Source organism: Trematomus bernacchii, unplaced genomic scaffold (genome assembly GCF_902827165.1).
Source record: "Trematomus bernacchii unplaced genomic scaffold, fTreBer1.1, whole genome shotgun sequence".
Lineage (NCBI taxonomy): Eukaryota > Metazoa > Chordata > Actinopteri > Perciformes > Nototheniidae > Trematomus > Trematomus bernacchii.
Genome location: NW_022987727.1, coordinates 9,275,683 through 9,347,771, shown reverse-complemented (window position 1 = coordinate 9,347,771; position 72,089 = coordinate 9,275,683). Strand labels below are relative to the sequence as shown.

Here is a 72,089-nt window from a genome sequence, read left to right as displayed (position 1 = left end):
CATTGGACTTGAGCTATCCAAAAAACCTGAGATGCACGTTTGAGGTTCTTCAAAAGATCCTGATGGAAATGGATGTTCGCCACCTGTCGTCAAAGGCTCAAGTGCTGAAAAACAAACTGTTTGAATGAACTACTTGAACACTACAAGTGGAACGCCTTGAAACGGCACGTTGGATATCTTGGAGCAGGGGTTTTATCCAAATATTTCGGAGGGAATTTTATCTATGGAATGTTACTGAATAGGAATGTTACAAATGATTAATGTCGTACAGTTTATACGTACAAGTTGCAGTTTGGGCTATGTGGTTAAAACATGGTGCTCTTTTGAAAATTGTTGTTGCTAGCTAAATGTTGTGCAACTTTTTCTATTAAGGTGATAGCAAACTAATTATGTATATTTACCAGGTCAATAATATACTACCGTATCCAGCTAAGAGCAACATTAGCCTGGAAATGTCTGTTCTGACAAGTGTGTTTCCAATATTTACTCATCCTTTAGCTCTGTTTTGGTCTCAATACTGTTGAAGGTTATCTCGCTCCTCGGCTGCTGGATGTTTAGTTTTCCTCTCCAGCTGGTCGCTAACTTTGGGGGCCAGGTGCTTCGTCGCCTGCTTAATGATAAACGTGGAGGGAATTGAGAGTCGATCAGAGCTGGCTTGCTGAATTTTTTTGGATTTAGACAGAATTAAGAATTAGACAACACCAAACAGAAAATATGCTATAAAACCAAAACAATAATCTAGAAAACTATTGTTCCGGTTTTCATTATCTCCATAGCAACAGTTGATGACAAGAGACATTTATAAACGTTTTACACATTTTGTAGTTTACTTTTCTATTTATGTGACGACTTACATGCAATGTTTAGTTTCAGTTTGGGCTATGTGGTTAAAACATGGTGCTCTTTTGAACATTTTTGTTGCTAGCTAAATGTTGTGCAACTTCAACCTTTTGTTTGTTGATAAGGTGTGATACAAAGAAGTCTTTATGGGTTTCCATGATTTTAAACTTGGTAAACCTGGTTGCCTATGTGGTTATATCGCGTTTCATGTGAAATAAATGTATTTTTTTCACTGAACCTTAAGTCAGTTAATTTGAATTTACTTAACTACACTTCGTGGAATTTGTTGACATAGTCTGGTTTAGTAAGTGAACTTAAAATGACTTCCATTATAGCAATGAATACCAGTTAAGTAACACGGAATGCAGTAGTTTCCAAAATGATTTAAGTTTGAACTACAAATTAAAGTTAAGTTGATCTTACTAAATACAGTTGAGTATAGCAGTTCTTACTTTTAAGTAACATGAATATAGGTGAGTTAAGTTAGCATTATATAATATCTTTATGTTGGCATTAATCAAAAAAATCAAGTATGTCTAAAGAAACTGCACTGTGTTGACTTAATATTGCTCAGTTAAGTTAGCTGGACACAGAGCTATTAATTAAATCCAGGGTGACCGGGTATTGTTGAAGTTAATTAACACGGTCGCGTTGGCTCAACATAAGTCAGTTATATTCTTCTTACTAGTAATATTTAATTATAATCTACTCAACTCAGTTTCGTGGAATTTGTTGACATAACTTTATTAAGTAAGTCCAAGAAATTATTTTTTTGAGTGTACCGGCAGATCTCTCATCAGCCTACTCAAACATGTTTCCCATCTGACATCCTGACAAAGAGCGCCGCCGCCTGCTGACAGTGACACTAATGCCTCTTGGGATTGATCGTGAGGAGTGTCAGGAATAGTGCTTTGTCATCCTCCCCATCTCCAGTTGTTGAGATGAGCGCTTCGTCACATTGTTATAATAAAGTCAATTGAGTTTACCCTGCAGGAAAGTGACTTGCTTCGTGTGATTTCTCTGTGCTTTGCAAGTTCTTTCTCTCAAGTTCCTTCTTTCATCTCTTCGCTTAACAGAGCAATAGCTTACTCAGCTGAGGGGAACCGCAGTCACAAAAAGGCGTCTGCAACAAACACTTAATTCCTCTAACACGGTGAATGTAGGTCATGCAAAGCAAAAGCGCAGCCTGGTGGTGTGTGGCCTCAGATGTTTCTGTGACTGCTCGGCCTCGTGCTCTGCGTGCGTGAAACCTCAGACTCGTGCATGGCTCTCTCTGTCGCTGCTCTTCCTCAGCATGTCCAGACTTGTTGTATTTGCCCTTGCTCTTTTCTGCAGAACTTATGAGGACCCTTGCAGAATACGGACAGTGTGTGTCGGTATGAGAGTTTGCACGATGTCTGTCCCCTTCGCTTACACCCTTGAGGCATTGTACATAACTGGGTCACACCAACGACACTGCCATGCTTATCTCCTCCTCCTCCTCTTCTCCTATTTTCCTCATCATGCCTCCTTCCGATCGCTCCTGCCATATTCTTGTCTCCTGCTTTGTGTTGAATTGGCGGGCCCTCTGCCGTTGCCCTGTTATTGGCATCCCCTCAAAGAGAACAACGACGCATGCCTAAGGGCCAAAGGGACTGGGAAGTGGCTTTGATTGACGGTACACTCCAAATGCATAACCCATAATAGTAGCCAATCATAAAATGTTAATGATTTGATCCATCACTGCAGTGCATGCAGGAGGGTCCTCATTTCTGCATGCCTTATGCTATAGATCACCCATGTATCCCTCCACCTACCCATCCAGCCATACGCATTTCAACTGGTTAGGTTGTGGTTGCAGTGGCAGCAGAAGCATGCTAAGCAGAGCAGCCCATACGTCCTCCTCCCTAGTCTCAGGCTCCAGACGTATTCCTAGACCAGATGAGACATGTAGTCCCTCCTATAGGTTATGAGTGTTAGGGGTAAGGTTAGGCAGATGAGGACCACCTGCACTAACCCTTTTCAAATCAAGAGCCCAGTGGTTCTCCTTTGAGATCACTTCAGACTTCAACGCCTCATCCTATCAGTGCTTCTCCAGACAGAAAGCGAATTAACTGTCAACTTACATCATGGGCTTCTATTCGGCAGATTTCAATTGGTGGCGCCATTGGCAAACAAACTACAGTTAACAAGTCCCTAAGGTTATTGGATTGCTTCACTTGGTTCCGTGACTCACTGCAAACCCATTTTCCACCAATGGACCATGGCCTCAGACTAATACCTGCCTCTTCACTATGCGCTGCAGAGCCTCCCAGTGGGCACATATCAAAAACTCTCCACGCCTATAAGCTCACACCTGGACACACCTCTCACTGCAGCCATACAAAGACCAAGCACCTCAAAATAACAGCCCCAGCACTTCTTCTGCACTAACCCTCACAAGACACACCAGTGTGTATGACCAGGATGTAGCCTATTCACTTTGCTTCTCTCGAATATTATAGTTGGTCATTCAGCCTAAGTCTCATTTCCACTATCCTGGCATAAGCTCTCTCAGAGGAAAAGCTACAGTAAATATCATGAAGTATGTACTTCCTGGCTATTTATCAGATGAACATTCAAAGTTTGGGAATTAAAAAAACTCCAGAATCTTTCCAGAGTGTTTCTGCAGATGAATTCATCAGTAGGTCGTGCGGTAACACCCTGGCACACATTAAACTGATCAAGTCACCTTCCATATGTCCATTCACCCGATGAAAGACTTCCACTGTTGGTCTTTCTGATGCTGACCTGGATAAAATGCCTGATCAGCACTGAGTTCTCCTTTGTTTGCTTTCTTTCACTCCCTCTCTTTCTCTCACTCTCACTCCTCCTCTGATAATAAGTTTCTAAAGTAGAGGCCTGGAGCCGTGTGATAACATTGTGTTTTTCTTCTGGGGGCTTGTTTCCATTGGGCATGGCGTCTCACCATCAGTTGAAAGCAGGATGATGTTGTGTAGGTGTGATGAAGAACAACACTCTTCTCAATCACCAGGTTTGTATGCACACAAGACAATTACGTTATTTGGCGTAATCAGGTTATGGGAGGAACATTTGAGACCACATTTAAATTCACTGAATAACCAGGTTAGTGTTTATATGCAGCTGTTCGGTAATCATATTTTCCTCCGCGCTATTTCTATATCAGGGCGGCAGTATTATAACTTCATTACCGAGATATTGATTTCCTTTCTGTGAGAATTATAATAGGAAATACACTTTCTTATTTATACATTTCCAATAAAGATACATTTGAAATGAACTTCTTTTGATACATAAACTTACAGCTACAGTTAATAATCTTTTTTTTAAACTTAACATTTGAACATTGAGTTTGGCTTATAAACAGGATAACAACTGTATTCATTGTCTTCATGCTTGTCCGTTTCAGAAGGGAATTGCTGATTTTTACATTTACATTTGTATTTATTTATGTATATTGACTTAAAACTATCCATACTCTTTTTTAAATATGTTTACCTTATCTTGTGTTGGTGTTTTATCGATGTAGCTAGCTAGCTATGCGGAAAGAAGACACGGGCAGTCTTAAGCCCAACAGCTATTGGTTATCTGTTCTTTCAGTGAACCCAAACATATGTATGTCCCTGAACAAATGTGACATCTGGGTTCACATTTCTTGACCAGGAACCAGGCCCTTAAGCATCTGTTGTGCAGCCTTTAAGCATATATACTGGAGAGCAGATACTAAAGGGACAGTGGGTTCATTTGTTTCTCTTTTCTTTGAAAATCAATATAAAAGGTGTCTTAATGGGGTGTTGGGACACCGAACAACAGCCCCCAGAGCAACTTTCATTGATCCTACATGTCCCTAGAACTGTACTTTAAGGATACAAATCATTATTCTAACAGATATTCCCATATTTTGATAATGGTTGATGGAGAACATCACATCATTTTCAGACTTATTGAAGTGCTAAGTCAGACTGTTGGTAAATGCCTCATTCACTGTATGAAATCATCTGCATTCATTAGTTTCTCCAACCATTTTGTTTTCTTGTTTTGAGTTATGCCAATATAACTTCCCAACTTAATCTCTCAAAATCTTAATCCAATCCAGATCTTTTTTGTTACTATAGTACTTCAGTTCTCAGTCATGCAACACAATACAATGAAATGACTATAACACCTTGTAAACTGGTGTTCAGCATTCAGTGGATTGAGTTGGACTCCACATAAGGAGCTGTTTGCTGTTTGTCTTGGCTCTGTTAGTATTCCTGTGGGGTATTTTGGGGCTCTGTTGTGTTGGTTGGTTACCGTGGCAGCCTAGGGTTGGTTTAGGTAATGCCCTGAAAGCTGTGAGCCTTCCTCTGTGTCAGCGAGGGTTCAGTTCCCAGGATGGATCACCTGTGGAGACAATACCGGGGTCCTGACCCAATGGGCTTCCTAACTACGCCCTAATTAACTTAATACCAATTAATCTACAGCACTGTGCTCTCCTCTGTCACCTCTGCCGGGTTTGCTCAGGGGCCAAAATCGCCCGGGGCCCCGGGTAAACGTGACAGGAATGAATCATCTCCTAATCTACGTAATTGGTGCTAATGATTGGTCTTCTATAGACAACAGACAAACAGGAGAATGTTGCTTATTGTGCTCAGGACTGTGAGCTGTGGATATTTCTGTGTTTCCCTGAGCAATGGAAAGGTTTTATACAACACAATGTGAACAGACATGGACTGAACTGATTGAGATTATATGGCAGAGGTGCTTTAAACAAACCATCACAAATGTATCAAAATGATCTATTGTATTAAATAAATTGTAAAAATAATCATATTCTTCGAGTATTTATAAATCAAAATGTATCTTCCTGTATGAACTACATTCCATCATGAATTATAACCTACAGTATACATACATTGTTTTCCTTTTCCAGTGGTGGTATATATATATACAATATTAAATACTTCTATCAAATTTAAAGGGGAAGAAATAGTATAAACAAAGCATGGCTTTGAATATATATATATAATGAATAAACCCTACATAGTGAAACATAATTAGCAGCAATGGGAGTTGGAACAAGTAACATACATTTGAAAAAATATTTTCATTTGATATAAGGTACCTTTTTTAGTAATTGAACAATAACCCAGGTGCCCATGTATCAGTATATCCCTGCTGGTCCAATATGGTTGACTTATTCCCCTCCCTGTAGAGGTTATTGAACAGTTATTGAACACTTTACTGTCATTAACAAGTACACCTCTCTGCAGGGCAAGACTGCAGGCTATGTTAGTGTGCCTTTCAGGATTATCCCACTAAAGCAGGTTTTTGTTGATTTTTTATAAAGTATTACATAAATCCAGCACAATCACATTTAACAACAGCTTACATGGGATGTTTGACATTATATTGCAGTGATGGGCAGTGATTAAGTCATCAGTGAATGCAAAGTTAAAAAAGCTTAAGTGGAGGCCCCCAACACGCACGCACACACACACACACACACACACACACACACACACACACACACACACACACACACACACACACACACACTCAGAACCCAGCCTGGGAAGAGAACCAGGACTTCTCTAAAGGAATGCCTTAATAGCCTGGTTTCCTATCAGAGAGCCAAAGTGAAGAATGGAGCAGCCTCCTACTCCTCCTCCTCCTGGAACATACTTCCTAACATGTTGCACTGCTCTTACTTCGTGTAAATCATTGGCCCGATGTTAATGAAGATTGGTGGAAAGGGTTTAACATGGGTCATTGAAGAATCCTTTACATTTTGAAGCAGATGCAAATCTCTGGGCTGACACATGCATTATTTCCCTTAAGGTAATGGCCCTGGTGGAGGGCTGCACTCTCCCTTTTAGTTTCATATGTCTTTTCAAACATTTGGTTTTTAACTCTTACAATATATATAAGGGATTTTGTGCTGTGTCCTCTTTGTTGACTTGATAACTGTTCCTTTATTTGTCAGCTCCACTCACTAAGATTTTCTGGTGATTTCCCCTATTTGCGATATTAACTTTTCCTATTTAGAAAAATATTTAAAAACCTGTTTTCTACTTTTTGATCTGAAAACTTCTCCTGATACTACAGCAACACTTTGGGCAAAATAGGCTTCTGCAAACTTTTGAATTTATATTGAGAATAAAATGAACAATTTGATTTTACAATGATAAAATAATCACCATAACAGCATCTTATTCCTGGTCAGCCTCAGGACCTAGACAGGCTCTCAACTCGAGATATTTTGAAGATGATCAAACTACAGGGATTACAATTATTATTATTTCTGCGCATTGGTCTACACATTGATGAACATTGTGTCGAATCTAATCATAACCACTGAGGAAGGATTCATCTCTTCATGCTTACTCTTCATGCTTCTGCAGCTCAGATATTATCTTCCCTTCATTATTCATTTTCATAAGATCCATAATTCATGTTTTGTTGAAGTGCCTATATGCGTACAGCTGAGAGTCCGCGGGGGGTTCCATGCTTCTGTAGGCCGGCTCGTGCCACACTGCATCATCTGTGCCAGATGATCATGGATGAGGAGCAATGTGTGTAGTGGGAGGAGGTGATTTTGCAGAGTTGTGGGATGCATAAAGAGGAAGCATAGACTGTAGTGGAAAACAAGATTAAAGCTCAACTTTATGGAATATTTGGAAATGCATTCAGCGTCTTGCTGAGATTGAAATGAGACGATCAAGACCAGTCTCCATTCTGTCTGTCAGATATTCAGCCAAGAGACTAGCCAGGCTACTTTAGCTTAGCACAAAGGCTAGAAAGAGGGTAACAGCTAGCCTGGCTACTTCTGTCTACCGCACCTTTTAAGCTAACTAATTCACACTTTTCAACCCCCCAAAACAGAATTTGAAAGAAAAGGTTGTGGTCTCACTGGGGGTTATTTGCTGGATTATGTCTTGGCCTGGTGCAATCAGATAAGGATCTCACCTACATTAGGGTGATGCTATCCATAGGGGAAATCGAGATAAAGGCTGTGTACTAAAAGTGAGTGCAGTCGAACTGAACCATTACATACAGGGGAAGTGCATAGATCCAGCCAAGACCCCTAGTAACAGAGCTCGGCTGCCAAGCAATTTGGCTTTAATGACCTAATTGGGTATTAGAGTTAAATATATTCCACATTCATCACATTGTACACACTTACCAAAAAAGCATTGTCCCCGTTACCAATCGTTGTAAAAAAGGGAAATGCATTGTTTTGGCGATTGAGCCGGATGACAACGTTACTTTTGTCGCATTCATGTGTGGGGGGCTCAGCCAGAGCAAGTCCTAAACGTACATGCTCGCAACCAATTCAGTTTGAGAAGGCCAAATAAACGTAGAAGCATAAGTGAGCCAGAGAAAGCTTTTTTTAGGGTCGTGTTCCAGTCTTTATGCTGACCTAAGCTAACGTTCTCCTATTTTACTGCAGAGGTGGCTGTGAAACATTAGTCGAAGTCTGGTCAAGAAAGGTAACCAATGTCTATGTATTCCTTTTCATAAGAAAATATAATGATTGGTACAGTTTAATGTAGAATGGATCCTCTTAACTATCCCAAATATCTAAACGTTAATCCATTTCAATGTGTCCATCTCTTGTTTTATCAAACTGTAAAATCTTTTTTCACTTGCACCTATCGGCTATTTTGCTCTGTTGTCATTCTTCCAAAAGTAGTGTGACGTTTACAGTTTACAAGGCGATTTCTGCATCAAAGAGTATCCAAGTTCAGTTTGATGTAAATGAATGGGAATTGTTTCAAGAGTTTTACATTATTGCCTTTTTGCTACTGGCAGCTTTTTTGCTGCTAAGTAGAAACAAAGTGAAATTGTGACCTGCTTTTTCTTTAATTGCATAAAATCGGTTTTAGGCAGCACTTTTCTAAAAGAACAGAACTGAAAATGGGTCGCGAAAAATGGAGAGATGTAGTAATATTTCAGGTGGCGGCCGTTTGGAGAAAGATAGGATGACAGAATGGAGTGATTATGGCTTATCTCCTCCCATGGGCCTGAGGGTGGAGGTCGGGGTTGGGAGGGTTTCTCTCCCCTGGGCTGTGACCCCGACTTCTCTGTTAAACCCAAACCCCATATCATACGTCCGTGGTAAAACCCCATAATGAGTGCGTGGGTGGGGGGCTGTTGGGACCCCGAAAGGCAGCAGAAGTGTGTGTGTCTCTGTGTGTGTGTTATAACAACAGTGGTGGTGGTGACGGAGGGGAATTCAACACAAAAGATCCCGGCACATGCGGGCCTGACCTGCGTCTCGTCGAACCCATCCGCCCCCTCCCTCCATCCTGCCTTCCATCCCTCTTCCTCCACCTCTTGTCTACCTCCATCCCCTCTTTTCCTCTCTGGGGAACATCCCTCGCTCAGATGGAGGTAGGGGGCAGCAGCTGGTTGTCTGCAAAGAAGGGAAGTGTAGTCAGTAGAGGGGTGGATAAAGGGAAAAGGGAGGGAAGCATAGTAAATAGGCAAATTGATCTTATTTATGAGTTTCTCCGTAACCTTTGGCACAGATTTGCCCTGTTGCTGCACATCTTTGACTTCAGAAGTCTTTGACAAATTAGTTCTAGATTTATTACCGAGCAGTGCACTTCACATCTTAATTTTTTGTGGATGTTTTGATATCTGAGTTAACAATATGTATTATGTGAGTCTGTTACATAAGATTTGTCATTTTCTTATACTGCAAGAAAAAAAACTGTTCTTAGAGAAATGAGTTGATTTGCTTTCTTGCTGAGATGATTGATACCAAACATGTCTGTGAACACTAAATACAAAGCTACAGCCAGCAGCCAGTTAGCTTAGCTTAGCATTAGGACTGGAAACAGGGAAAACGTCAGAATGGCTCTTTAATGACAACAAAGCATTCCAGCACCTATAAAACTCACTATTAATCATGGACTCTACATATGGGGTAAAGCTAATAATATACCTTGAGTATTAAATTCGTACAAAACTAAGCAAGTGGTGTGGCTTTATGAGGGGTTGATCATAATGATAATACTTCTTGACAAGATTCCAGGAAGTAACTGGTGAGGCTAGTTTCAGGAGCCTAGCTATTTCCTAGCTGTACCTTTTTATATTTGACTGATATATGAGAGAGATATCAATCTTTCAACTAACTCTTGGTGAGAAATTGTGTATCCCAATAATTATTCAAATAAATACAATAATTGTAACACAACCAAATGCTGTTATGATATACTATTACAGATTATTACAAGCAACCAATAGGAAGAAGAGCAACGGGCAAAGCCTACTTGTCCTGTCAACTCAAATGTAATAATTTAAAAGCGAAAGGCCTTGCCCACTAAGTTTCTTTGTTAGTTTTATCTCCATCTCCTCCCCAGTTCTAGCATTATGCTCCTTCCCCCTCTTGTCTGTTTGCTTCATGTGGGACCCCAGAGTCCCTGAGGGAACCTGCTGCCAAACGCTGCTGAATCACCATCTGTCTCAACTCTGTGATCAGCTGACCTGAAATTGTCAACCTTGACCTTACCCCACCACCCCCACACGTGCCTGCTGGCCTGTTCGCTGCACACACTCACACACACTCACACACACACATGCATGAACTCAACATATTGTAAACATTAGCCCATACATGGAGACTAATTGTTTACATAATCAGCTGCACAGTTTGAAGCCTGTTTCCCTTTATACTGATTATGCTTCTCTACAGGGTTAAGATGTTAAGATGTGTTTATTTCATGCTTTGTTTTAGTTTTACAGCTTGACTCCACTGGTTGCAAAAAAAAGTCTGATTTGTACAGAAGGCTATGAAAAATGTGTAATTTACCTCAGTAAGCATATGTTCATGGTTTCAATCGCTAGATCAAAGTGTTTTTCAATTCATCATGATGCGTGTGTAAATGACAGTAAAATAGATGATAGGGTATTCCTTGGACTGGGCTACCTTGATAAGGGACAAGACACAATTACCATGGTGGTGCTGTCCAGCGTTTGGTTGAGCCTACTGAAAGCCTAAATAACTTTTCCTCAAAGTACATTTTGTTTTAAGCGTGTGTTTCGCTAATCAAAATTAGCATCCCAATTTGTATTACAGCACTACTGTAGCGTTAGCTAGCGGTGCGTATGGTGCCCAGCCAGCCTGTGTCTGGCAATAAGAAGGCGACGGAGAAATGGCTAATTTAAAGCCCTCCAAACAGCAGTCCACAAATCAATAGGGGAGGATATGGTGACATCTCTGCTGCTGATGCTGATAACGCCTTTTGCAGAGAGACCACAAACATAACTGAGGGTGAGATAATTGTCAACAATCAACAGTTTTATCTTGATTGTGAGAGCTGGACAGATTTTAGCGCCTTTTGTTGTTCGAAATGAAATCTTCCGGTGTTTTGAGCAGCGCAAAAGACATTCCCTTTGTCCGTATTATATTTGAGTGGAAATGGAAGTGGAAATATGAAACTCTTGAAACCAGAACTGTCTGCATGGTTAGATTCAGCAAGAAGTATAGGTGAGAGCTTGTCTGGAACATCCACATCGAAGGAAGATACAGAGATGTGTTGGGTTCCTGGCTATAATTGCTATTTTGTTTTTGAGTTGTAATGATATCCTTATGTAAAATGTGTTTTTCTACCCAGTAAATAACAGGTACCACGTGAGCATGTTCATGTCTTAGTGGTTGTGTAGAAACGTGTTGACTTTATTATGAGCTCATGGAAGACCTAAATGTGGTTATTTAGCAACTGCCTGTTTTATATGTCAGATTTTCAGTTTTTCTCACATTCCAGCGAGTGGAGGTAACACAGCTGTAATTATAAAACCCAGAGGCACGCTGTGGTTGGCTCTGCCTGAAGTCTTGTGTGCAGCTCGGGCCGTCGCTCTGTCCGCAACTCACGTTTTAACTGCAGCGCCAAGGCAGAGCAGACATCCAGACTTCACCCCAGCGTGTTTCTCTCACTGTTTTCCCTCGTACTGTCAGTTTTATGACATTTTCTCCACTCTGTGTAATCACTGGTTTAATGTTGCCTTACAGTGATCATTCACTCACTGTTACACCTCAACACTCACAGTGAGGTAGCATTCCTGTAACAATAGAGATCAATCTTAATGATCTCACTTGTTGATTTATGAAGTGTCAAGTAAACACAAACAGAGCAGCATCCAGGAAAATAAAAATGGAAGTAATGTTTACAACTCACATAAAATAAACACACAAGGTGGGGGGGGGGTTCTGTTTGTTTTGCAAGTATGAGTGGGGATGCAACATTATTTGATGACCATTTTTCATCAACTTTGTTTTTCTTTAATCAAGTATACTGTATTCAGTGGGGTTTTCAAATGTACAAAAGTGGTGGGGCACAAACAACTTGGATGTTTATATATAAGCTTCTGGTGCTTTTTTAAACACGTAAACAAATAGCTAGGCTATCCATGGTTCCGATAGAGAGGGGGGGGGGGAGTGTCAAATGACAATACTGTCGGAAGCCTTGAATGAAGAACACGGAGCAACACTGAGCGCATACATTTACGTACACAGCGTGGGGATGTCATATTGTAATGCACCTTAGTACATGGAGTACAGGGCACCATCACAAAGCAATACTTAACAATAACAACAACCGTAATGCTTCAGCATTAAAACACCATAGACTGTAAATATAAGGAAAACACAGACACTCATCACCGAGGTCACAATCGTAAAAATAAAATATATCAATCGATCCAGCAGAGCAATAGCCTATAGGCAAAACACAGAAGATCAACAAAATATATGACATAAAATGAACTTACCAAAGCTGAAGTAGATGGTGAACTTCATTCCTTTTCTTTCCGTTTGACTGATTTTAATCGCTATACGCTGCTCTCTCTCGTCTCCTCTTCACAACTACACTTTTCGCGGCACACATACTTACAGCCAATCAGCTCTGAATTATGAGATGACGTTTTGGTGGGGATGCCCCACTTGTGATTATTTTGTTGCCGCACACATTGAATACAAAAAGACTCTGAGCATGCGCAGTGTAGTTTTTACAGTGCCCATTCACTTTGACAGCAGAGAGAGGGGCTAGATCGGAGCTTGCCCCACATCGCTCTACACGGCTCAATAGGCACAGTGTATACACTAATTAGAAGAACGCAGACTAAAACAGCAATGTAGAGACGAATCAGATGACTAAACATGATCTTCAAATATATTTTAAGATATATATTTTTTGCATATTTTTGGAATAATTATTTTAATTACTTTCTGCTGACACTAGGTGGGGCTGTTATGTTCATTTTATTATATAATTTTTTTGGAGGAAGTGAAATATTGTCTCATGTTGACATTTTTAATGTAGTGTATTCAAACCCCCCATTCAGTACAATACAATTATAAAAAAACAGTTTCCAGGTAAACTTCTTCACACACAAGGCAAAATAATGTCATCACGTAAATTCCAATAACAAGTCAACATGACTTGATGTGTTATTTTTTAACTCGCTTCCACTTCCATAAATAGTATTTTGAAGGAGACGTTGATGAGAAGTGAAGGATAACGTTGGATGAGTCAGGCGGAAGACTTTGGAGAGTAGAGCTGTCAGTGCTGATGGAGCACCTGAATCCAGGCCAGGCCTTTCTCCAGCAGAAATCACAGACTCTGAATCGCAGGAAGCAAGGCGTAAAAATAGCTTTACGGTCTCATGCCTGATGTAGAGAGAGGATAAAAACAATACAAATCAACATATATGGTCATAGCAAGAAGAAAACGATATGTGTCCGGAAAAGAACCGGCACTATTATGTAACTTTTCCAAATTGGCCATTGTTGTTGTTGTCTGCCAGAAGCTTATATAAATATACTTGTGTCCACACATTTGAAGACACACCTTTGAAAACCTGGTTGTTTTGTATATTTTAGGGGAAGTATTTTTGTGATTAGTACTCTGGATCTTAGGTAATCGGAGAAACTATAGCTGCAAACATTAGCGGTAGCCGAACAGCAACAGAGAAACTCTTTAAACATCAAACTGCTTCATTCAGTAATTTTGGTTTTTGCTTAAAATGACCGATACATAGTGGCAGAAAATATACATATATATATATATGCGTTTTGAAGTGACGTGAAGTAACTTTTATTGTGCTAAAATAGTGGTGCGATTATTATTAATAAAAATACAAGTTTTAACTTGTACCTTTTAAACAGTATCGGTACATTGTTTAAACATTTTTTTTTTTTAATGCTGTTAGGTTTTTTTCAGGTGAACTCGCAACTGCTTCCAAGGAACTTCAGGAGAAGTCGTGTTTATGCTGTCCTCCTCCTCCCACACAGTTCTGAGGAAAAAGGAACTCCATGTTTACTTTAATGACTTCCCTTTGTTTGCAGACACTTGACATTTGCTTTTCAATTGGAAGTGCATTCTAGGGAATGCTCATTTATTTTAAACAGACCGTGATATATTTTCTTTGTTTAAATAATATAAGCATGTTTTTTACTGGAACTGGGACGAAGATGTGATGATAAGAATCTCTGCCTCCTGAAGGACATGTGTTTATGTTGTTAGCATCACATTTTAAGCTGCTCTATATGTGATATTACCAATGGATAACATGGCTTTTTATCATGTGAATGGTGCTGCTTGCGATGATGAAACACAGAGAATTATAAATAGCTCTGAGACTTTTAGTGTTTTTTCATCTGCCTTTCCTGCCAGTAAACCAATATCTCAAAAACGACTGTATGGATGGATTGTATAATGCTGTATTAAGGGTTATATTTTGGAGAAAAAATTGAATTTTTAAGATTAAAGTGGTACACTTACAAGATGGAAATGTTTATTCTCAAAGGTATTTTATTGGATAGCGGATACAAGCGGCCGAGATGGGTTTTCTCCGCAGGGTGGCTGGCGTCTCCCTTAGGGATAAGGTGAGAAGTTCAGTCATCCGGGAGGGACTCGGAGTTGAACCGCTCCTCCTTCGCGTCGAAAGGAGCCAGTTGAGGTGGTTCGGGCACCTAGTAAGGATGCCACCTGGGCGCCTCCCTAGGGAGGTGTTCCAGGCACGTCCAGCTGGGAGGAGACCAAGGGGTAGACCTAGGACCAGGTGGAGGGATTATATCTCTTCGCTGGCCTGGGAGCGCCTTGGGATCCCCCAGTCAGAGCTGGTTGATGTGGCCAGGGAAAATAAAGTTTGGGGCTCTCTGCTGGAACTGCTACCCCCGCGACCCGACCACGGATAAGCGGGAGAAGATGGATGGATGGATGGATGGATGGATGGTATTTTATTGTAAATACGGGAAACTGCCCAGTTTGAGCTCACAATGCATCATTTTTCAATTCCAATCTCATTTCAGTGAGAGCTAGGGACAAACTGGGCAAAAACTAGTGGAAGAATAGACATAACCAAGTCCGGATTAAAAATTCAAGTTGCAAGTTTTTTCCATTTGTGAGGTGCTTGTAAATGTACCACTTTACATTTCACTCTGAATATTGCCATTCCCCTGCTCTGTAATATATACATTTTAACCTCCAATGTCACTTATAGGCAATTCTGTTATTGGCATGAAATGTTGTATAGCGACTAGCTGGTGAACAGTTGAACAGTCCGATATTTCCTTCAGGGGTTGGTGGAGACCAAAAACAGAGCATAAAGCTGAGTGAATATTGGACCCCATCATGTGAACACCTGTTAAATGAATGCTAATGTTGTATCTGCTGAATGTGAAGTCAACCGTTGGCTAAATGATTCACTAAAACAACATTAGAGAGTGACTGAGTGTCTGTGTGAAGCTGCCAAATACTCTGTTAGTGCAGGTGTAATATTTATACTGAATCCCACTCTCAAAGCATCATTACTGAGGAATCTCTATAAAGTATAATTCACAACTCATGTGCAATAATGATGCTGTAAAACCCTAACAGCTTTTTCATATACTCCCCCCCTGCTTTACTGTATTTTACACCCTTTGCAACCAAAAACAACCGCAGCGACGGATGACGTTGTGTCTTCCAGGGGCCCCTGAATGATTTCCTCCTCTCTGAAGTGCGGCGGTTCGACCGAGGGTCACAGTCTGAGCCTCATGAGCTTCCTCCTGCTTAACTGGAAGTCATTGAAAGGACAATGAGCCATCACAGGTGGGGCTGTAAACAACAGTCAGCCCGCTGTTTAACTGCTTTGTCATCCAATGTAAGGCTGTGGAAAATATGTTACTCTGTGGGGCAGCGTGTTATGCTACATAAGAAGGGAAACAGATATTTTTATGGATGTAATTACAAGCTTGCTGGCAAAAGAAACCAAACATTAATTGATAAGCAAAGTGCTCTGAGCGCTTTCACTTCATGAATACTTGCTCTTCAAAGAGTTTGTGATTTTAAGGTGTAGGTGTGTGTTTTGATGCCCAATGCCGCAGGTAGCACATAAAAGAGATTATGCAGTTATGTAAGCAGATAAATTAGGATCTGCCAACCCTCACAATATTCACGGTAGAAGAAAGTGCACGCCCCTGCACTAGACTCTCACAGTCAGACACAAAGCTTTTTGTTTTGTGACAAGAAAAGTAAAAACTCACTTTGCCATGTCTTATTGCAGTCTACACTCCTGCTGCTGTCGCAGCTTCAGAAATATGAAAATGTCATTTCTGAGGCTTCGGCTCTAGCATTAAGCCTCTTACACACCAAACTGACACCAAAGAACACCAAAGAACACGTCCCGACGTTGCGTCGCCTCACGTCTCCTGCGTCTTGGCCATGTGTCGCACTGGAACACACCGCAAAGACTTCAGCCGACAGCCAAGAAGCACGTACGAACTGCGCATGCGTGAGTGGCTCCTACTCCTTACCAGCAGGCGGCGGTAGTGTGTATTCGTCATTCAAAAGAGGCAACAACCGGAAGACAGACTGCGTGATAACCGAGAGAAGAAGAACAGACTGCATGATATAAACAAACAACAAATAGCGTGTGCGTTCCATTTTCACTCTACAACGAGAAGCTCATGGGGCTTTCCCGAACCTGTGTCGAGAGCTGGAGTTAAATGAAATCTCAGATTTGCCTTCTTAATCGTTTGTTTGGGTCCCTCACTTCCGTTTCGCTTCTCATGCACTGATTCGCTAAGCTGAACAGCCAATCAGAGTGATTTCTTTGGCCGATGGCCTCCCGATTCAACATGTCGAATCGGCGGCGGAAGGTGTCACGACGCTCATCGACGGCCCGACATCTATCGACGCCGAAAATCGGCTCGGTGTGTAAGGACCTTTACAGACACTGTTTACACATAAAACAACAAGAACTTCACCTACTTTGTATCTATTTCACTTCTTTTTGAGTCTGGTGTTTGGATTGAATACATGTTTTGTGTTTCCAGACATCTAAAGATGCCTCTAGTTGTCACTGCTGGGAGTTCTTTTTACCATTAACACAGCCAGCTTCATGCAGAAAACAAAGAAAAAGCAGTGTTGTTTACACATAATCTGTGTGTACGAGTGAATGGCTACATTTTGAGCTAAATAATAGTCTCAGAGTGTGTGTCATACAACACACAACCTGCCTGTTATGTTACATCCTCTCCCAGGTTTACACATACTTTAAAATCAGAAGCAGCTCAACGTCAAAGATAAGAAATCTGTTTCTGTCTAATTTAAAACTTGTTGGAGGTTTTATATGAGTGGCCACATTCATTCAGATCATTAATTCAGCCAAAAATAATTTTATTAAATGCAGTGCTTCTGTTTTTTTGTCTGGTTTTGATATATGACAGCTAAACAATAATCCAACAAACTGATCATCCAGGAAGAACAGCTCTATGGGTAGAAACGCAGCTTCCTTATTCATTGCCTCTGCTGGCTTGGGGTTCCTGAAAAGAAAAGTTGAATCCGGCTTAAATTGGTTTTAATGCAATGCAACTCTGTCAAGCTGCCCATAACTTTACAACTTATTATGCAATTGTTTCAGACTTGGATGGATACTAAATTGCTATTGCAGGCACAGGCAGGCCAAAGGTCCAAAGTATCACGGTTTCACCTACAAAATATTGCTTAAAGAGGCACATACCAACTAAGAAACAGTATTAACACAAAGAGGCATTAAAGGACTACAAAGAGACTCTAAGAAATGTTAGGGAATAATTTGCTTAGGTATTCAACCTTCGACCCAGTTCATCGTTTTCTCTCTTTACTGTCTCTCTTCCCATGGCATAGTTCTACGTCCTTGGGTATTGCTGCTATCTCTCTTAAGGCCCGGACACACCAAGCCGATTTTGGCCGTCGGTGGGCGTCAGGCCGACGATGAGCGTCGACACGCCCTACTCAGATTGGTGTGTCCCGCACCGTCGTGTCTTTTCAGCAGTGCCGACACCTTTTCGGCCGAAAACCCACCGATTCAACATGTCGAATCGGTGGGCAGTCGGCCAAAGGCTGTCGGCCAAAGAAATCCATCTGATTGGCTGTTCAGCTTAGCGAATCAGTGCATGAGAAGCGAAACGGAAGTGAGGGACCCAAACAAACTATTAAGAAGGCAAATCTGAGATTTCATTTAACTCCAGCTCTCGACACAGGTTCGGGAAAGCCCCATGAGCTTCTCGCTGTCGAGTGAAAATGGAACGCACACGCTATTTGTTGTTTGTTTATATCACGCAGTCTGTTCTTCTTCTCTCGGTTATCACGTAGTCTGTCTTCCGGTTGTTGCCTCTTTTGAATGACAAATACACACTACCGCCGCCTGCTGGTAAGGAGAGTTATTGCCACTCACGCATGCGCAGTTCGTACGTGCTTCTTGGCCGTCGGCTGAAGTCTTTGCGGTGTGTTCCAGTGCGACACATGGCCAAAACGCAGAGACGCGAGGCAACGCAACAGTCGGGGTCCGTCTGTGTCAGTTCTTTGGTGTCAGCTTGGTGTGTCCGGGCCTTTAAGGAGGAGCAGCTTGGGCGCATTGTTGTTGCCAGTCTATGACAGAGCACAAGCCGCCATGAGGTAGTTTACTGTTCAGGGACGTAGGTTCCCTGGCGCACATTCTTTTCTATGGACGAGAGCTCTAGTTAGATTCAGGGTCCATAATTGTTTAGTCTCACTGATAAAGAATGTTGATTATTACACTCCGAACTAGTTAAAACATCGAGCTGCAGAAGAGTTCTTCAGAATTGGTTTGGCAACCACTGTGTCAACTCGTGACACACAACCTGTCTTGTCAATTCTCCGGCCGTAACTCTAAATAAACCATTAGTGTTTGCCATCAAAGCTCCAGCTCTCCTCGTGTCTCTCTGAGTCCTGTTTCCAATTGCTTCAGAAGTTTCCCCCACAAGAAACAGGGACGAACTCTAAATCACTTAAAAAAACAGAGGAGAACACCCACAAAATGACCACAAAGACCAGCAAAACCACAACAAAAAGAGGCTATACAGAGTATAGAGTCTGTGTGTCTTGCTCTTATGTAGGGGAAGTTGTGGGGCCCCTTTGCATGTCTGTGCCCAGGGGCCCATCGTCTCATAATCTACCCATTGTTGCAGATAAAAAACATGTATGCCACTGTGATTACTTTCCAGAATTGTAAAATCCTTCCTCACAAGCCACTGAGCAATGTTCTGTGTCGGCTAATGCTTCACATCACGGGTCTATTACTCAAACAGGCCTTCCTGGATTGCACTCATTGGTTGTTTGTTGAAGATGCATAAGTCTGAAGGCAGTTTAGACACCAAAACACTGCACAAAGTTAGTGGATGACATTGCTTTGCATTGAGACAGGTTCTATTATTTTGTCTGACAATAATGTGTTTTCTCCACCAGAAGCCCCACTGTGCCAACACAGTGGTCCCATTCAAACCAAATGAGGGGGCTGAGATATCTTCCCTTTAAAGCGTTACCAAACGCACCGTGATGGGCAGCAGAGAGCCATGTAAACCAACTGTAAAATGTGTGCATTTTGTTGGGTTGATGTGCCAAACTCACAAGTACAAACATCTAACAAGGTGCGCGAGTACACATTTGTTTGCCAAACATTTAAACGGATGTACTACTACTTAAATTCAAGGTATATTGGGCTCCAGGAAAGGAAAGATGGTTCTGAATCGCTAATACTTTCTCTCTCTTTTCCCTTATTCCTTTGCGGGTCAGATGCTTTACTGTTCTTTTTACATAAACTGAACTAAACTCCTGCCTCTCGCATGAAGACTTGTCTGTTGGATCCACAGAAACTAAACACCCGCAGTTATAATGTGATTGTGCTATATGATCGCCTCACAAACGGCTCTTGGCTGCGCTTTGATGTGAGGCGAGTATTACTCATTTTGTATCACTCTCACTCTTATCGGCACTCATCCAGACGTTTAGCCTCCCCTCTTTAATTCTACGTGCAGAGGAAAACAATGATGGTCCTCATGGGAACAGCGTGGTAAGTGCATCCTCCTCTGCACGTATGTGGAGAAAGAGGAGCAAACACACTCCTCTCTCCTTAGAACTGAGGTCATTCCAAATGAGTTAATTAAAACAGGTTGTTGCCAAAACATTAGATCATACCCCCGGCTTGTTTTGTCATTAGCTGAACCCCCAAGCCCCTCCGCTGGCCCCCTCTCTTTTGGAAAGGGTAACATGAAGGAGGCAGAACATGCCAGTAGAGCTGTAATCTTACAACTTTCCATCATATCATCAGCTCTGGAAAGTTTTAGATGTTTTGAATTTTAGGATAAGAAATGTTGTAGGCCTGAATATTAAAGTCTGGTTCACTCATTAGAGAGCCTAAATGAAAAGGTGGTACCGCAGTATCAGGTCTAAAACCACCAGACTCATGGACAGTTTTATTCCACAGACCATAAGACTATTAAACACCTGACCTTTTTAAAGAACATCCATAAACATTCATCTGATTGCATTTTGCAAATTATTTATCTAATATATCATTCCATTTACTTGTATATAGACTCTTCTTGCACTATTTCTATTTTATTTGTATTTACTTACACATCTCTTCCATGGGAACATTCTCTTGCACTATTGTATCTGTTTTATTTGTTCTATGTCCTATATATGTTGCACTGTTGGAGGAGCCTGTGACCTAAGTTTTTCATTGACATATCTACTGTGCTAATGACAATAAAGCCTTGAAACTTAAAACTTTAAAATATTATATTATTAACAATAAATCCATGTTTTTCCCGTGTTCTCAATGTATATAAAGCTGTTAAATAAATGTAAACATATTTACATTGTGGTTGTGGTTAATATTGTATGCTTATTGTTTTCTAAAATTAAATAAATAAATAATGTTCTTATTAGGGCTGGTTATAATACTTAAAATGAAGTGATGATACAGTGATAAAACCTACTGAGGGCAGCACCTCTGAAGCACAAGGGAAAAGCCTTTTCAACGTTCAACCTTTGTCATTTTGTATTATGTTCATGCTTATTTCTCGCGAGAAGACGTGGTTGCCAAGGTACCGAGCACGCAGCGTCCTCCAAAATCTGTAAATGGCCCAGGCTGACCAATGAGGTTCAACCCGACCGTACCACAATGGGGACCATTTTAGGGGTGCGCTAAATCTCTTTCGTAAATAAACTAAAGTGTAATGCGAATCTAACATTTCAGAATCAATTAATATACAACGTCTCAAAAGCATTGATTCATGACTCATTTTGAAGGTCGTTCTGCGATTCATAAGCGTACATTACAAAGTCCAGCTTTGTTTTACAGCACTGGAACTCTTTTATGGTATCAGCCGCGCGAAGATTGAAAGTGTCTGTGAAAGTGGACACCTTCTGTCGTTGGTATAATAGTCAATACAACCGTTTAAATGAAAAAGCCTGTAGCTAGAATGAACTGCTTCGACACTTCTCATAAGAACAACAAACATTCCATCTTCCAAAAAGAGCTGTAGACACGGGTAAGTACGTTTTTCTTAATAACAAGTGGTCACGTGGAAAAATGTGCGTGTTGTTGTAAGCTAACATTAGCATAATAAATAATAAATTGGTATGAAGTCACCACGATGCCCCATGCAGTTAAATATTTATTTAAAATACAACGTTATCTTCGAGGACGGACAAAATAGTTTTGGGGTTTTGTGTCAACGTAATGTTTCAAATGCAATAATCTTTCCACTTAGTACCAAAGGGAACTACCAATGGTTAATTGTTGCACGTTTTACACCATGGCTATTTGCATGAGCTGCCTTTTGTAGGGTAGAGAATCATACCATTTCTGTAGTGCTGCTGCATTTGGCCCGCAGTGGGTGTGTAATCTTTTAGAGATCACCTCAGTCTCAGTTAGCAGAAGTGACTTTGCTGGGGAGGAGATGTTGGGAAACAGGCCTTAGTAAGCTGTGATTCCCAGAAGAATTGTGAGGTACCATGATGCCTGTTGCATAAGAAGAGGAAGTCCATCTGAGTGTAAGAGGATATGAGTAGTCTGGTTTAAAGGTCACACAAGGCTGTTTGGCTGTTGATGTATTAACACCTGGGGAAGGAGAGCTGTTTCTCTCTCCATCAGAGGAGGAAGTTAAAGCCATAGATGTGTTGTTGTTGAATCATAAGCCTAGTTGCCCTCTCTTTGAATCAGCAAGTTGAACTCGAGGTCATCTTGGTGCCTGTCTTTTGCATGGAAGTAGAGTTAGATTTGAATGTTTGGTTGAATCCCATGTTTTCTTAACAAAACAGCCCACAAATAACTGACTGATTTGTCCTATTCCACAGTTTGTAGGTTGTTGAATACTAAAATAAACAGGCACAATTACTGAAAAAGTGTGTTTTTCATAATATGACCCATTTTAAATGAAATATAACGTGAGAAACGGAGATGTATGTTGGCTTAATAATTGGCTAATTTAGACCTCCAAAAGCTGTTCACCTTGGGCAATGACAACAAACACAGCACCTTGTAATTTCCATTCTTAATCATTCCCAGACCAGGAATGTGCATCCTGCAGTCTACAGCAGTTGGTTTGCTTGTCAGCGTGGAGTCTTTTTTTTTTATGGGCCGATTGGGCCCCTCTGTAAGAGAGCGTTCATCTTGAGAAAAACAAGAAAAAACAGTCGGCATACCCTGTTTCTGTTACTCTGTTTAAATGGGAAAAGCATACTTCCCAATGTTAATAACCGAGCAGGACAGGGTGCTTGTAGCGGTTGTGCAGAACTGCAGACTGTTTTTCACATTTGTCTTCTGAAGAATCCTCAGAGACTTTGTTTCCTTCATTTAGAGAAGGGGAAACATCAAATGTGATGAAGAGTAGTGGGTTGCTGATGTCTGGAAATAAGTTTATGGGGGTTTTAACCAAAGACATGGGCCCACCACAGCCCACTAGTGTCCTGTCCAGGGGATGTACTTTTACATCAGTGGTATCAAAGCAGGAGATGGGCTTATGTAATGCATTCGAAAGATGTTGGCTTCTCCAATGGTAGCAGAGCCTTTTGTTTTATTCAGGGGCTTACATTAGCTTGATCAGCAGCTTCGCAATGCCAGTGAGCAAAATCCTTTTTAGACTTGTGCTCAACTGTACTGCGGAACTGGGGTTTTAAAGGAACCAACACAAACATGTTTTCTTTTCATTTTGAACTTTTTTAAATGAGATAGACCTACAGTAATTGACGCTAATGCAAAATGTGTCCTTTCTTGGAAACAGTTTTGCCTCCACCTCTTAAGAATAGTGTGCTCTTTCTGACAACGCTAGAGCTGAAAAAAGAAGTGGATTATTATGTATGGAGTCATGTTCATGGAACAATGCCACTTTTGCTTCCAGGTTCTCCAGATTTGCTGCTTTTCTGATTTGACACACTATTAAACAAAATATTTTTGGTATTGTTAAAAGGACTATACAAGACCTTTTTTAAAGGCATGATATTTGGCACTAATGACAGGCAGTTTTCAATATTCATTTTATAGACTTAACAACACACTTAAAAAAAGAAACTATTTGGCAGATTAATCTATAATTCAGTTTTATGTGGAGTTGTTTGTATTCTTAAACGTTGAGGCTCCAATGGGAGAACACTTCTTAAATGTTAGGGTTAAAACATATAAATCAAAAGATTAATCATTTTGTTGAAAACAAAACTTGCTCTTAGCCCTTAAATTATGTGTGTTTATTCTTCAGTAATTTACTATCTTTGAGGTTTGCTTCATGAGGTTTTCTGTCTGCCCATCCTGTCCTAACTTTTCAGTATTTTGGTCCCGGCAGTGTGAAATGAGCTTGCCAAGGGGAAAAAACCAGGGGAATCCTTTCTAATTAAGGACTATGGTAGAGGTCAGTGTCTGAAATATGCAGTTTGTGCTTAACATAGCTGCCACACACAGACTGGAACATTTCATGTTACATCAGCCCGGTTGTGATGGCATGTATAACAGAGTAACAAACCACTGTTGCTAATGCTGCTGATGTTCTCTGTTTTCTCTCAGCTCATCCAAAAGATCTGATACAACACCAAGCCTGTGATTAGCTGGGAGAAAAAACACATTTTCCTTCCAAAACCTACATACGATCCATCACAATGAAAAGCCAGGAAATAATAGTCCTGTGGCCTAGATTAGATTATGCTCCTCTAACTGTGGTCTGTAATATTATAGCCAACATCTTTGTTGAAGAACAACATAGGAACATTTGTTTTGTTTTGCTTTGCAGACTGGCCATTCTTAAGTTCTACATTTCAAAATGACTAAAAGGAATACAATGAGGGCTATTTTGGTAGAGTTTTTCCAGGACGAACATGGCAAGTTTGAAGTGTTGAATCCTGCATTGTTTGAGAAAGAAGTGCTGAAGTGACCCAGAAACTGCGTGGCTTTAGTCCTCATGTTTACTGTCTGACTGCTATCAAAGTCATACTTTTTTTGTGCTCACTTCCTTGCGTGTCTGTCTTCCTGTCTCTCTTTCTATGTACTTTCAGACCTCTGTCTGTATTTCTCTTTTTGGCTGTTGTCTTTCCTGTGGTGCTAGCTGTATAGATTGGTGCATGATGCCATGTTTTTGTAGGCCGACCCTGAAGTTAGCATCGCAATAGCTCCCTCAATTATTCAATTGGATTTTGGAATATTGCACACCACTTATATTGTCGTTAAGTGTACGCAATTGGTCGAGGTAAACAGCTAGCGCAATGCTATTAGCAAACTACACAACGTTCAAATGGCTTTATGTCCACACCGCTAAGCTAAACTGGGACTAGTGTTTGGGCGTGATGACGTTTAGTCTCCTTTAGCCACTTGTTAAAATACGCTAATTTTAAGACACATGAACGTTTCAGACGTTCACCAGTGACGACGTATTTGATGTCGTAGAGCTAAACTCTCGTAAGCTTGTGTTGATCACTGACCTTTTTTCAGGCATTTTAACCCAAACTCATTAAAAAAAAACATTAACTTTGAGGTTAGGAAACCCAGAAGTGCTAAAATGCTAACTCATTTCCAGGTGTAGGACTCATTCCTGACCAATGTGATCAAAGCTGCATGGGAACAGTTCTCACACTTACTGTCTGGCTGTTATCCGATTGTGTTGGTTTGCTGACTGTCCCTCTTGTCTGTGTTAGTCTTCCTGTCTCTTTTTTTCTAGTTTCCTGACTGTCTCTCTGTCTGTCTCTGTTTGTCTGTCGCTGTCCTCTGATGCTACCTATATTTGGCAGTTATTGCTGCACTGATGTAGCTTTGTGTGGTTTATCTGTGCTGCCATGAGAAGATGAGGTCATCATATTGCCTAGAGTATACAACATAAACGCACACATACACACAGAGCCCATATACAGTCTAGCATTATGCAGACCTCTTCTAATCTCCTAGTTATTATGGGTGAAACAGATTCTTTATGAATTCATTTGCATATCGCCGGCGCTAGCTAAGAGGCAGATTTGAATGCACAAGTACACTCATGAACGGCTGAAGAAGAAGTATTGAGATATTTTCAAGTAGCAGCAGCACTAACCAAATGACATGCCTTCATCATTTCAGTCAAGCAGAAGAACATAACTATTAGCATAAAAAATATAGGCTACCTATAGTTCGATCCTCAATTTAACTATATCAAACCCAATGTTTGAGTATTTATGGCATGTATTCTGCTACAGACATAACATCTATATACACTCACTAGCTACCTGTCTGAACCCCATGGTAGTGTACATTGTCAGTGTTGTTTTGCTGAATTAACATGGCACAGACATGTATGAGCAAAAATGTGGAAGACAAGTACTGACATACATTAGAAATACATTTTGCAGATGCCTATATGATGCGTAATTATTTATGGATAGAACATCTTGTCCCAGGCACTCTCAAGAAAAAATGTACTTGTACAGAAGTACATTTATTTTGATCATGAAGTGTAAACGCAAGTTATTATTTTTGCATCAATGTTCCTATTTTTAGCACCTAGACTTAAATCTTAAGGATTATAAATATTGTCAGTAAATTAAATAATAAGGCAGAAGAACAGCCTCAGTCATTGTTACCTTTTTGTTCGATTATTATTATTGCAGATACATTTATCTGTTAATATTATTCCACTTTTGTTGGTAGTTTAGGTGGAGCTAATTTGACTTTACCGATGGGTGGTTTAATCTGGAACCATGCATTATGTTTTATAACCTGATATTATGTTAAGTGATACTACACATTATATGATCACACACGTATGTATAATTGAAATCTTGATCTTCAAAGTAATTACAGCTTTCATAAATGTAGTGCATTAAAGAACAACCTTTGTCGTGTAGTTTTAGGAAATGGAACATAACAAATTATAATTCTGCTGAGTTTGACATTTGTTTCACTTTTAAATACTGCAGTCTGCCTTCTTGCCAGCTTCAGTCAGGTAAAGCCCCCTCTGGCCTAAATATCCTAGACAGTAGGAGTCATGTGGCCGGAGTTGCCTTCTGTCATTGGCCCTTGGGTGTTCCCTGTTTGGGTGAGGAATGAGGTCAGTGTGACTCCCTGTCCCAGCATGCTGTGTCTCAGCTGTACTAAACTCTGGAGGTCAGCAGCTCAGGACTCACAAGCAGATCCCTCACATGCAAACAGCTTGTCCTGCGTGACTGAGTGAAGTTGTGAACCGGAAACAAACTTTGCTCAATGAGAGGTTACACATGATGTCGGTGACAGTCCTGCAACAGCTGAACTGGTCTTCCCCAAGCCCCCAGGATTGAAGCATGGAATCTAATTTTCACAAACAATGGTACTGTAACTTCCCTGTCAGTATGCAAACAGATTGTTCGCAGCGTGAGAGGTGTCTTTAATGATATTACGCGCCCTCTGCAGACACCGTGACCGTTTCTCAATGTCGAGTAGAGCTGCTGCAGAGCCACTATTTCAAGTATACTACTTCATCGAGTGGCGCCGAAGGACTGTTTAAATGCCCAGCATTCGGCGCCACTCGATGACGTAGTATACTTGAAATAGTGGCTCTGCAGCAGCTTTACTCGACATTGAGAAACGGCCTCTATCCCCTGGATGTCCTCGATGGCAGGGAGTGGGACACCGATGATGCGTTGATGAGTAACTTCCATTGGAATGAACGAGGCCCTGCCTTAACGCTGAATCCAGTTCTCTTATATTTTTATATATATATGTGTATATGTATATCATATATTAGAGTGGTGCAGTGATTACGTATTTTTGTAGGCCGACCCGGAAGTTAGCAGTGCTAAGGGCCCCCTGGACAAAAAGCAATGGGATTTCCCCATTGCATTTGAGTATATTGCAGTAAATAAGCTTTGTGGCAAACACATTTTTATGATACTAAACAAGCTCATCAATATGTGATTTTTTTTTTTTAAAGCCTGAATGCAATTGGCAAAAATAAAAAGCTCACATTGTGCATTTGTTCGTATAGCACTATCTGATGGCTGCGCCTCACTGCTAAGATAAAAGCGGACTTGTTTTGGCGCTATGACCTTTTAGTAGTTTATTTATTTTGTCACTTGTTAAGAACCGCTGATTTTGTGACACATTAAAGCTTTGGACTTTCACAAGTGGAGTATTTACTGACGTAATTTATGTCGTAGATCAAAACGTGAACATCTTTTAAGATTGTGTTGACCACAGATCTTAATTCAGGCTTCTAACGACAAATGTTCGATAAACCATCGACTTCAAGACGAGGGACCTGTGAGTGGTCAAATGTATTTTCCGGGTTTTAGGACTCATTACTGCGCCGCTCTATACATCTATGGTCTTTTATAAAGACTGACTCAGACGTACATGAGTCTCACAGGGATCTACTTACTAAGTTCTACTTTGTGTTAAGTGTTTGCCAGGTGAGGAGCACAAGTGGTGTTGCTTCTATTAATATGGCAACAGCCCACACACACACAGTCATGAATCATCTTTGGGTTTGAGGCTGGGAACCAGACGGTTCAGACTTAATCAACGATGACTGCTTATACAATATCTGGTTTGATGAGTTTACAAAGTGTTTGCTCATCAGAATCCCTACACACCCAGAGTGCGCGAGTGGGACAGAGCGTTTGCATGTGTGCGGCAGCCTTTGCTTGTGTGTTTTTGGAGTATCTCCCCTCCTGCCCCACCCTCCCAACACAAACGACAGCAGTCTCTGGATGCCAGTCTTTCTTTCATCATGCCCTCCAGTTTTTTAATTCCCAGAAGGCTATGTTTCCTCCCTGCACATGACAGAGACTGCCCTTTGCCTGTCGTCAGCGCCTATGGCTGTTTTGAGGTCGCTATTTAGCAACATGCTCCTTGTTAACCATTAATTCCCCTGCCCCCTCCACACCCCCTGACCTACTAACCAGGGAGCTACAACAGACAGCTTTAACGGATTTCTGTTTTACGTCCCTGCTGTTGTGTGTGTGTGTCACTTTGGATACTCTTTTATATAACCATCTTTCTGTGGCTGCAAACTGTCTGCTTAGTGTGAGGGTATTACAGTCCAAATATGGAGAAAAAGGCAAAGATATTTTTTAATCAACTGAAGGGTGACAAAACGTGTCTTAAACCGATGTCTTATCTAAACGCGTAAAATAGTTTCAAGTGAAGTTGTCTGTCTCTAGCCTGTAAAACAATATGTTTTCTGAAGCTTAGGATGAAGGGAGCTTTCTAAATGTGATGAAATAACATTGATGATGTCATTGGGGTTAACTGGGATTGGACTTTAAAAATCTGTTAATTTGTGTTCTTCTTGGGAGTTAGATTAGAAGATTGATTGTTTGCTGATCTTATTATTCTAAAACACTCGAGATCTATATGGCCAAGGACTAAAATCCTTTATATTGTTAAAACGTATAATTAAGAATAACCAAGATTTAAAGAGTGTAAAGGAAAATGTTGACTTAAAACTGGATAAAAGCATGATATACTGTATGACAGCTTCTTGCAGACAACCTCCACACCAATGCATGCTTTAAGAGGATACGTCGCCATTACAAGCAACCAAAAAAGTGCAATTACCTTGATTAAATATACACATTTCTTTAGTTTTGAATACTGATATAAACATTTGGATATTAAAAGTACACAATTGGCCAACCACATAACATAGGTTTAGTTGTTTTCAGACATTTGATTGCAGAAATGTAAGTGCTGCGTTTTTTGGTCTTATATGATACATAATAGAATATATAAGGATTTTAGTTTTTGAGGCAAAGCAAGCAATTTGAATAAACACCCTTGGGCTCTGGGTTTGCGTATTTCCCATAATTGTTGACATTATGTAGCCCGATCGTTTGATTAATGGGACATTCATTAAGAATAAAAATAACCATTAATTGCAACCCTAATAATGCAAATTGCAGGATCCAGTCTTTGGGAGCCTGACCCATGAGCTGTATTAAAAGTCAGGAAACATCTTAGCCTCTGCTCATTGGTTTTGATAATTCAAAAACCAAACATGTAGTGGGTCCCAGTGCAACACTAAATCTCTGTAGGACCTCTTTAATGCAGAGTAGAAGTGGGCGCTATGAATAAAATCTTCTTTCAGGGTTAATGCAAATGTGCTTTTAGTATTGCCTGCAGTACAAGCAGAGATATTAAAGGGATAGCTGCATGTGTGAACTAATCCACACTGAGATCATTTTGCTCTGTTTGTGAAGAATATAGATAGTGTCCTTTATTGTGCCAGGAGCATCTGTTGAAGTAGTTTTAGAGCAAAGGATTGCAGAGGATATTACGTTTTTTACGAGGGTCAGAGAGTTTTTTTGATTAGAAGAAGGGGTCAAGGTCTTTGAAACACGTCACATGTTGCCCTAAAGAACTCTTAATGTTTGAACAAGCGCAACATATTTGCTTTGTCTGATTGCAGGCGTGTAAAAGTCTGTGTAAAACAGGACTGATGGGAAGTCCCTTTTTGAAATTTGAATTTCAACTGCCACTCCATGAGACAGGCAACTGCTTGGACTTGTCACCTGCGTCATTACAGTGCACTCTACAGTGGATTGTTCTGATATTCACAGTCTTATTCCAGTTTGGTGCAGTTTGACATGTACACCAGCTCTGAGGATGCAGGGTGACAGAGCGGGCCTGCTTGGGCATGTCAGAGTGTAATGTGAGCAGTAATGTGAGATGAGGGTCTGCGGTGTCCCTGCATTCGTGGAATGCGTGTGTGCAAGGAGCTTATGATTTTGGTAAGAGAGAAAAGAGCCTGAGCTGCAGTAACTTAACACTTCACACCCTCTCCAGTGGTCATTATAAAAAGACATTTCCATCTGATGATTATAAAAAGAGAATTGTGAAGAGACAGAGTGTTTTTAGTAAACATCCAGCAGGGTGGAAATATAGACTCATCATGTGTGGGTTAGTGAGCATCTGTGCATCATGGATCAGAGTATTTGGCTAAATGAGAAGGCACCACACACTCGACTAATGCTCTTAATCCACCTGCCTCCTCTGTGTCTCAGAGGGAAGGTGTGTGTTCTCATGCTTTACCACTGCCACAGGGCTGCCTGAGCTCACAGGGTGTTATGGTGGAAACATTTCCCCCTGGCACAGAGATTGTGTGGTTTTCTATAGGGAGGAAGTGACAGAAGAGGAGGAAAAAAGTTGAAGAGAGGAATTAGAAAATGTAGAAAATAGGAAGTTTGACGGCAGGATGGAGGTAATATAGAGAAGTAAGGGAAAGATCTAGGAAGTAGGGCTACATCCTGAAAGTTAATGTGTCAAGTCATTCATTCGTAGCTGACCGTTCAATTAAATCCACATTTTTTGATATAAAATAACTTTTTTGATCAATCATTTTGCTTCACATTAACACATTGACATTAACAGTGTTTCCCGCAGCTGGTTGTAAGCAAGATGTATGATGACTAGGCAAAAAAGTCATACCTACAAAGCATGGTAAACAAAAAACACAGAAAATGTGAACTTGTTCCAAGATGCATTGCCACCTTTCATGCGAGGATTAGACAGAGAAGTAGGGCTGTGCGATTATGGCAAAAATCATAACCACGATTATTTTGGTCAATAATTGATATCACGATTATTAAATACGATTATTCATTGACTTTGAAAACATCCATTTATTGAACTTTAAAACAAACACAAATAATAATTTGAACAGTATCTTTTTAACTGTTGATGGATGGTGTTAACAGAGGAAGAGTAGGTGTTGAAAACTGTTGACCTAGTCCAAATGTTTATTGTCCTATCCCATGGTCTCCCGCTGTGTGTGTCTGACTTCAGAGCTGCCCATTGCTCTTCCTGCAGCGAAGAGTGGAAGTCCGCTCCCTGCTGCTGCCTCCAGAGAATCACTGACCACTGCATGCATGCGTGTGTTTGACTTCAGACTGTGGGTGTGAGGGCCTGAATCTGTGTGTATACATGTATTTTAGTGTGTGTGCCGCAGGGAGATTGGCCCGTTGCACCCCGCCCTGCTGACTCCTTTAAATAAGCACCGCTTGTGTGTGTTTGGACTGTACGGTGCTCAGGAAGTTAAACAAACTGCTCCAGGGAATGGATAAAAGTGCATGTACAGAGTCCGTTTTTTCTATAAATTGGACACAAATCTTCAAACAAACTCCCAGGAACCCTCTGGAGGCAAAAGTAGTGAAAGCTTCTGCTGAGCCACTGTTTTGCGGGGCCTAATGACAGGATATCCTCGACCACACCTCCTTCATAATCATATTCTTTGATTCTCCAGCCTTCTGTTACTCCACTTCCCTTCCCGGGCTTACTAGAATACATTGTTTATTATCTCAGACATATCTGATGGGAAGCAAAAGCTTGTGTTATCTGGAATAACTTGGCAAAATCTGTGTTTTATTTGGTAAATCCGCCTGAACCCAGTCAATTAAAAGCGTATATCCGCTTTCCGATGCTGACGTAAACGTTTGCTTTTCTTCAGGTAAGACGTCTATTCCTATTTATAGGAAGTTATTGATGTTGTTTTATAATGTTAAACTTTTTCTCTTTACATAGTTTAATTGATTTAGTCGCCTGTTATTTGCATGTGCACTTCCATATTATTTGCACCTTTAGCTGTTTTAAATATTTACTTTTTATTTCATTAGGATTATTTTTGCCTTGTATGAGATCACCTCTAATATTTATTTTTATTATAATTTGATATATAGTTAATATATATTAGTTATGTATTGCCCTTTTCTTTTGGACAAAGAGCTACTCAAATTATGTTCTTTCACTTTTTCAAAATGTTAAAAAAAAAAAAAATCTTACCATTATTCTAATTATTATTTTGAGCTCCTTTTTTTAAAACATGCGCATTAATATTACATCGTCTCTTGTCTGAATCAGCCACTATGTCATTTTCCTGTAAACAATTCCCTTCTAGGTCAATCAATGTGGATTTATAGACCAATCATTGCAGCTCTGGTTATATGTCTAGTTAAATAAACGCTGCTCTGTCCTGCTAAAGATGTGAGCAGGAACGATGCATTTCATATTTCCAGCAGCAAGATTGGCAGATATTTGTGTTGAACAAGCAGGAAAAGACTTGTTCTCATGAGACAATAGCACGTATCTAAGACCGCCGGAAAAGTTTGCGTTACAGAAACTCAAAGCAGGGCTACTACAAAGTATTAAACGTTTGGAAAAAACTAATTTCAACAGTTTCCAAGGTTAGGAATGATTCTCTTTCATTTGAATATACTACATGAAAGATACTTGTAACTCCTGTACTCTGTTTGTCTTGTGGTGTCTTGGGAAAAATAACTTGAATGCATTATATTCTGTCAATATGATGAACAAGTTAATTTGATCATTTTTGTTTTTTGTGCCTGCTACTGTTAGCAGGCACTGTCTGGTAGTAGCATTACTACAAAGTGCCTGTTTTTGACTGCAGGTGTCTGTGTGTGGCAGAACAGCCTCTGTAGTTTCTGAACATCTCAAAACACATTTTGTTCAAACTGGATAGGATCTAAATAAAAATCCCCAAAAATGTCTTGGTTAGTACTTTCAAAGCTTCTGAAATGGAGTTGAAATAAACCCCTAATTCACCAAAAAGTGTTTGAATCTTAATTTAAAAAAGCTTTGTTATAGAACAAGAAACAACATTGGCCGTAGAGTTTCTGTTGATTGTTTTCTTCATTATGACCGCTAGTGACACCTGCTTTTCTGTTTCCACTACATTATGCTTCTTAAAAAAGAATCATTGTTCCCATGAGTTGCCCCTACTAAAAAAAGACAGGATAATGAGAAAGTGCCGGGAAGATCATGTGACTAAGAGGAAAAAGCACTCGCTTCCTGCTTCTCCACAGAGGGGGCGGAGTCTTGCTCAGCAGTGGGAGGAGAAGGAGGGCAGCATATGAGCCTGAGGAGCAGAGAGACGCTCAGGTTAGTGTTCTCTCGGCTCGCACACACAGAGGAGCCAACAGCAGATCAGCAGCACATCCACTACCTGTTATTACAGAGGAACTGAAGCTGTGGGAAGTTGCAGCTGATTTAGGACTCGTACACATGATGTAAGTCAACTTTACTTCATGTCCTGTTTGACCAGATGTGCGAAGCTTGTGTTCTTAGAAAGAGGGAAGCGTGGGGGTTGTTGCTGTGGCAGGTATCAACAGCAAACTGTAAACTGTTTTTATATCAGAACCAGACGTCCTTTATTCGTCCAACAGACGGGAAATCGACATTGTTACAGCAAAGTACAGATAGATACGAAATAAATAAAACACGCATAGTATTTAAAACAAAGATTATTACAATAATCAGAAGTACACATTCAGGTAGATAAGTAAGTAGCAGCAGTATTTATCAAATAAATGTCACATTGTAGAATGAAGTGTGGTATATAACCGTAGTAAAATGATTATTGCACATAGATGCATAAAGATTATTGTGACAGTAATGGATTAAGGCTGTTTATGTTAAATGTACTCATTCCATGGTTGCTAATAATATCTTGAACATAAGCGGTTAGAAATAGGATCTTCCTGAATCTTTATTGTCATAAAACCATACACATTTAGAAATGATAATAGAGGCAGATTTTGTCGTTTTCTGTCCCTGCATGTGCTTCCTTGTCCTTGAACGAGAATGCCAAATCTAAAAATACTGGTTGTGATTATAACATTTGAGCAGCTCTGCTCCAGGACTCTCGGTGTGAGAAGCTGCACGCAGCAGAGTGGATGTAACGTTTCTCTGACAGAGTCCATGTTGACGTTTCATTTCAAACAGAGAGTGTTATCACCATGGCTCAAGTGTTGGCTTTATCTCAGCGCTGATAAGAGTCAAACATGAGCTCATCCTTGTAACTGCGCGGAGTTACTCTGCTTCTCAGCCTGTAGGCTATGTGTGTGGCTGCTGGCTAAAACAAACAGAAACTCTCAGAACCTCCATGTGTCAGTGGAGGGATAATCACGGATTACAAAGGGTGAACAGCCAGAGAAAGAGTACAGTGTGTGTGTGAGTGTGTTTGCACATGAGTGCAACCAACGGTGTATGTGTGTGTGTGTGTGTCAGTGAGTGAGTAAAAGAATCCCTGTATCCAAGCCAACAGTGAGGCCTAGCCATAGAGGCGACTCCACAGTGACCACTCTCCCTCCCACCAGTGTGTCTGACTCTGTGTGTGTGTGTGTGTGTCTGACAGAGGACAGCAGTATGTGATTGCGTCCATGCCTGCGTGTCTCTGGAATGTGTTCATCACCACGCTGAAGGGGGGAATATTATCTCTCATGGATTTTTTTGTTTGCTTTCAGGCTCAACCGTTGGAGCGCAAACCTGTGTGTGTATGGGTGGGTGTGTGTGTACCTTTCACCAGGTATTCAAGTCCACATCTTTTAGTAAGCGGTTGGCTAGGGCTGCAATTAATTATTATTTTCATTTTCGATTAATCTGCAGATCATTGTCTAGATGAATCAGTAATGGTTTCCACTATAAAACGTCAGAAATTAATGAAACATTTCTCTTCCAGTTTCAAGTCTAAGGTGATGTCTTTTAAAATAAAAACTAAAATAAAAGATATTCAATTCAATATGATACCAAACGGAGAGGAGCAGGATATCTCACATTTGATTGGCTGAAAACCACATTTTCTGAGTATTTTTGCTTACATTTTGTATCTCTACCTAATCATTGCAGCTTTACAGTTATTGCATATTGTGTTTGTTTGTGCACATATGTCCACTAGTGTGTCCACACATCAGTTTGCGGGGGAATCATCTCAGCTTCCATAATCAGCAGAATTTCTTTGCTGGTTCAGAGTTATTTGAACCTCCAGAGGCTCCGCTAAATAAGAATCTCTCCAGCATAGTAAATCTGAGGAGGGGTAGTCCTGCTAGTTATTAAGCATCTATACAAAATATGTATTATCTGAGAAATTGTTCATTTAAGCTGCACCTCGAAAACAAGGCTGAAAGTTGCTCGGTGCTTCAAAAATGTACCAGAATTGTTTATGTTTTTAAATATAGCTTGTCTCTTCAAACAGTTCTTTAAAGGAGACATATGATGCTCATTTCCAGGTTCACGTCAGTATGCAGTGTCTCTACTGTGACGTGTCTCCATGCTTTATTGTTCAGAAAGCTCTTCATTGTTCTCATACTGCCTGTGCTGCAGCACCTCTTTTCACCCTCTGTCTGAAACCAGAGCTCAGTCTGCTCTGATTGGTTAAATGGCCGACTCTGTTGTGATTGGTCAATTACTAAGAGATGTCCTGACCGCCTATCATGAACAATGTGTTGGAGCGCTAGCCTATAGAACCGAAGTGTTAGAGTGATGTCAATATGTTACAGAAGTAAACAAAGTGTGTGTTGGAGAGAACATTTGTGGTAGGCAGTGCTTCTGAAAAGAAAAGATGCTAGGATGTTTGCTCCAACAGGGACTGTAATGAATGCAGATCCTATTGGTCTGGTTGCATACAAAGTGCACTATTACTTGGAATGTATACCCTATGGCGGATTACTTTATGATAGAACCAAATTGCAGAATCTTTTCTTATTTACAGTTTTGCAATATATGGAAATATACTCAATCGTAACCACTCTTTCATGAAATGTACCATATGGGCAGATTCTCTCTTCATACACAGCCGTGCTATTTATTTAATGTGGGTAAACGGCAGATGTTCTAATATGTTTGTCTTTGCTGCTGTGTTTAGTTTTCCCAAGGGAAGACTTAGCCACCTGCTCTCCACTGATTACCTACTCAGTCAGAACACACACACACACACACACACACACACACACACACACACACACACACACACATATGGGGATGCTGACATTTAGAGATGCATAGCTACACATACACACATGAGACAGGATGTCATTGGACCCCTCCTCATCCTCACCCTTGGGTGTAATTGTGCATGGATGTGTGTGTTTCCTGGGGGCACAGGCGCAGACAGTGATGGGCAGAGGTGGAAGAGGGGGGTTGTAGGGGAGAGAGTGGGGGAGGGCCATACAGACAGAACCTAGATGCTTTAATAACTGTCTGATTCAATGCTTTGCAGAGTTGCATAACCCTGCAGTCCAGACACTTCAGTCATGCATGTGTGTGGGGTGCTGTCCTCAGGAGGAAGTGAGCAGCGTGGCCCAGCACTGTGTGGTGAGGTCAGGGTATTAAGGGTTGAATCCCGTGAGGGCCGGTGCTCACCGCTCCGTCTTCATTATCTTGTCTTTGGAGCTCTCTTAACCAGAAACCTGGAACGGGAGTGACTGATAACCTTTTGAACTCTTCCTTTAAGCCTTTTAAACCGAAGCTGCTGTGTCAGTGAGGTGACCGGCCGGGGCTAGTGTTGCACATCCTGTGTGTTTTTACACATGTTTTGGCCCATTTCATCAGGTTAGACTATCAATCAACTACAGCAGGGGTGCCCAACCAGTCGATCGATCGCGGGGAGATTCCCAGTCGATCGCGAGATGTGTCTAAAAATAGAACAACAATATTCTGTTTTATCGTTAATGTCCTATAACATAATCTTCCTGTGCCAGAATAATGCACTTGAACGCATCAAAGCTTTGTGATTGGCCGGCGTGACCCCATGTGTCGGGGCGTGGCTGGTGGGCAGTGGGCACTAGTTAGCTGACGTTGTCCGTGTCAACAGGAGTGACAGTCCGCACACACACAAGACCGCAATTATGGCAGAAGCAAAAAAGCCCAAAATATATAATTTTCACTCCGAGTGGGAGGATGATTATTTTTGTATCTATTCCAATTCAAAGTCCATCTGTCTCATCTACAATGCGAGCGTGGCTTTATCGAAGAAGGGTAATTTAGGAGCGGCATTTCAAAACGGAATTCCCTCCTAATTCTGCCCTACGCTCCCAAAAGGTGAGGGACCTGAAAGGACAGCTAAATGCACAGCAGTCACTTTTCACCAGGCCCAACAACAAGAGCAAGGCTGCTACCATAGCATCTTATCGTGTCAGTCACGTTCTTGTGAAACACATGAAGTCTTTCAAAGACGGCGAAGTTGTGAAAGAAGCATTCCTGGAGGCTGCCGACGCGCTTTTTGGGGACAGTAAAAATAACAGTAGCATTTCAACAGGTTTTTGATATAATAAAAACTCAAGTTAGATACCGTTATTAATCAGCTGTAAGTTTTAGTTTGTTTGAACTTATTCATTATAATTATTGTACAAAATTGTATAAGAATGCAAACTTCAATTGATTATAGTCTATTATCAATTCAGGTTAAGAAACCAGTGTTGCTTGCATCCTATTTTAAATGCATTTCTTTTTATACTATATATATATACTAAAATGCAACAAAAAAAGGGTTTGATTCTATTAATTTTGTCTTTTTTATTGCAGCAGATTCCTGTGTAGCTTCAGATCTGAGTTGTCTTATGAGTAAGCCTAATTTATACTTTTGTAGCAACACTATTTTTATATAATGCCAAAGAAAGGGTTCAGAGTCTTTTCTTTTTTTCCTGTGTCATATGTGGCAGCACTGTTCAATGTTTCTTAAAAACATTACCCACTGTAGTATGTGACGTGTGAATAAACTCCAACTCTGTATCAACAACACTGTTGTGTAACTTCAGTTAAATACGTGTGTAGATTAGAAAGAGGTAAGATAAAGGATCTGCAGTATTTTATGAAGTATTAATCGTACAAAGGTCAGTTTTATACAAGTAGAAGTGTGTATTTACCTGGTAGTAGGCTGTCAGTAATGGCTACGCCTCTCTATTTGGACTGGTAGATCTCGGCAGACTGGCAACTTTAAAAGTAGCTCTCGGTTAAAAAAAGGTTGGGCACCCCTGAACTACAGGATACAAGGGAGATGCTTGGCTAAGTGCATTAGGCCTGGAGTGTTCAAGTGGCAGCCATGATAAGAGTTTTTCAGATCATGGAAATGTTATGGGATGGTCCTTCCTTCCCTACTTCCTCTTTTATTTCCTATCCTGTCTCTTTACACACACAGCCCCGAACACCAGCTACTTCAGAAAAATAAAACATATTTCTGTGAGCTAACTGACATAGCATAATGACTTTGTTTTTAAAGGAAACCTCTCCTGACTCCATGGTTTCTGTCAAGGTCAATTGAAAATGTCAGAAGTCAACAACTTTAAACAAATACTCAAATAATTCATCTGAATGACTTTGGATTTTTCTACTTTGTTTAGTGTTAACTAGCAAACCTTAGCATGGTAATGTCAGCATTGAGCTTCTAACATGTCTCTACACTCAACCGTTAAAAATATTCGGGATAAGCTAAACTGTCCTTGAGCATGTCAATGTCATATATTTCATATCATTATTGTGTCTAGTTATATCTTTTTTGTAGACACAATATGCTCTTGAAAAAGCTAGTAAGTGGACCTTCAGTTTTTGTCTTGTTAGACTACAATTTCCAAAGCATGCCATGTTACTTTTATCTTGTCATTTCACAAGGTAGAACTGATACAAATAGAAACTCTAAACACTTCAGTGAAGTCTATCTGTGGTTTTATTGTACAGTCAGTGCTACAGCTTACTCCGAGTGTGACCCCCAACAGCAGCTGCCGGTGCATTGTGAACAGGCTTTGTGGCAAAGAGGCAAGTCCAAGTGCCCACAAATAGACGGGCTAAGGTCACCATGAAACAGCAGACAACACACACACACAGTCAGAAGCAAACACTCCAGCTGAGTGTGTTTGTTTGTGTTTCTGTCTTTGTCACACATTTCCTGTAGTGACATGCGTCATTGCTTCCTGCTTGTCCCCTCCAGTGGGCGACCAACCTGAGAAAGCACTGCTGAAGACAACTGCCCCCCCGCCATTACATTATTTGTTAGTAGTGCTAATCACTACACAATTATTGTAACCAAAATAGTTAACTATTGCGAATTTATTGCAATATCTATGGACAATTTGATGAACCATTAATATCAGTCAAACTTTCTTTAACTCTGTATATTGTGAGTTGGCAAATCAATTGCACTTATGTGTTTAGGGCAGGGGTGCCCAACCTTTTTTGAACCAAGAGCTACTTTTAAAGTTGCCAGTCTGCCGAGATCTACCAGTCCAAATAGAGAGGGAGGGGGCTGGGGTGCTAGTGAACTGTCAACTGGGGGGAGCCTCGCTGCGGGGAAACGGCGGACCTCTGTCGGTGCAACTTCAATGATGCCTTTTAAAAACATAAAAAATGAAGGGCAGTGACGGCCGTCAGCGAATCGAGCCGGCCCTTGACGACCGGCTGTTCTGTGATTCTCCAGATTCTACAGATGGCCAGTCCGCGGAGGGTGGAAAATACATACCGGAAGTAAAAAAAGGCGTGCAACAGGACGGTGTTCCCACGGGAAACAAAACTTAAAATATTAAATGAAACAATCTCATCTCTTAAAATTCACAACTTATTATGAATTAAACATTCACAAACTTATAATTATGTATTCACATGTTTAACTCTGTTACATATGCACGCAACGAACAGAAGAGCGTAGGGCAGAATTAGGAGGGAATTCCGTTTTGAAATGCCGCTCTAAATTACCCTTCTTTGATAAAGCCACGCTCGCATTGTAGATGAGAGACAGATGGACTTTGAATTGGAATAAACAAAAAAAGAATCATCCTCCCACTCGGAGTGAAAATGATATATTTTGGGCTTTTTTGCTTCTGCCATAATTGCGGTCTTGTGAGTGTGCGGACTGTCACTCCTGTTGACACGGACAACGTCAGCTAACTAGTGCCCACCAGCCACGCCCCGACACATGGGGTCACGCCAATCACAAAGCTTTGATGCGTTCAAGTGCATTATTCTGGCACAGGAAGATTATGTTATAGGACATTAACGATAAAACTGAATATTGTTGTTCTATTTGTAGACACATCTCGCGATCGACTGGGAATCTCCCGATCGACTGGTTGGGCACCCCTGGCTTAGGGCAATGGGGGAGTAGAAATTATATAAGAGGCGTGTATTATTAACATTATGTAAATATGTTAAACGAATGCTTAACGGTATATCACGACCCCGCTTTGCGCATTTGTCTATCTGCACATTGCCCCTGAGGAACATAATGAATGCCTTCCAGCTTGTGAAAAATAATTTTGCTTAACCAGATTTAAAATTAATTAAAATCACCTCATCTTATTATCTTTACTTGCCTCATTCGTTTAGTTCACTCGATTAAATATGTATCCTTCTGTGTCTATGTTTCAGATTGAAACATAGACACAGGTTTCTGGTGAGATTTCTTTAGGTGGGGTCTCGGTTGTTTTTACACAATTTGGGGTCAATGAACTCTGGGCCCTAGATCGTTGCGATATGACGAGCCAGCTGGCGTCACAGACCACACATGAACGCACCTTGTTCCTGTGCCTCAATGAGTACCTCAGCTTCTTCCTGTTTTTTTTGTTTTTTTGTCATGATAAAGATATTTTCTAGGAAGAAACACAAAAAACTGTTAAATGTAGCCTCTTTTCCTCCTGCCCCTCCTACCAAAACCCATTTCCTCACGTGTTGCTGTTTGCAAGTCACTCAGTATCTTAAAGCAAATCGCTCCCAGTCATTGGCTCTCTCTATAATTAGTTCAAAGCATGCCAGTTGCTAGTTGACCGCAGTCAGCTGTGGTCAAAATGTTCGTCATCTCTTCCTCTCAGCTGGAGCTTCCCCTGCCACCCTCTGCAACATATCTGCTCGCAGATCCATGCTCACTTTTATCACTCCATGTTTCTCACTTGTTTGCACGCTATGAAACACAATCTCTCATACACACACACGCACACACACACAGCTGACATCAACAGCCACATCATTACCCACCAATATGGCGGTTGGAAAGATGTTAAAGCAGTCCCATTCATAACAACGCAGCGGTTGGCAAACTTTTATAATAATCGAACCAAAGCGAGTTTCCATTATGGAATAGAAATATAATTCTGCTGTCTGTCGCTGTGGTGAGTGCCTGTGGTGCGCTCGTCGCTTTCACTGACTTCATTCAGCAACTGCACAGCAGAACATGATGGAAAGCAAAAGACGGAAAGTCGGAAAAACAAGACGGACAAGCTGTGAGTTATCCCTCACACACGCACATGCACACGCACACGCACACACACACACACACACACACACACCACACACACACACACACACACACACACACACGCACACACACAGTACTGGTCCAACAGGGCAAGAAGTTATTTTTGAACTCCTTTTCCATGTAGGTTGAGATGCAAAAGGTTATGTCTAATTTTGGTTTCCTTATAGATTTAAATGCTTTGAAGTGTACCATATTCCCAGGCTATTTGTAGTCAAATCACAAATAACGTGGCTCCTTTTTAGGCTAGAGGTAAAATATTTCTTGGATCCAGGTTGCTCAGCAGTATAGTTGATGATTCACAACTGGAAACAAAAGCATGGCTGTTACTACTTACTCTCAGAATAAATCAAATTACATTTACTAATTAAACACGACATAGGACTATTCCTAAATTGTATTCCTATGTTGATCCATTAAACGCATACGGCATCACGTGACGCATCACGCTTTGCAAGCAGAACTGTAGTATGCACTCCTCGCTTGCTTCACATTCTCACATTATCAGTCCTATTTGTTGTTTGAACTGACGTACCTGGAGTACATTCAGATTGACTTGTGATGAGATCACCTTGGATGTAGGATGATGCCTGGTGTGAACAGGCCCTCATCTCTGTAGCCAGGTCAATGCAAACCTTGTCTGGTGGCAGCCGGCGGCCTTTTAGCTGCCTTGCTCGAGAGTGAGGTAATGAGTGACTTTAACTGATGATTTTAAAAGTGCCGACGGTCCAGGCTTGCAGGATTTGCATGTAGATGACTCTTCTCAATGCAAATAAATGGAGGTAACTCTCTTTGCATTTACATAGTCCAAGATCTGATCGCCATGTGAGAAGCATTTTAGCAGTTTTTATTTGAATTTCGCGCCAGTTTCCCGTTTTACCAATATTTGTTGCTAATAATAATAATAATAAATGAAATTTATATAGCGCTTCTCATCTGCCAAGACAAATCTCGAAGCACTTCACAACAAAGGACACTGATAACATTTGAGAGATTAAAAAAAACAATAATTAAAAAAATAAAATAAAGTAGTACAAACTCTTTCTTCCTCCATTTCTTCATCTCCAGCACAAATCATGGCTAAACTGTGTGCAGTAATGGAGAGTAATTGAGGAGTGTATTATGGGATTACTCAACAGTCAGCTGAAATGTGTGTGTGTTGGTCTTTGCATGCAAACAGCCCGGACATGGTTGAAATGTTGTGTTTTATAGCGTTTGAACTGGAGGGCTATCCCATGGTTCCACTTGGTGTTTACATGGTTTTTCCACTGTAGTAATCATGTGTAATGTGTGTGTCAGTCAGGAATGGAGACTCTAAATCACAATATGTTATGTTGTGGAAAGGGCAAATGGGAAGCCAAGTGAATACGGGTACACTGAATCGGGACCTCTGTCAAAGTATGTATATCATTTATTTTTATCGAAATGACAAAGACCAGCCAAAGGTTTGTTATTCTGAAAGTGTGCACATGAAAAGCTCTAAATCTGGATGGGTTTTTTTGACAGTAGGCTTGTGTGAGCAAACTAAACCTGAGCTAGCTGCTATCTGGTTTGTCCTCACTGGTTCTGGTAAAGCCTTTTTTTAGGATGGGTTTATAAGGATGGACACATACAATCATTCTATAATGACCTATAGCTATTGAATATATAAGCTGGTGTGTGAGTGGTGAAGAACAAGGACTTGTTCCGGGTGTTCAAACCTTTATTGATAATTCTCCTCTCTGTTTCAAACTGCCTATTTCTGCTGTTGTACCTTATCACAAATAATTTAATAGCAAAATTGCTTCAGAATTTAGATTTTAAGACCAACTTTACTGGATTTATTCAAATAATCTCTACACTGGATAATGTAACTGTATGTGTGTAGTGTGCGTCTCCAGTGGACTTCAGTGTGTTCAGTGTGGTGCAAAGGTTTTCTCTCACAGGTGGAACAGCAGTGTTGCACCATGTGTCTGTCAACACAAGTTGAAGTGTGTTAAAGGAGATCTCAACTGATACCCACGTTAAAGTCTGTTACAGGACATGGGGAGTTCTACCGCATAAAACACAACCTCATGCAATGTTAGCAACCGGTAGAGCTAACATGGCTAACCTGTAGAGAACTGGTATTGCTAGCTTTCTTTAACAATGCACTGGAACACGTGAAACTCGGGTGTGATGTCACAATGTTGTGGATATCTTCGTGGGTTTCTGCCTTCCTGAAACTAACTGAACAGTCCTTTCTTTGTCTGAGATGCAACATTTTCTTCTTGACGGGTGTTTTCATCATAGTATTTTTTGCTCTATTCTCTAAATATTCTCCCTAGAGGTCTGCCTAAAGGCATTTGGTCGCTTAATGTTTGTGAATCATTATGATCTGTTATGCAAATGTGTTCATTTCAGCCCAGACTATTTTAAACTCTTCTTTGGTCTGTCACATGGTGAAGATGAAAGCAACGCGTGTGTCTGTTTGTTGCATATCGGTGTGTTTTAAAGCTCCTGTAGTGTCTGAAAGAGTGTGTGTGTGATTTTGTGTGTGTGTCCAAGTCTAAGCTGTCATGGTTGCTTTTGCTCTTTCTCTCCGCTAGTAGTCTGCTGTACAGGATGAGAGAAAGAGGGGGAGATAGGGGGGAAACAGGGTCACATGTTTAGGAAGACGGCTATAAAAAGACTCATTAAAAATGTGCAGATAGATGTGTTGGAGGTGGAGGTGAGGGGGAGGGAGAGAACTGGTGTGATGTAACCCTGGAGTGTATGTTGTAAGCGATAATAAGAAGCAGGGGAGGGATGAGCGGCAGTGCAGGGTGGGGGAGTGTTGGAGGGAATTGTTTTTCTGGGAAAAGAGAGTTTGGAGACTGACAGGATAACAGATCAACACTTTGAGCAGCCATTTGAGTCTCAAAACCCAGAAAGAATCCAGGAGCATTTTAGTCTCTAAACTAGCATTCCTCTTGTAAGGCCAGTTTTAAGAGCCGTCAACATTAAGTCTAGCGCTGACACCAACAATTGTTTTTAGTTTTTAATTCATCTGCCGATTTACCGGCTTTTTTTTTTTGAAGAGGATCTGTCCCAAACATGGATTTGTTATAAAAAAACTGCAGGACCTACATAACTTGGTGAATCTTTTACATATTTTGTCTTTGGATGAAATTATAATTATAATAATAATATAATAATTATATTCTTGCACTTTTTATATTGCACTACTCAATTAAATTCATTGTGCTGCCCTAATGATTTAGTTTAGAAAATGGTGATAAATGTCGATCAGTGTTCATCTGTGGATGTTGTCTTCACGTGTCTGGTTTTGTCCTCATCATAAATATATTCAGTTTTACTTTAATAAAGTAATAAAAACACCAAGAAAATATTCACGTTTAATAGGATTTAATTTTTTTGACTTTTTCCCTTTAAAAATAACTCAAACCAAAATCAAAACACTTTGCGATACATTTCAACAGTTCAAAAAAGAATCAATGAATCTTTGCAGCTTTCGTCTTGCCCATACACCCACAAGCACTCGCTAAATAACTCCAACCAACTGATACCAGGAGCTGTCTTTGTTTACTGTCTCTGTGGCTCACACACCGTCCTCTTGTCTTCACTGTGTCTCTTCTTCTGCGCCCATGAAGACAAAGAGCTGCACCAGATGAACTGTTGTGTGCTTTCAGTGTTTCCACAGTGTTTTCATAGCACCCCGCAGAGCTTGATGCAAGTCAATGTAAAAGATTGCAGCTGTTTTTGCCCGTTGTCCCCCTCACCCCTTTCTCTCCCCCCTTTCTCCCTTTCAAAGAATTTTCATTTGAATGAAAACCCTGCCTCAGTGTTTTGTTCTGCTCCGAGGGGGGGAGGGGTCTCATTGGTCAGAATCCCTTTCGAGGTTAACCAATGCGAGCTTGCCTCCCGCCTCTCACCCCGCCCCCCTGTGCCCCGCTGAGGCTCCAGGCCTGACGTGTGATTGGCCGGCTGGGAGGAGCCAGACTCTGTATTAAAGCCCGTCCCGTCTGCTCCTCTTCAGTGTTGTAGAGAGTCCCCGTCTGTCAGCTGGAGGAGTGTGTGTGTGAGTGTGTGTGTGTGTGAGTGTGTATCAAAGTGAGTGGATGCTTTTGTTACAAAGAGGCGGACAGAAACCGGAGAGCTCAACTGTTCTCTGACTGGACTTGCATCTGTTTTTAACCCTCTGCAGGACCGTGGGGGTCTGACGGCTGACAGTTTGGACAGCGGACGTGAAGGAAGGATCTAAAGGCTGCTGCGTTGCCGGGATCGTTGCCGGCTGATATACCGGACCTGGCTTTGGATAAAGAGCTCCTGTTGGCTGCACTGTGGCTGACCGCTGACCCCGATCCGCAGCCAAAGCCCCTTCTGGGTCAGCACTGAGCTAATAGAGCTGGTCTGGCCGGGCCTGATGTGGAATTTGACCCCGACTCAGGATAAAAGAGCAAGAGGGGCGACGGAGAAGAAAGGAGGAAGAGAAGTGAGAGCAGCAGCACAGCGACTGGTAAGGAAGTTAAAGGGGGCTCTGGGTGCGAGGGAGGGAGGAGGGGGAGGAGAGTGGGAAGAAAAGAGAGAGTACAAAAGAGCTATTTCTTAGGCTTAGAAAGGACATGTGGGATCTCTAAAAGGATGTTCGTTCACCATTAAAGCCTCGCACACACTTGTCTCTAGTTCACCCAAAACATTTGGTGCTTTAAATCACGGTTTGTTGAAACAATACAGAGGCGTTTGGCCTCTCTTTTCTTTTCTCTAAATGCTTAGTTTGTATGTCATTTCATCCCAAAGCCTTTCCACTGATACCACATATTCCTCTCTCTCTGCAGCTCCTCCAGTATGCCGGTGGAGACCCTGCGGCCCTCAGACGGCCGTCTGGCCGGGGCCCCCTTCACCTCTGCCATGCCCTTCAGGATACTTAACAAGGGTCCGGACTACTTTCGCCGCCAGGCTGAGCCTGGGGCCCGTAAACTGAGCGCTGTCGAGCGCCTGGAGGCCGACAAGGCCAAATACGTGAAGAGCCAGCAGGTGGCCCTCACCCGCCAGGCCCCCATCAAACCACCAATCATCCGCAAGCCGCTCATCCCTTCAGGGATGATGCTCCAGTACCAGATCAGCACTCCTCCGGCGCGGAAAGTCCCCCGCTGCCCCGCGGATGTGGAGAATGGTGGAGGTAGAGAGGGACCGGGCTGGAGAAGAGGACCTGCTCTGAACTTGGATATTCTGAATAATCTTATCAATGATGTATGTGATGGACCGATGCCCTGTTCCCAGTCCTCCTCCTCCACCTCCCCATCCTCCTCCTCCCCTTCATCAGGAGCTAAGAGCATCGGCAGCAGCCTGTCAGCAGAACAAGAGCGGAGCAACCTGAAGCCGGTGAATCACTGCACCGTCATTTCCTCCTCCACCTCCTCCTGCACTTCCTCTCCACTCAACAACAACCTCCGGCCCCCTGCAGTAGAACTCACCCGCCGGCCGCCCCCTGTCCCGGCACGAGTCCCCCGCATTGGGGTCCCAGCTCCGTACAGCTCCCCGAACTTGGTGACGGTGCGCAGGGTGGACGTCCGGCCCCAGGCGGAGATCAAGAAGCCTCAGAGGGCGCTGCTGCTGCTCAGACCCAGACAGACTGCACAGGGTCAGGTGGCACACCCCCAGGTCCCTCCCCCACCACCTCCCTCTCAGAACCCCCTGCTCACCACCACCCCCTCCAAAGCTCTCCCCTCCCCTCCAGTCTACCTGCCTCCCAGTCCCATGCTGGCGCGAGCAGGCATGATCCCCCCCGCCTCCCCCGCTTTCACCCGGATATCCAACGCCAGCTCCAGAGGCTCCGCCCGTAAGCACCCGTCCCTGCACCGCTCCAAGTCGGACCTGAGCGACCGGTACTCCCGCGCCACGGCCGACCTGGAGCGCTTCTTCAACTACTGCGGGCTGGACCCGGTGGAGGTGGAGGGCATGGGGGGGGTGGAGCGCTTCACCAGAGCTAATTCAGACATTGTGTCCGTCTCCAAGCTCCGCAGCGTCAGCACGCCCAGCTCGGAGTGCGGGGAGGAGATGCTGCGGACCAGGGAGGAGGCGGACGAGGAGGACAGCACCGCCAAAGCCAACGAGAGGGCCCCCTACGGCATCTCCGTCATCGAGAGGAACGCCAGAGTCATAAAGTGGCTGTACGGCATCCGTCAGGCGCGGGACACAAACAACGCCGTCTCTAACGTATAGACTACGAAACACTTGGATGGAGTTGAAATAATAACTTTTTGTATGTACACATATGTCTGAAGAAGGGAAAGCCCATCTTCTGCTGCCTTACATCACATTTAGGACCATCCAGTAGTGTTCTGTTTCCTGTGAAGGCTCACTTGTTTTGGACACACATCAGTGTTGGGGTGCAGGTCAGGACTGCTTCCCTGCAGCACGACAGACAATACTTTGATTTACTATCGGTATACCAAAGCAATAATAGACTTGTGTAAATGATGATGATGATGGTGAGGATGAAGGCAGTGTGTGTGTGTGTGTGTGTGTGTGTGTGTGTGTGTGTGTGTGTGTGTGTGTGTGTGTGTGTGTGTGTGTGTGTGTGTGTGTGTGTGTGTGTGTGTGTGTGTGTGTGTGTGTGTGTGTGTGTGTGTGTGTGTGTGTGTGTGTGTGTGTGTGTGTGTGTGTGTGTGTGTGTGTGTGTGTGTGTGTGTGTGTGTGTGTGTGTGTGTGTGTGTGTGTGTGTGTGTGTGTGTGTGTGTGTGTGTGTGTGTGTGTGTGTGTGTGTGTGTGTGTGTGTGTGTGTGTGTGTGTGTGTGTGTGTGTGTGTGTGTGTGTGTGTGTGTGTGTGTGTGTGTGTCTGTGAAAGTTTACATAAAAAGCTTCCATAAAACACATTTGTATTTTCAAAAGAATCTTTTTGGCTGTTAGACTGTTATTATACGATTTTCTGTCAGCATGCGAGTGAAACTTTGTACACATTTATTTTACGGTCATGTCAACAAAGCACACAGATAATCACTGAACAGCACAGCGTACATTCAGGTGAATTAGAGTTGATGTGGGAGCAGCTGCAGGTGGTGCTGTCTGCGTCTCACAGGAACGATGATTCTGGTGCCATGGCGAGAGAAATCTGTTTACAATGTTCTGTATGTCTCTGCACGCATGAGAGTCACATGGGGATCTCATAAGTGGATGGTTGAAGCAAGTGAAGCAGGAGAAAGTTATTTTGCCTCCAGTAAGAATGGAGAGGAAATGAAAGGACGGGTAAAAGGAAGAGGATACTTTTGCGTGGAAAAAGTGATTTGAAAGTGGCTCAGGAAGATGGCATACTAAAAAGGACCAATATTTATTTGGATAATTTAATGTATTTTTTTATATCGGACAACTTTGTGTACAGAATCTTTGCTCTTAAGTGCAATCTGCTCATATCGACTACAATTACAGTCTTTCACATTTAAACACAAATCCAGACACCAGTAAGTGTGAGTGTTGTGTTTATTTGACTTCCTGTTTGGCAAAGAGAGGAGGTCTGTCTCGCCCCCCCCCCCCCCCCGTTGGCGTTCTCCACCCCCTCATCTACCCTTTAACTTCAGGATATTCTGTGGAGCAGCAGCAGGTTTTCCTCTTTGTACGAGGAGCAGTAGATGAGAGGGCTGGAGAACAGACGGAGAACAAAGCGTGCTGTTGAATCCGGCACTGGATGCCCAAAGAGTCTTCAATGAGAGATCCAAAATATATTCTCAACAATTAATAAAAAAAATGTTTTAAAGTATGTTCGTGTTTCCTGGTCTTTTAAGTTGTCGTATTATGCTGGCGTCCTCCTGCTCCCACCATATGGCCGCCACTCCTCTGATTTCTTCTGTGTTTTGGGACTTTATAAAGTGCTGCTGCCAACTCCTAGGTTTCTAATCTCAAAATCTGGTGGGGGTCCAGTTGAGCAGAGGCAGGTGTTTTGCCCCTCATTTCATTTCCTCATCAATAATTGACATGCAGAACTTCACGATATTCCCTGCATGTCTTCAGTTGACTTTGATTGTGTCCTTATGAGAGTGCTTTATTATTTAGGTGGATGAACGTTGATGCATGTTGACACAAATGCAAACTCACTCTGCGTTAATGCTTTGAATTCAGTCTCTCTCAAAGAGTGGCTTCATGACAGTTTGCCAGATGCCTGTATGATGAACCACACCCTCTGAGACCCTCGTTAAGAGAGCGACTGCTCATTACAGTCACTGGTGGAGGGGGAAATGACTGGGTGTGAAATGATTACTTACTAGTGTAAACGTCAGCCTTTCCCCCTAATTAGCCCTGTGTCAAATGTCCTTGTTAGTTTCTATCATTCCAGTGTTTTAGTCCAATTCTAGTTGAAAGTATTGGCATATCTTAGCAAGTGTTATAGTCAAAGAAACTCCTTTCGTGTTATTTAGACTGTTGGAATAGTTTAGTCATAGGTTTTGCTAACAAAATAAAATCAGGTACTTCATGCTCTATATTTGGTAAAACATGGAGGACCAGAAGGACTTAAAACATTTACATTCTAAAGACATCCTTAAGGGTCTGAAAAATAAACGATTTTTTAGTCCAATGTTCTGTTAACAAATTAGTATGCAATATAATGAGTTGATTCTTTTTTGTCAGTTTAAATCTGACATTTTTCTTGCATGACAGGTGCACAAAAAAGTGCATACTTCATTCAAAAGTGGGACCCTGTATCACTTTGATAGCAACCATTCATGTTCCCTCTTCAGGACATTTTTATTGTCAGTGACAATGTTGTTGAACATTTTCAATGTGTCAGAACGGTCGCTTGATTGTGTTTGGGTCAAGTTAACGTATTTCATGAATATCAAGTTTTTATGATTGGAGTTAGGGCTTCATAACAATGTTAGAAACAGAATAAAACAAATGTCCATCATTAGATTTGATTTTGAAGGTCCCATTTGGTTTTTAAGTCTGTGTTGTTCCAAGTCAATTATCACCTAAAGAATATCAGAGTGCTGACATCGGTATACTCAAACTCCACTGTATACCCAGCATGTTCTCTTTTTGCTGCATTCCATACATGACATCACTGCAGGTCAGATTTGTTTTGAACATCATTTGAATAGCAAGGTAAATATTTCCTTGATTCATACTCTAAAGTTCCACCCTTCTGATGTTTGCTGGTTTCTGTCTGAGCTATGATAAAGCTCCCAGCCTCCTGCAGGCCTGCGACCGCTCCCACGGCCTTACATGTCGGAAATCACAGTCCCTTCATATTATGACATCATCGCGTGTGTGATCTCCTCCAGAACGTGGCCTTGATTTACAGCCCTCACAATCTGCTGGTTTAGAGGATGTGGGTGGCTGGAGGATTGGAGAAGTGTGTTGGAGTGGAGCAGGCTGTTGTAAAAGATAAATATTGCTGCCTGGAGCCTGGGACTGGGCGTCATGACAGCAGCCGCCTGATGGCCCTCCCAGGCAACTAGAGCCAGCAGTACTGAGAGACCTAAAAAAAAAAAAACTTGAAAGATCACAGCAGTTTAAAGGAATCGGAAATGGAAGAGGATGAGAGAGGAAGAGGAGAGAGAATATTGGGAAGACTAGATGGATGCTGCAAAAAGTGATCTTATGCCAATAAGTACTTATAATCAATAAGTACTGTGTCAGTTTCTAGAGCATCAAATAAGCTCAGTGTTGGAGCAGCTGTGCATCTCTGTGGTTTTAATGTCCAATAATTGAGATCAGCAGCTTGGCACTGGTGGCAGGAAATACTGGCTGTATTCATTTGAAAATTACAATACTTTATCTATCCCAGGAGAAATTTGGTTTTGTGACACGGGGTGTTTCTCAATGTCGAGTACGCTTGCTTGGTAGCACATGTCTTCCGAGTCACTTGCTTCAGAAGCGAGGCAAGAATACTTCCTAGCCTCGGAAAACGAAGAGTGGAACAGGCGAGCAAGTGTGCAGCTGTGCGTCATATGAGAGGCCCCGCCTTACATTTTCCGCCACAGATTTGGGGAAATTGGTCCGTGCGCAAAGCATTGTGGGGATTTTAAGACCGCGGAGTCTACACATGTGCAGCCTCGAAATTTCTCCAAACTAAGTACGCCGGGCTCAGTAGATTTCCAAGTATGCTGGACATTGGAATAGGACTTTGGCGGCACTCAATGACGTAGTATGCTTGAAAATCCATAAAAATGAAATCAGGAAATTACAGAGTGAGGCCTGGCAGGGCTATATACCAATAGCAGCTAATGCTAGCTAGCTAGATTGGCAAATTGCAATCGTAATTCATGTTAACTGGTATATCATTTGGGATGGAAGTTTTCAACAGGCTGTAATGTATGTAATGTCCTAACATACTATCAGTGGATTCCCTCTCTCAGTACAACTCGTGATAGTGACGCCATTAACGCAACGCTGGTAGCATCAAACACAAAGTTGCCTTCGCATACAAAATATCCTGCTTTGTCTATTTTACAATAGAAATATCATGCTGTAATTAGGATGGCTTGAAACTAGTAACTAAGACAATAATCTAAGGACCTAAATCAAGTGGAAATGTTGTGAATTCTACAACAGTCCCCCCCTGCTTCCAGAATGCTTTCTCTCTTTAGACCCAGGTGTCCACTTGGTTTTACCAGACTGGATTCTCCATTGTGCTGAGATGTTTCAAAGTGAACCTGCTTGATAGGACACATAACAATTAAAAAAGCTTTTCACGTTTTTGTGTTAGCTTCTTTGTGAACTTGACTGGGGCCCTGATAAAGAAAAGCAGAGAAAAAAACAGATTTGATGCACATTATTTGAAATCAATACAGTAACCACAGACTGACTGTAGTGGTCAAAGCTTTGTTTTTATTTTGATGCATGACGCACGCATTTCAAAGCGCTTCCTCAAACCTCCCTGTGAGTCTTACATAACACACAAGTCCGTCTGGCGCTACAATTCCCAGTGTTGTCATCCCGTGACATCTCATCATTACATAACCGAACACCTCTGACCCGCTCCCCAGGGCGACGGAGAGTCAAAAGGCTAAACGCTCTCGCTTTGGGAGAGGAACACATGTCCACGTATGATAAGACGTCTCCCTGTGGACAGATGAGGATAACAGCATCTCTGTGTCCTCCTCATGCTCTCCTCCTGTCCCCACAGAGGCCGACCATATGTCCATATTTACTGAGAGATCAGCTGGGCTTTGGCATCCTGTCAGATCACACACACAGTTTGGATCCGCCTGTGTGCTCTGTTGCGTGTCTCTGCCTTGTTGTTTTTCCAAGTGTGTGTGCATGACAAAATGATTTCTGTGGTGCTTACATGCAGAGGATGAAATGCGTTTTCTCTTTGCGTGCATGCATGCATACTTAAATCTGAATTTATGTGCATGTCAGCTCGTGTGTGTGTGTGACGGGGGGGTTCGGTTAGGAACAGTTTATTGCTTGATCCCAGTAGTAGCACTAATGTATGACAAAGCTTGATATATCTTTCTGAACGGCCTCAGTGCAGGGAGTGATAAGCTGATTAAGGCGCTGGGGCAGATGGGATCTGTGTGTGTGTGTGTGTGTGTGTGTGTGTGTGTGTGTGTGTGTGTGTGTGTGTGTGTGTGTGTGTGTGTGTGTGTGTGTGTGTGTGTGTGTGTGTGTGTGTGTGTGTGTGTGTGTGTGTGGTGTGTGTGTGTGTGTGTGTGTGTGTGTGTGTGTGTGTGTGTGTGTGTGTGTGTGTGTGTCACTGGAAGCGACTGTGCAACCCGTGGGAAAACAAAACTGGGTTGTCTGTGTTAGCTTAACGCGTTGTTGCAGAGGCCTTATCTGTGGACATCCATCCCTCCATCCCTCCATCTTCCTCTCTTTGTCTCTATCTGTTCATTTCAATCATATCAGCCGCTGGGCGCTGCTGAACACAGCCAGCTCTGCTTTGTTTAGGCTCCGCTGTAGATTTGGATCAGACAGGATCAAACAGTCTTATTCTGGCATTTAAATGTGACGGTGAACACAGTTACATAGATTCCCATGTAAAAAATGTGAAGAATTCAGCAGATTATTTGGAAATATTAAGAGTATGTTATTGTATAAGGGTCATTGAAGCTACAACAAAATTAAGAAGCAGGAGAGAAGAGTAATATTCAGAAAGAAATGCCTGCATTTTCTAGATTTAAGTAGAACATTTCCCCAAAACTTAAAGTGATGTCTGCAGTGGGTCACCTGATCAAATTATTCTTTGCAATGTGATTTAGCAACAAGGAAGTACTGGTGATTTTAGGTTAAGATATAACCATTGCTGTGAATTGGACCAGAAGAAAACAATGGACTGAATTTGATGAGTTTTTTAATAGACAGATCAAGGCAATTGTTCATGTTCCTCCTCACTAATGTGTGCAACTTGAGCTATTCCATGTGCTCTGATGAGGTAATCCAACTAGGTGAAAACGTGGTTCTTCGTCAAAAACAAACACCATTTTTGACTTTTTGTTTCTAATCTTTAATATACTACTTTTTTTGCAGAGAATTTCCAAGTTGTCTTTGTTCTTTAAAACTTGACTTTCCGCTGCATATTACCCCCAACTCTGGCTTACATAATGATACGTTTGATTTATTGTAACAATGTTTCTTCTGTGGTTGAGGTTTTTGGGCTGAAATTGAGAGACAGAGCTGTCTTTGTTTTTAGTATTTTGGCAGCCTGCAATAAGTTCACAGTATTATTTGTTGCTTTAAATAAAAAAGCAAAAAGATTTGTTTCCCCCCATCCTGTCTAAACTAAGCCTTTGCTGCCGCCTAAGTAACTGCTTTGGGTCAGATCATCCGGCTTGGACCCGGAGGACCTCAACAACCACCGGCTGATCTCAAACCTCCCATTCCTGAGCAAGATCTTGGAAAGAGCAGTTGCCGCACAACTGCAACACCACATGACATTTCATGAGCTCTACGAACCCCTCCAGTCTGGCTTCAGACCCCATCACAGTACTGAGACTGCCCTCATTAAAATCACTAATGACCTCCTCATCGCATCTGATTCTGGCCTCATCAGTATTCTCATCCTCCTGGACCTCTCCGCTGCCTTTGACACAATATCCCATAGCATCCTCCTCAGCCGCCTGTCAGACTACCTTGGCCTCAGTCACACAGCTCTTGCCTGGTTCGAGTCCTACCTCTCTAACAGGACTCACTTAGTTTCCATCAGTGACTGCAGCTCCCCTCTGGCCCCAGTTAACCAAGGTGTACCTCAAGGCTCTGTGCTTGGACCCCTCCTATTCACCATCTACATGCTCCCACTTGGTCAAATCATCCGCCAACATGGTCTCAGCTTTCACTCATATGCCGATTTCTGCACCAAACCGTCCACACAGCTCCCACCTCTTTCCCTTGTCAACTGCCTCCAGGACATCAAAAACTGGATGTCATCAAACCTGCTAAAAATAAACAGCAACAAAACTGAGCTCATCATTGTGGCTCCCAAGGCGCAGCTCCAGAAGGTTGGTGACCTGCTTCTCACCATTGATGGCTGCTCCATCTCCCCGTCCACTGAAGTCCGCAACCTGGGAGTCATCCTGGACTCCACCCTCTCTTTCCAGGCGCATATCAAATCCATTACCAAATCCGCCTTCTACCATCTCAAAAACATTGCCAGACTCCGCCCCTCACTCTCTGACTCTGTGGCAGAAACACTCATACACGCCTTCATCACATCCCGTCTGGACTACTGCAATGGAGTCCTGTCCGGGGTTCCCAGCAAAACCCTGGCCAGGCTCCAATATGTCCAGAACTCTGCCGCCAGGCTTCTCACCCGCACTAAGCCATGGCAACATATCACCCCCACCCTCATCCACCTCCACTGGCTGCCGGTCAAGTCCCGGATTCACTATAAAACACTCCTCCTCACGTACAAGTCCCTCCATACCCTCGCCCCCCAGTACTTAACAGACCTCCTACATCCCTACACCCCTTCTCGGAGTCTGCGGTCCTCCGACACGGGCCTGCTCTCCATCCCCCGCTCTCGCCTTCGTACTGTGGGTGACAGGGCGTTCAGTGTTGCGGCCCCCACCCTCTGGAATGCACTTCCTCCTGAGATCCGGAACGCTGCCTCACTGGACATCTTCAAATCCTCACTAAAAACGCACCTGTTCACCGTGGCCTTCGGACCCTAGTCCTTTCCTGGTCCCCCGGCTTCCTTTATTTTATTTTATTTTGTTCTTGTTTTGTTCGCTCCTCATTGTCTGTTTTGTTTTGTCTGTCCACCATGTACAGCGACCTTGGGTCCCGTGAAAGGCGCTTTATAAATTCCATTTATTATTATTATTATTATTATTATTATCATCGTGCACAGCGGACAAAACATTAAAAAGTGCAATGAGGAAAGTTCAAAATCGTATTTAGACCCTATACTGTTGCTCTGTTGATAGCCCCATGCCAATGCTGCCACAGCTCCCTCCACCACTGACCTGATACTTCTATGCTACATTATTGCTATTTTTGTATTTAAAGGTCTCCTATTATACTATTTGTAGGCATATATTATAGGTCTCAGATATATAAAAAACATGTCTATCAAGTGTTTTGCTCAAAATACCAAACAGATCACCCATTCTAGCCATGCCTCTTACCCCTCTATTTCAGCTCTGTTAGAGAAGTGCTGATTCTGGGTCCGTAGCTTTAAAAAAAAGAAATTGAGAGGAGAGCTCATGCAGGAGAATTCTACCCAGATAGTCAGCTAAACTAAACGCCATATTATGTTCCAAACCACATCAAGGATTTTTTCTGAAACAGTATGGAGCTCAAATGCTTTTTCTCTTGCGGGTTTACCACAAGGTGAGTACCTTTTATATCCTGCTTCTTTACACATACTCTCTCCAGTACAGCGTTAGCGATGCTTGCTAATGTAAACAAAGACCATATTACTTCCAAAACACATTGCGCATTGTTTCTGATAGCAACGTTTTTGATAGGGCCGTGGGCGTAAAGCCAGCCCACATTCAGTAATGTCGTCATGACAGCAGCAAATCTGGATCAGCTCCGTTGTACCCCCGTTCTTAGAGATGTGGGTAAGGAGGAAAAGAGAGAGGGTTGTATTATCGGACACTTTGTGAGTCTCCTGACACACCGGGGACACATATTCATGTATAAAAGACATAAAAAAGTGCATTTTGCATAATAGGTGACCTTTAACTAAGATGCATGTTCATGTTTGCGTATTTATAAAAGGGATTATTTCTCCCAGCAGAATCGCTGCTTGGATTCATGGGCAGATCCCTAAAATAGTAGACCTTTCCATGCCAACTCTGACTGTGTTACCATTTGCTTTGAATGACCAACACTGTGTGTCTCTGACCAGGCTCTACATTTCCGTCAGCATCATTAAAAAAATGATAGCGCAAAAACCTTTCCATGTGATGGTTTTACCTTGTTGACAGTTGTTGTTGGCGGTGCTCGTGGTGTTGCTCTGGGGATGGCAATGTTGGTCCAAACAGAATACGTCTCCACCACTTTAGGATGGATTACCAAGACATTTTGTGAAGCCAATTTTGGTAGGGTTTTGGTTTTTCGTTAGTTAATAATTGTAATAGTATAACAATTCCATAGGAAATAAAAGATTACGGTTTTTATTTTTGGGTAAATTCCTCTATGAGCAATAGCATTAAAGGACACCTACAATGTGCAATCTGGGTTTCCCAATGTTTGGTACATTGACTGTTCATCAGCAGAAATATCATAAATCTTGTTTCCACAAAGGAGAAGCAGATGTGGGAGGATGAGCAGGAAAGCGTGATCAGTTAACAGTGTTACGTTAAGCTACGTGTGTAAGCTGAGTTTTAATTAGCTGGAAAGTATATGTTAAGCAAAACTGACGTACTCACAGGCCACAGGAAAGAGTAACATTTCTCAACATAATCACATTCACAGAGTTGCTTAAATGCAGAGCTGCATTCAAACTAAAACACATTCTCTCAAAATCACACACACACACGAGAACCATTAAGATTTTTTAAGAAAGATAAGTGCAAAGGGACATTGTCAATAATTAAATGTACTTATACAGTGGTGTGTGAAAGCCTAAGAGACTCAGCACCGCGGAAAATGTCTTCAAACTCCAAAGATTACTTACTTTTCAAATCATTTCTATTTCACGGACTATCACTCAGGGGGTTAGGAAATGTGGCAGTTAGACTTATGTAACAGCACTATTAAAATAGTATATATGTATTGGACAAGACTGCACAAAAAATTCAGTTCAACCAAAAGTGAACACAAAAATGTGCCTGTGTTAGCTTCATTTGCTAGCTATTAGCTCCTGGTCTGTTTTGTTTGGAGGATTTGGAAGTGACTTATTGCCTTCCTTTTCACTAGATAACCACCATTTCCCTACTTTTTTGTCTTCCTTTTTTTTTTACTTTAATATATTAGCCGTAATGTGAAAACTACCACAGAAACAATAAAACATGTGGGGTGAAGCTAGGTTCGTCAGCTAGCTACTTGTACCCTAACCCGTAACGTTAGTAGCGCAAGTTAGCTACAGTTGCTATTACAGGGAGCTAATTTCTATATTTTCTGTTGAGGACAAGGGGTTGAAAATGATGTAATGTATTTAGGAAGCCTTATGCTGCGTTCACACCGGACGCGATGCGACTATTCGCTTCGCTCTAATCGCTCCTATCGCTTCGCTCTAAACGCTGGAGGTTCACCGCGGCTGCCAGCTGTGTTTACTCGCATCATTCAAACAAGACGCGCTGGCTCGGGAGCTACAACTACAACAAATGAACATATTTTACCGTGATTAAATTGTAATACACGTTTCTAAATGATGCCGAAGTAACAACATACTGATACCGGTTAGTAACAACCATGAATTAATGCTTTGACAAGTCTGCAGACAAGACGGCAGGCAAAACACCTTTTAAAATGCTTGTTTTCTGAATGAAGATCAGGTCAACCAGGCTAAGCTAACGTTGTATATGCTCATTCCACACTCATAACAACGGCCTACAGACATAAATAAGCAGCGACTGTATTCACCATGACACAGACAGTCTGTGGTTTGTACTTGTTTAACTTTTGTCCAGTTTCTGAACGGATATGAGGAGCTGTGAGCTCTGTGTGCTAACTGCTAACAGCTAACGGCTGATGTTGTGTGGTTGAACGTCAGTGACGGCGGCTGAGATCCTCACCGCTGATTGGCTTCCGCGAGAACGCGTCACGTGAATTTGACGCTCGAGTTGAAAAAATTGAACTCTCGCGTTTAACGCGGCACCGTTCAATCGCCTCAATCGTGTGATTCGCGCCGCGTCCACCGCTTCGTGCGCGCCGTCGGAGCGAATTCGCGTCTGTCCACGTCTCTGCATTGACTTTACATGTAATCGCGCCGCCCCCAAACGTCGCATCGCGTCCGGTGTGAACACAGCATTATAGGAGGCTTGCACTGATCTAACCAATATATATATATATATATATATATATATATATTGTTCACATTTTTCAAACTGCTTGAGCAGAGGAGCAAGTGCAAAGTTAGCATGACCCATATATGATATCGCCACATTAATGGGAACATCAAAGTGTATTGAGTATTGATTTCATGGCACAAAACTATGAGCACTATAACCAAATATTAATACTTTTAGCAATTTGGCCAGAGCACCCTTGTTATTGACTTGACTGTGTGTGTCTGAAAGGGAAAGTACTACATTTAGATTCTTCAGCTTTTTCTTTCTGTTCCATGTTTTTCTTTCTTATGAGTCAGTGATGGCGCCTGGACTCATGTCGAGACTTTCCTTTCAGAGTTGGAATGACTTTTGGGTTGAAAACCCTCAGACAGTCAAGCATTCTGGTTACAGATCTGCTGGACTTTGACACAACAACAGTCCTACATTCAAACTTGCCTAGCAGGCTTCGGTTTGATCCTCTTCTGCTCTCATGTAAATTCTCTACCATTCAGTAGCCTATGCCTGAGAGGAAGGACAGAAAAAAATGGTCAAAAATAACTGTGCTCTCTTGACAGGACATTGTAAAAAGGGGAACAAATAAGCAATGAAAATTGGATTTGCAATACGTCATCGCAAAGCTTAAAAGCAGTGTGAAGGATTTTTTTTTTATCTCTGGAAAGGAACCCGTGCATCGGCAGCCAAAACAAAATCTCTGGCCAGCAGAAATCAGCGGAAACATGGAGTTTACCCGCTGCCAAACGCACAGAAAATGTGACTGGCAAGTTGTGTGAGAGAGAAAGAGAAACAGAGTTAGTTCCAGAGGCTTGATGTTTACCTGACTGCTGACTGAATGAACAACCTGGTCACTGAATGACTAACAGCATAAGGCAGTAGAGGAATTTCCCCACCCTGCTGTTATTTCTAACCTTCAGGTTTTCTGCCACTTTTGAACAGAAACACACAATTGGTTGTTTCACTTATATCATAGATACTCATTATTTTCAGGCTCCATGACAATGAACGCCAATTAGGAATCCAATATATAACCTCTGATTTGATTAAAATATGAAAAATATTGACGATAGCAATAAGCTACAAGAGGATATAGTTAAAAAAGTTTCCAAGGAGTGCTAACAACGCCCCAAGCTGCAGTATTCTGAAGTTTAAAGCACAATGTTATTTTTCCTTTGATTTCCGGTAGCCGGTTTCCATTCCTTTTTTAATGTTTATATAAATCCTTGACTCTTGCTTGAGTTGTGTACTCCAAAGTAAACTTTTGATTTTGCATTTCTTTGTATCTGCTTCATTGTTGTTGTTGTACTCAAGCAAGTAGTACTGAAGGGGGGACCAAGTGTGCTGCTTTGTCCCACAAATTGAGACGATGTCCCACATGTCCTGTCTAAAACTTGGCTCTTATCCAATGGCTGTTTAAGCAAGAGAGATCTAAGACCATTAGCTGTGTTAGTTGTCAGTCAATCAGAACAGTCTGGAAATGTATTTACTTATAGGTAGCCAGTGGAGGGCAATGAGTTATAGAAATATCAGTGATATTTGCTACCGTTTTTTTCAAGCACGCGTGGAGGTGAAGCGACATGCAAAACTCACAAAAAATAATGTCGATCTATGGATAATACCTCCTGAACAGTTAAGGTAACAGGAGCTGAAATAGAGTTTACCACACTGAGCAGCACTCACAGTCATACAGCTCAGTAGTCTGTGGTTGTAAGCTAGCTCCGGTCATTTTTACTCCCTCAGAGTTTGCAAAAAAATCATCATGTGGATGATTATGAGCTAATAGTTTCAATAATATGTTCGTTTTTAAGGGTTGGATTGACATTATATTGAAATTTAAATTAGCTCTCATCAATACAGTTACATGTCCCGCATTGGCCCACACAAACACACTCTTTGTCCAGCATTTTGCTTGTTGGCACCTGGTCACTACAAATATAGCTCACGTGGGCGAGACACTTTCAATGTTTTTGGTCAAGCGTCCAGCCCGTTCCTCTGCATAGTTCAGGGTGTAGAGGTGTGTATAATGTTCACGGTGAATGTCTTGCCACTGGCGTCCTTGTGGCAGCTCCCAAAGTCCTCCCGTGTGTGTGTGTGTGTGTGTGTGTGTGTGTGTGTGTGTGTGTGTGTGTGTGTGTGTGTGTGTGTGTGTGTGTGTGTGTGTGTGTGTGTGTGTGCGTGTGTGCGTGTGTGCGTGTGTGCGTGTGCGTGTGCGTGTGCGTGTGCGTGAGCGTGAGCGTGTGTGTGTGTGTGTGCTCAATAAGATAGCAGGGGTTTCTGGCCTTGGTTACATATCACTGACAATGATTTCTGAGTGCACGGAACGTTCGGAGAGCAAAGAGCTTACTACTCTGTTGATTAAGGATCACCTTCTTACATGAAATATTTTTTGCCTTTATATTGTTACTTATAAATCAGTACAATAGCACGTTATTTTCGGGTCGAGTCTGGAATTTTTTCAGCCGAAGCTCCATTAAGAAACTCAACAAGGACAAATATTTAAGGCAAAAAATAAGAAAACTGACTCAACATACAGAGCATACCGTAAACTGACATATGAAATGAAAGTGAAACATATTTTTGATAGAACGTAAGTGTCACATATTTATTCATGTGTCTTCTAGTGGTAACAATGCTGAGGTGGCTCTGCAACTACTTTGTTTATGTCAGTGACACCTTTTCTAGGTTAAAATAAATTATTAATCTATTTTAAGGTGAATTCAAAATTAAAATGTATTTTGCTAAAAAAGTCAGTACATCGAGAATGGTGTTTGTTTTGGACTTGAAGCCTATACGGATTTTGTCAACATGATGATTACAAAAATGAAGAAATGTTATTTCCCTGTGGTTATAACATTTTGTTGTTACAAAAGTTAATGTAGTACATTCTCAATGTAGCGGATCAACTCAGTGAAAGCACCGCCTGCTGACCAATCAGAGCTCTGTGTGCGGAGTTTAAAGCTATCAAGTCATATTACAAGATAATGGAATACAGTTTAAATTGCCGTATGCAGGGAAGACGCCGACTTGTCACACTTATAATTCATATCACATCATCGATCATATCACATCATAATGTATCATATATTTCCTTATCTGAGTCAGCTTCTTGAGCCGTATCTGGCCGTGCAACACTTACATTGTCACATACTGTATGCCAAAGTATTATTTTAAGCAACACGTTAAGTTGAAGAAACACTCAAATGTAATTAAAGTCAGATCCATGGATGACATGTCATCCACTCATGTCTTAGGCAGTGATATCATAAACTGTTGTACGCATTCAAACACTCTGTAGTTTTTTGTTGTTGTTGTACAAACTGTTCTGTATTCACCTTGCAGGTGCAACTAGTGGCTTTTATCCTGGATAAAGTGTTTAAGTCATGGATGTTTAAAGTTTAACTTCTTCATATTTGTCTAATGTGATAGTTTACTTTTTTTAAATTTTTTTAGCGAGATCTCGTTTGTTAGGGTTAGTTAAGCCAGATTACTCAAACATATCCAGGGTATGTTGAACTGGCTTCGTAGTACAGGGCACAGGTCAGCAGCAATCAACAACAGGTTGAAAAAAACTTTTTGGAGCGCTTGGTGTCAATTTCGAACGGTGCGCTAAACTGAAGGTATAGCCTTCTCTTGACTGCTCTCAATTTTTTTTAAAGCGAAGTAGATCAAATATGTTAGGACGCTATTGATTGTTGCTTGACTATTAAAACATTGTTCAAGAAGTCCTTTCTTTGTGACGGTTCTTTCTGACTAATTAGAGGTCTGACAGGTATCAGCTCAGTTTGCTTAAAACTTCATACGAGATGAAAAAAGTAGAAAGTACTATCCACAACTTCTGCTAATGGTGAAACCCAAAGAATGATGGTTCCAAATGAGTCATGTTTAGTTGAGCTATCTGTACCATGCTTTGAATTCTTTATTTCAACTGATCATTACCGTAAATTGTGCAATAACTGTGTGGTTCACACCGCAGCTGGTTAGCCAGCTACCATGCAAATGACTCCTGAGCAAGTTTGTGAGGCCGATTGTGCTTTGGATTAAACTAAACTTGAGTTAACAAAAATAAACGTTGAATGCTGAATAAACAAGTAAATAAACAACGTTATAAGCAACTCTCTGTAGGCTAGTTTAGGGGAAATGAGGGGGGGGAAAACACTGTTTGTAGGGAAAGCTCATAACGCACCACAGAGGCTCCTAAGATTGCACAAGAGCTGTAGCATCATTAAAGTTTCAATTTCTGTACACAAAAAGTGAGCAGAATTCAGAAATGCAGTTTGACTTTAGGAAATGAATTCTAATTAATCCCGTCTGATATACATAACAGGATAATTTATGAATACACTTCTAGTTCGTTAATAGAAATTGTACAAATGTAATACATTTTGGGCATATCAGTAACTGTTGGTTTCCATAAAACCATCTTCTCATGTGTTGTTTTGAGAAATCTGCACAGTGATGCTCTCCATGTGTGCCTCGTTCCCCTCCTCATGTGCTACTGGAGTCATTATGACGATTGGTCACGGGGCATGTGCATAGAGCATTTGTGTGTGTGTGCCAGTCGTCTCTTGGAGGGGACCGTTGGACCACAGCTGGTACTCGGCAATAAGTAAAACGGTCATGGGCAGCAGCTGTTGTTTGGACTTAACTGAACTGTGGGAAAGTATCTAATACAGAGTAAGTGCAGTGTGTTTGTGCCAGTTATGACGTCCAGCATACAGTATGTTTCATTCTGTTCCCTAATATAAGTGATTTGTGTATGTGGATCCAGTTTAAACCTTTTCCTGTGAACACCAGCACAGTGAGTTTTTTTGCTTGATGGCTTCATCTGTACTTTAGGCATGGCCGTCCCTTGAGAGCATTCCCCAGGAGGAAAGAGACAGGCTTTTACAATTCCAGTTGATTCAGGCGCTGATTCCCCGCTGCGATGGTAAAGTGACTTAAAACCTCCCAGTGAGAGAGCCTCGATTTCACAAATTGACCAGAATTTGGAATGAATTGAGCCTGAATATCTTAAAACCGCCTGGAACAGAGAAGGACAGGAAGCAGCCCAAAACAGATTACACACACAGCGACAGAAACACAATCAGACCATGTTAATAATACACACAACAGCAACATCCTCACAAACAATAATGGCTCTTTATTTCTTTCTCTGCTTTCATCCTCTGCACAGAGCTGAGGAGCTTTTCAGGGAGTAAAAAACCTGCTCTCATTACACATGCAGCATTCAGCCCACTTGGCTCGCGCTAATGTTGGTAAAACTGTAAAGCTAAGGAGCTTACACTCAGCCGCACAATGAGGCTGCACGTTCCTCTTTTGTTTCAGTGAAGCGTGCAGCATTCATCCAATGCATATGCACCTCCCTATAGGCCCAAATATGTCACACAACAAACCAGATTTACATTTGAAATTCGATTGAACAACTTGAATAATTGCCTTTTAAAACTACATTTAAATTGCATAATTTAAACATATACTGTTTACCTTGTATAATTGTTCAATTAAGAAATGTAATTTCATTTCATTACATTGCATTTAATTTCATGTTTTTTGGAATTATGCGGTGGCCGACAGGTGCAAACGCGTTACATAAAAAACACAAATGTGCCAAGACACATGCAAATTAAGAAATGTCTTCACCAACTTGACAACACATTTAGAAAACATTGGCCGTGTTACTGACAACTTATTTTAACAATGTGATTGTATGATTCCTTCTGATATTATTGCAGATCTGCTGTAAGCTAGCTAGCTAATGAAGCTAACCTATTTCAAATATACTGACAAAACACTTACAGTTATCAAACAGACTAACTCTGCCAACAGTGACAATTGGCCAACTTTATAATCCCTGAACGTCACGAAACGCTCTGGTCCCAGCTGTGTGCGTCACTCTTTAGTGTCCCCGTTTCCGTTTGGTTTTGAGCTTCTTGCAGCATTTTTATATTCGCAGATTTTTGTGCTTTTAGTAAACCCTTTACATGTTTCGTCAAGTTGGTGAATGTTTACAAAATGAGGAAGATGTGTTGTCTGTGTGTGTTTTGTCACATTTGTGTTTTTATATTTGCATCGTTTTTAAAGGTGCTACACGTTTCTCCTAACAAAGTATTTTAGGCCGTTGTAGCGCGTTTGCACTTGTTGGCCACCGTAGATTTCAGTCAAGAACCAATATATTTTATCTACATTGAAATTATGTTATTTAAATATAATTATTTGTAATGCTATTATTCAAGTTGAGCTATTTAAATGACTCAAATCAGTTTCTTGTGACCCATATTTCTGCCTATATTAAATGCCACAGTCTAGTAAATGAAACAACTCTCTGATGAGGCAGATGAGGAAAAACACTGGCGGTGACAGTGATATCCCAGAGAATAAAATATGTTCCGGTGAATCAAAATGTGTTTGAGCTGCAGCATCCGATCACATACAGACTGTGTAAATGTTGTGTCACATTGCATCGTGTATGATGAAATATACAGACTGGTGTTCTTCCATGAATCTGCTTTGTCAAATTACAATTTTTTCAGGATCATTAACGGATTTAGAGGACTGTCGTGGCAGTTTGTCACACTGATTTTATTCTATTTGAACTCACAGCCTTCCTTTCATCTTCCATGCCAGGCTGCCAGAACACTGTTTCTATAACAGTGCAATGAAAGCCGGTAGAATAAGTAGAGCGGTTTTAATGTGAAATAACCTGGTGATCCAGCCGGAAACCTCCAGATATGTAGGTTACAGTCGGCGCTGTTTCTCGTCTCATCAGCCCATCTCACCACCCTGCTTACAGAGGGGGATTAATATTTCACTATTGTTGTACAAGGGATTTGTGTGCGTGTTTGTGTGTTTATTTGTGAGAGTGTCGTGTCCTTATGCATGTGTGTATTCATGCACGCATTTAGATGTGCATTTGCAGAGGCTTAGTTGTGTGTGTGTGTGTGTGTGTGTGTGTGTGTGTGTGTGTGTGTGTGTGTGTGTGTGTGTGTGTGTGTGTGTGTGTGTGTGTGTGTGTGTGTGTGTGTGTGTGTGTGTGTGTGTGTGTGTGTGTGTGTGTGTGTGTGTGTGTGTGTGTGTGTGTGTGTGTGTGTGTGTGTGCGCTCAATAAGATAGCAGGGGTTTCTGGCCTTGGTTACATATCACTGACAATGATTTCTGAGTGCACGGAACGTTCGGAGAGCAAAGAGCTTACTACTCTGTTGATTAAGGATCACCTTCTTACATGAGATATTTTTAGCCTCTATATTGTTACTTATAAATCAGTACAATAGCACGTTATTTTCGGGTCGAGTCTGGAATTTTTTCAGCCGAAGCTCCATTAAGAAACTCAACAAGGACAAATATTTAAGGCAAAAAATAAGAAAACTGACTCAACATACAGAGCATACCGTAAACTGACATATGAAATGAAAGTGAAACATATTTTTGATAGAACGTAAGTGTCACATATTTATTCATGCGTCTTCTAGTGGTAACAATGCTGAGGTGGCTCTGCAGATAACTACTTTGTTTATGTCAGTGACACCTTTTCCAGGTTAAAATAAGTTATTAATCTATTTTAAGGTGAATTCAAAATTAAAATGTATTTTGCTAAAAAAGTCAGTACATCGAGAATGGTGTTTGTTTTGGACTTGAAGCCTATACGGATTTTGTCAACATGATGATTACAAAAATGATTAAATGTTTTTTCCCTGTGGTTATAAAATGTTGTTGTTACGAAAGTTAAAGTAGTACATTCTCAATGTAGCGGGACTCTATAGCTGCCATCACATGATAAGCAATTTGCTCTTTGCTTAGGTTGGGTGCAGTCTTGCAGTAAAAACAGCTTGTTAACTTTATTTCTACGTTAACCCCCCTGCTAGCTTGCACCGCTACGTGTTGGTAGGTTTCAGTCAAGAACCAATATATTTTATCTACATTGAAATTATGTTATTTAAATATCATTATTTGTAATGCTATTATTCAGGCAGATAGCAGGTCTCCCTTGAAAAAGAGATCAATGATCTCAATGGGATACACCTGGATAAATAAAGGTTTGAAATGAAATGAAATTCAAGTTGAGCTATTTAAATGACTCAAATCTGTTTCTTGTGACCCATATTTCTGCCTATATTAAATGCCACAGTCTAGTAAATGAAACAACTCTCTGATGAGGCAGATGAGGAAAAACACTGGCGGTGACAGTGATATCCCAGAGAATAAAATATGTTCCGGTGAAACAAAATTGTGTGTGTGTGTGTGTGTGTGTGTGTGTGTGTGTGTGTGTGTGTGTGTGTGTGTGTGTGTGTGTGTGTGTGTGTGTGTGTGTGTGTGTGTGTGTGTGTGTGTGTGTGTGTGTGTGTGTGTGTGTGTGTGTGTGTGTGTTGCGGATTCATCAGTGCAGCGTGGTTGCATCTACTGTAGTGCATGTCTGCCTGATTGCATCTGTGAATGCCTTCATGCGCTTGTGTATATGGGTTTGCTCAAGTGTGTTTGCATACTTTATTATTTTACGCAACCATTATTCCTCTGATATCAGGACAAAGGTCTCTGTTATGTTGTTGATACTGTGAAATAAGCCCTGTAGACATGCCTCTTTGCTACAATAGATTAACTGTATGAAGAAAACATTATAACCAAGTATCAACCTGGGAGGCTGTGGCTGTGGCTCAGTGGGTAGTGTGCTGGTCTTCAAATCAGGGGGTAGCAAGTTCGAGTCCCACTGCAGTCAGCATGTCGTTGTGTCCCTGGGCAAGACACTTCACCCCAAATTGTGCTCCTGTGGGGATTGTCCACAGTACTGAATGTATGTAAGTCGCTTTGGATAAAAGCGTCTGACAAATGACATGTAATAACCTTTCAAAAGCAAAGCAAAAGCAGAAGTGACTTTGTATGTCTACGAGAAAAATGACCCTACTTTCCACTTGATTTATTACAGTTTCCTGATGAGTTCATGGTCTTGATCGCTAGTTTTTTAAGTCTTCTGGGTGTCTAAAGACACTCTAAGGACCTTCATTTTATCGCATAAGTAGAGAGGCATCCCAAATGGTTATAAATTCATGTGGATTACAGATGCACCTTTCTAATCAAACCAAATAGCTAGTACTGGGTACTTGGAGGGAACTTCCTGTTCTGATACCAACTGAGCTAACAAGCTTTTTTACCGACAGTTACGGTACGTCTACACAGCAGCGTTAAAAATATCTTGAAACGCTTCTGCCCATTCACTTTGAATGGGGTGACGTCACTTTCCCTCACTTTTCGCCGAAATGCATTGTGGGCAGGCGAGCGGAGATTTTCAGGATTTTGAGGATTCAAAGTTGAACAATGTTCAACTTTTGAGGCTGAGGTGGAAGCGTCAGCCAATCAAATCCCGTGTACGCAAATCTGACAGTTCAAGCTCTAGCCAATCAAACGGCGTGTATGCTGGGAGAGACATACCGCAGGTCATTTCCTCATATTCCAAAAAATGGAGGCGAAATTAGCGGTAGGGAATCACCCGGTGCTTTATGACCAGACCTACCGGGATATAAACCGGAGGAGCCAGGCATGGAGGGAGGTTGCAGAGACATTGGTAGGTTTTCGCCTGTTTTGGGGAGTTTATATCCAGTTTACTTCGGGCTTTTTTGCTTCGTATGTCGCGGGCGGGAGATTCATGTGATTGGTTGCTCGCAAAAAATCCTCAAGCTTCAGATACGCCCACCTCCAAGATTTTTTTAACGCTGCTGTGTAGACGTACCGTTAGCCAGCCAGAGAGCTGTTATCACTTTTCAATAAATCTTTATTGAATGAATAAACTATAAGAACAAAAGGTCAGAAAGTAGAAAAGTGCATAGTTAAGATGAAATACAAAGTATCTCTGTGAGCTATAGGGACTGAATAGTGCTAGCATGTTTGCTGCTTGATGGTGTGTTAGCGGTTAGCTCCAGATATAGTGGACAAAATAATAAATGCTTACAAAACCAAAAGTGTTTTGTACAGATTCTGAATTCATATCATAATATCTGTTCATAGAGATTAGCATTTATGAGCATAAAAACATAATAACTGAAAAAAGTTATGACAACAGTCATGCTAACCAGCACTAGCATCCATCCACAGAAGCCTGTCTGAAATAGAAGGTCCAATAAAGCTTTCTTACCAAAAGATGTATGTCAAATAAAACTGCATTAATGATCTGCTTTTGCAAAATATATCAATACGGCTCTTGCTATGTATTGTGTGACCCTGTATATTATTGTATTGTATTATATTGTATACCGAGAAAGAATAGATTATTATGAGCACCCTAACACTTGAGAATATTTATTTATTTTGGAGTAGTAAAAACTGATATCCTTAAGTGCACATAGCTTTCCCTTTAGAGTTGCCAGTTGGTATTTGAGTGATTTCTCCTCCTCCAGCTCTATAATGGGCTTGTCATGCTGTGCTGCTCAATGCATCTTCAAAAGGAACCAACTCTCTGTGGCTCAGAGGCGAGGGCTGTAAACTAGGTCGCCAGAATGAGCCGCAGAATTTTGCAAGACGGAAAAGAAAGTTTGTGTGTGTGTATGCTTTGGAGGGGGCCGGGTAAAATAGTGCATTATTAAGGTGTAATGGCTCGAGCCCGAGTGAAGGCTTCTGGTTTGATTTATTTGGGTCCGGGGAGAGAATTCTAAATGGGGCTTGTGTACTTTCAAAATTCCATAAAGGCATTCATTTATTCAAGAGTCTATTGTTTGTTTGAGAGTTATGTAAAACTGAGGCAGAGTTGAAGGTAAGATGTGGGTGAAATCACAAGGGGTACGGAGAGAAAAGAGGACAGAGTGTTTTTCTGCCAGCATCATCATCAACAAATTCAACTCTTATCACAGCTGACAGTCAGATAAAGGGAAGTTTTTACCTCGGAGAGAACTAAAACGCACCACGGCCTCCTGTGTATAAGAGGTGGAAGATCATCCCCATCCATTTTTTGTCTGGTCAATTTGTCCCGTCCATAAAAGGTGTCACACCATTAAAGTCCCCCCTCACCTTCCTTTCTGCCCTAATGCTGCTGGTTTGGAGGGGGTACAAGTGTGACTGTGTGTCTAATGGTGTGATACAGGGGGGGTTCTTGCACGGGAGGATAGAATAGAATAGAATAGAATGGGAGGGATGAAACCCCTCTTTAATGGTCACACATGCAGAGCACACAGCACACACAGTGACATTTGGCCTCTGCATTTAACCCATCCTAGTACCAGGAGTCTATAGGAGCAGTGGGCAGCTATTGTACAGCGCCCGGGGAGCAATGGGAGTGGAAGGGGGTTGGCCGGTGCCTTGCTCAAGGGCACCACGGCAGGGCAGGAGGTGAACTGGGACCTCTCCAAGTAGCAGTCCACCCTCCATATTTAGGTCTGTTCGGGGACTTGAACCGGCGACCCTACGACTCACAGTCCAAGCCCCTACTGACTGAGCCACTGCCTAGCCTTGAGTGCCAGACCTCGGAAGATTTTACATTTGACGATGTGAGCTTTTAGACCTCTTCCTGTCAGTCAGAGACCACAAACTGCAGTGTTTGGTAGTGGACAAGGCGGGCTACAAAGTAATGGAATGGTCCTATTAGTCATTTTGACACGAAAACATGGGAAAATAGGGTTCATTCGTATTGGAGAAATACTGAAGTTACAGTTTAAGATTGCATATGCATGTCAAACATGGCACCCTGGGCCCAATAATTCAGCTCCATTTCTCCGTTAAAATTCAGACCTGCATGGCTTACTTGTGAATTGGTAACAGAACCTCAGTTGGCAGTTTTGTAATAAACTTGGCCCTTTGTGTGTGTGTTGGCAGTTGTGGGTGATGCAGCAGCGTGCCTGTGTAGAGAGGCTGTAGATGAATTATACAGAGGCACTAGTTTTCTGAAATCAGGCTGTCAGAGGACCAGCTGTAGCTGCAGCTGCTGAACATGGAGTAGATCTGCTGTGCATATTATACAGCGTTTAAATTGTTTGACCTGATTGACACTGCAACACAGTGGTATTACCATCCCCTTAACTGAATCAGCTGCTTTTTAGTTCAAGCCATGAGAAGTAGCAGTCTTTTTGTAAATCTACCAAATGTGAAACTCATCACAATAAAAAAAAGGAAAATAGTTGTTGGGATTTAGTTAATTAACCATTTCAATGATTTTGCTTTTTCTGCATAATTTACTGGTGGAGGGACAAGTATGTACCCCGTTAGCGTGGTTTTCCCACATACTGTAGCCCTGCCTGTGGTTTGGGATCAAAAAGAGCAGGAAAAGGCAAATTCTCGTGGTTTGTTCATGCAAGAATACTCGTCTGAGAAGAAGACGACTCAAATAGGACTGCTTTATAAAATGGCTTGGAAGTGAGCAGACGTTGGAGCTCATATTCCAGCTTTTTAGCCCAAGCATGAAAGTGGTGTAAAATGAAGGCACTGCATCTTAGGGGAGGAGAGAATGTGCTTGAATTGAAATCAAAGAGAGAATCTCAGTATTTTTTTTTGGTTTTTCAACCACATTATTTCTGCGCTTTTTACATTGGTTGATGCTCTCATTCTGGAAGACGTCACAGTAAATAAGTGAAGTAGTGGAACAAGCTTTCACGATTACTAATTTAGCAAGACTAAGAGTCGGCTACACTAACAGCTTCTCAAGGCTCTACTTAAGTCCATTGCTGCTTTTTTAATGCTAACATCAGCATGCATTCACAATGACAATGCTAACTTGCTTATGTCACGCAAGGATAATGTTCATCATTTTAGCTTAGCATGCGAGCGTGCTAACATTCATGAGCACTTAAAGAGAACCTATTGTGCTTTTTGTGGTTCTCCCTTTCCTGATGTGTGTTATATAGGTTTTAAAAGAAAATAGCTTTTTGAACATTAAAGCATGGACACATGTCACAGCAGAGGCACAGAATACTGATATGAACCTGAGCAGAATAGGGCCCCTATAAAATGTAAACATATTGATTGTGCTGCAGAAATAAACCTGAGGAATCACCAAAGTCATTAGGAATGATCCTTTTGGAGGCATTAATGTCTGTACAAAATGTCATGGCAATCCATCCAATCGTTGTTGAGATATTTCAGTCTGAATCTGGTCGGTTCAAAATAACAGGCTGGGGTTCAACATAGGATGAAGAGTTGATAAAGGGGAAGCATATACA

At 41.6% G+C, this 72,089-nt stretch overlaps 2 protein-coding genes across 5 annotated transcripts in view; both read left to right on the top strand.

The window, feature by feature from the left end:
* The window catches only part of LOC117493977 (sterile alpha motif domain-containing protein 3-like), a 9,538-nt gene extending 7,943 nt beyond the window's left edge, over window positions 1-1,595 (top strand). For both annotated transcript variants that reach the window (XM_034144573.1, XM_034144574.1), the window contains exon 7: window positions 1-1,595. This exon is cut by the window's left edge and continues 181 nt beyond it. The gene's annotated coding sequence lies outside the window, so the exon portion shown is untranslated.
* A 19,892-nt stretch (window positions 1,596-21,487) lies between these two features.
* wu:fa11c10 (protein FAM110A) lies at window positions 21,488-48,129 on the top strand. Of its 3 annotated transcripts, XM_034145410.1 has the most exons (4): window positions 21,520-21,649; window positions 33,405-33,608; window positions 45,777-46,088; window positions 46,408-48,129. In XM_034145410.1, exon 4 carries the CDS (start codon window positions 46,418-46,420, stop codon window positions 47,792-47,794), a length of 1,377 nt encoding a protein of 458 aa, XP_034001301.1. In that variant the 5' UTR covers window positions 21,520-21,649; window positions 33,405-33,608; window positions 45,777-46,088; window positions 46,408-46,417; the 3' UTR covers window positions 47,795-48,129. The 3 variants fall into 3 exon arrangements, with proteins under 3 accessions (XP_034001302.1, XP_034001301.1, XP_034001303.1); XM_034145411.1 differs by lacking the exon at window positions 33,405-33,608 and having other exon boundaries at window positions 21,488-21,649; XM_034145412.1 differs by lacking the exons at window positions 21,520-21,649; window positions 33,405-33,608 and adding an exon at window positions 45,442-45,682.
* The last annotated feature ends 23,960 nt before the right edge of the window (window positions 48,130-72,089 follow it).

Bases quoted from the DNA above. Each gene is read 5' to 3' on its own strand.
- wu:fa11c10 (XM_034145411.1), top strand. From the start codon at position 46,418: ATGCCGGTGGAGACCCTGCGGCCCTCAGACGGCCGTCTGGCCGGGGCC.